The sequence below is a fragment of the Quercus robur genome, chromosome 5, assembly GCF_932294415.1.
Source record: "Quercus robur chromosome 5, dhQueRobu3.1, whole genome shotgun sequence".
Lineage (NCBI taxonomy): Eukaryota > Viridiplantae > Streptophyta > Magnoliopsida > Fagales > Fagaceae > Quercus > Quercus robur.
Genome location: NC_065538.1, coordinates 88690260 through 88742499, shown reverse-complemented (window position 1 = coordinate 88742499; position 52240 = coordinate 88690260). Strand labels below are relative to the sequence as shown.

Below are 52240 nucleotides of genomic sequence, written 5' to 3'. Positions count from 1 at the left end.
TTCCTTCCTCGCAGCATGGCAATAGAGCAAACAGTAAACACAATATATCTTTTTCGGCCAAAATGGCCCATTAGCATTAATTTTTGAAATATTTAGCAACAGAGCACTGTTTCGGAAATAATTAGGGAAATACCACTTTTTCTGGTACTCGAGCATGGTGAGCTCAAGTACCATCTTTTCATTGATCAAACATCTTCTAAAAAAAAACGCTGCTATAGGGCCCGAAAACGTCACTATAGGGCTTAAAAACGCCACTATAGGGCTTCTTGAACCTGTTATGGGCACTTATAAAAAACTTTTGCAGGAAAATGCCGCTATAGGGCCCAAAAACGTCACTATAGGGCTTAAAAACGCCACTATAGGGCCCCTTGAACCTGTTATGGGGACTTATAAAAAAATTTTGCAGGAAAACGCCGCTATAGGGCCCCTTAACCTGGTATGGGGGCTTAAAAACGCCGCTATAGGGCCCGAAAACGTCACTATAGGGCTTAAAAACGCCACTATAGGGCTCCTTGAATATGGGGCGACGGTGGATTAAAAAAACATGGTACTCGAGCTCACCAAGCTCGAGTACCAGAAAAAGTGGTATTTTCCTAATTATTTCCGAAACAGTGGTCTGTTGCTAAATATTTCAAAAATTAATGCTAATGGGCCATTTTGGCCTATCTTTTTCTACACATTAAGCTTTTGTTTTGCAACCTACGGTTTGGCCCACTGGGCTGATTCTTGTATTGCGGAAGAGCCCATCAATCTCTTCTGTGTCTACAAATTTGTTGGGAGTTATTAAGGGAAATGGATTGGGCCCTTCTCTCTCTCTCTCTTCTTTTCTTTTTCCAAATAATATATATTTAATCAGGAAATAAATTCTTTTATTTATCCTTTAGCTATTCGAAGTTTGGAACCATAACAAACAGCAATAAGGGAATTTTAAGTCAATTAAAATGGTTGTTTTTAAAATAATATTTTTAATAAATATAAAGTTTCTTTTATTCTCAACAAATCTTCACATCAATGAGTTTTTGTTGTAAAATAAAAGAAATTGCAATACAAGAGGAATTACAAGACAACATAATATATGAAACTAGTTCTTCAAGAACACTATATCATCTGTAAGTTTTTATATGTGCATCTCATGTTTATAAAGACTATCTCTTATAGGCATGAAACCATAACAAGTAAAGCAATTTTAAAAATATCAGTCACTCATCGGATGATTTGATAAGTAATTAAAAACTCTAGGGGTGGAGAGGAAAATTTTACCTCCTAACTTTTGGAGGGAATTTCCTCCAACCCACTATGTGGCAATTAATAAAACAATGTAAATGGATTTCTACGTACATGACCTATTTAATAAGTCATATAACTTGTTTTAAATAATATGTATGGATGGTTTTATGAGTTGTCAAATAATGGGCGGAGGAGAAAGCAACTCCAATTAGAGAAAAAATTTTAGTAGACTTTTTAATATTTAAATATTATTTATTCATCTTTTTATATTTTTTGACTTTTTTTAAGATGTAAAATTGCTTATATAGTTTTTGTCTTTAAATCTTATTAATATCTCTTTTACTAGTTGTTAGGAAATTGATTATCAATGATTGTTTGGAATGTTTATGACGAACTCATAACTTTTTTTGTTTTTTGTTAAAGCAATTTAGGATTTCAATTGTGTTGAATTTCTATTGGCTAAATATTTCAGGGGCTTTTTGAGGATGAGGAAAGAATGCAAAATTCTTTTTTTTTTTCTTTAAAAAAAAAAAAAAAATCAATTACAAATTTGGGGTTTATTGTACAATTTTGACATTATATTTATTTAGTGGGAGTCTTAAAACCCTTTTAAAAAATTGGGACAAATAGGGGGTCTAAGGCCTAAGCTTAAGTGGCTTAGGCCTTGAGTCACCCCTGTCCACCTCAAGTATCTAGCCCTGAGCTTACATTTATTATTCATGATGAATGATGTTTGAGTTGATGCATTCTAATGTTATACACATCACATTCTTAAATTTTATAATTGCTAATGTTGTAGGGAATAAATCCACCAACTTTGTCATTGGACCCTATCCAGTTGACACCAATGTTACCATAATACCGTTCTTTTCATCTTTTGGAGTGTGTGAATTTCAGTGAAATGTGTTTGGCTGCTTCACATTTTTTTTTTAATGTATAATTTTGGCTCTGTCACCTTTGATATAATCTCCTATGACCTGTGTAATACGAGCAACATTATCTTCTTATAATATTGTTCAGCTATCTTTGTTTTTTTTTTTTTTTTAGTAAATTGTTTAGTTATCTTTGATTTAGGATAAATCATACTTTTCTTGAATATATGGAAATACTGACCCTAGCCAAATGCATTCCAAAGTCCCAACTTATTTCATTAATTGAAAAAATATTGACGCGATGATGTCACGGAAGATTAAAGAAAGCACACATGATACTCTCTTGATGAGACAGAAACTAAACTGTTAGTTCCTAATAGTAAACCACCAGAGAAATAATTTGACAAAAGTCTGTACTTATTGATAATGGTCTGATTTGCCCCTAACGGCTACAAAACATATAAATATTGAGAAAAACATCTAAAACCCTAATTCACACTAATTACGCGGTTAGGTGACAAAACACCGAAATTTACTAAAATGGCAAAATTGAGTTAAATGCATAATCATAAATTACTGACCTTAAGGTCGTCCTAAAACAGACGGGACCTTATTCTGGCTTTTAAATTAAAAGTTATTAAGGAAAAATAAATATTACTATAAATAGCAAAAACACTGTTTTCGGGGCCTTAATGAAGGAATTTGCCTAAATTTTGGCGACGATCATGACATCATGAATTTGGATTAGAAAGCCGTTTCCCTTCAATCTACCAATTTTCATGCAATTCCGACACTATCACCCTGATGGCCTCTACTGGCACTCTTCTTTGATCTTGCGTTGTGACTTCTTGTGCCCCTATTGCTTCAAGAAGGCATGTGTTGTTTGTTCTACATCAAGCAATTTGAAGAAGTAACAAATATTGTTATAATCGACTTATAATATGGATGAAAAGGATAATTTGTGACCCCATATCCAATAAATTGTTGATTCATCTACTTGTACAAACTAATCAAATATCAAAGTTTTTTTTTTTTTTTTTAACAAATTTGCCAAATAAATGGATGATAAAAGGGCTTATAGGTTTTTAAGCTTCCCAAAACGTGGAGGCCAGGCTTTTATTATTTTAAAACTTGGAACCTGTCTTTTGCAAAATTTATAGTTTGACATAAAGGAGTTCTCTTTAGGTAGTTGCGTGTCATTGTTTATATTAAAAGGTTTTTTAAATTTGGGTTAATTTATCGATTAAAATTGATATGCACACCTTTCACCTTTCTGATGACCAAATCCAAATTGACGTTTGACTAGTAATACAAAAAGAGAAAATAAATGAATAAAAAAAACTAATCAATTCAATAAAAAAAATCTGAGCAACAAAAAATAGGAGTCCATTTAAAATTGAGAAAATATAATTAAAAAAAAAAAAAAAAAAAACACAAGCCACACCAACACAACTCACGTCAGATAACCTGCGCTTCCACTCTTTGTCTCTTGCCTTCCGCTTTGCATACTCTCAGCTGAAAACTCAAAAGTTTTTTGCCTATTTCTCTCAGGTACATGTACATAGTTTTAATGTTCATTTTCAATTTGGTTTTTGCTTTCAATAATTCGCTTTCCCAGTTGTTTTATTCAACTTATGCCATTGAGTCATCATAATTCTATGAAAATCTAAGAACTTTCATCTCTTTTTTTTTCATTTGGGTGGTGTAAACTTTTCTTTTGTGGGTACTTAAGATTCATTTCCTGTATATAGTTTTTGAATATTTCCACTTTCCCATGTGATTACAATAGTTATCCCTCTGTTCTGTTTAATGGGTTTTTCTTTCTTACGTTTTTCTTGCGAACTATTTGGTGCTTTTTGTGGAAAAGTAGCAAAATTTGGATTGATTTGATCAAACAAAATATGGGTTCTTTGTAATTCAGTTTAAATGTCAGGAGGGTATGTGTCCAGCTTTCAGTTGATTTATTTTTCCATATTCTTATTTCTAGGAGCTAAATTTGAGATCTTTTATAGAAGTGAGTTCATGAGTCTTCATATGATATGTTAATCCCCTCTGCTTGAAATGAAAAGAAACCAATAAATTGACAATTGGAGATTAAATAAAAAGATTTTAATAGTGCAGTATTTGAAGCCAAACTCTATGCTAGCTATACCAATTAGTAAAATTTGTTATGGTTGTTCTAATGTGCGGAATGAATTGTGTTTTGGTTGTAAATAGGCAGGTAGTTAGGTGGTTAGTTGCTAAGGAGTAGTTAGAGTAACTAACTAACTGATTCTTGTACGTAGTTAGTGCTCGAGTTGTTTAGATAAAAGGAGGATTTGATTTGTAAAGGAATCGTAACAGAATTTTCTCTCTATCTTGGAGGCCTGGCTGCTAGCTCCCTTTAAGAAGCCATTTTCTTAATCACATAAGCAAAGATAAGAACAAGGTTCTTATCAGCGGTTTTAATTATGATATTTCATTACTAATCTGAAAGGTCAGTTTGTTGAGTAGAGTAGGTACAGCATTAATCAATCTCTATTCTAGCTTTACATGCTACTGCCCGTCTGCTACACATGATGTCAATTTATTCAATGCATACATCGATGCAGAGGGCACATTTAGGCCGGCCACAGAGACTTTTACAGATAGCAGAAAGGTGTCATACAGCTACCTTAAATTGAATATGCTTCTCTGCAGTGTGAGTTATTTATAGCCACAGCCAATGGTTTTGAATGCCGCAGGTTTGGACTGGATGGTCCTGATGTCTTGGATAATGTGGCTTATGCATGCTAGAGCTTATAACACTGATCATCAGTCAAGACTTCTGCTTGAAGCAGCTTCAATGATGGTGTAAACAAGGTGCAGTACTCATAATAATTGCTGCTTATTACATTATAATAATTGATGCTTTTTTTATTTATAAATGGTTACTGTGTAAAGTGACTGGTCTGGTATTCATAATAATTGATGCTTATTACATTATTGAAACGTTTTTGAACAGGCAAAGGGCTGTCTTCATCGGTGGGACTTTGAGACACAGGAGGAATGGGCAACTTACAATGAGCAGAAAGAAGCAATGCCAAAAGCTGCATTTCAGTTTGGTGTGAAGATGCAAGATGGTCGAAACACACAGAAACAAAACAGGGACCAGAAGCTCAATAATGAGCTGCACCAGATTAACAAGATACTTACCAGAAAGAGATGAATTTTGGTGAGGGTGCCAACCATTATCAACCTGGAAGGAAAGAAGCTTCGAATATGAAATTTGATAGTTGTTCTAGTGTTTAAGAGAAGTTTTCTTTTGTAATCTGAAATTGGTGATACTCTTAATTTAATTTAATTTTTTAATACAAATACAATGGGCTTTTATAGTTCTTTCTTGTAGAATTTTCATGTGTTTTGTTTTGTTTTGGTTCATAAGACAAAATACTGAAGTAATTGGAGTTTAGGAACGTCGGTGTAAAGATGAAAATTTGAATTGATTATTGTAATGGGAATTTAGGAAGGAGCCATCGAGGAATTGACTAAACATTTTCGCTACCTTAATCTTGATGGGGTCAGCCATTGAGAAGTGGGGGACATATTGCATATAATGTAATAAGAAAAGAATGCATTTTTTATGTTTTTGGTAGAAAAGGGGAGTTTGATGGTCCTTTTAAGAGTAATCTAAGGGCTTGATGATGCGAGGAGGTTTGAGTCTAGTTTTGCTGACTAGTTTGAACATGGTAAACTAAAACTGGAGTTGGAGAAAAGGTCATGGAGCAAGGAAAATATAACTCGGTTAATAACTGCTTTACTTGATCATTCAGATCTAACATGCAGTTTTTTTTGTTTTTTTTTGTGGTTTTACGTGTCCTCCCTGCATTGTCTTGTATGTTTCCAATCAGGGCTCATCTTGCAATTCATGCAAGAGATTTAATAGGGGCGATCCTTGTCTTGATGGTTCAATCTCATGAGCCATCATCCTGTGTCAAGAAACTTATATAATAAACATTGACTAGTCGTGTTGTGTTTGCAAATTATGTTAAAGGTTGTCAATCACCAATCATTCATGTACCATTATAAGCGTGCATAAATAAGACAAGATGCCATTGAGTTGCCTTTGGAGATCCCCTTATTTTTACATAATCCAAATATGTGAAAAATGAATAAAGAAACAGACAGCATAGGGACACAATAAAATCTAGTAACATTTTCACAACAATCTTGTTTTGAGTTGTAATGAGTTCTGATATAATCTTATTTTATTTCGACATATGTTGAGTTGATAACTCAAGTTTCTTGTAAAATTTTGATGTATCAATAGAAGTACTCACAAAGAAGGGAGACAAAGCATTAAAAAAAAAATTAAAATAAGAATGGCGACTGTTTGCGATGTGTTAGCATAAGACCCAAAATTTTCCTAACGAACCCCAAAAGACACCTACATCAGCTAATGTATCTAAAGGGCAAATCGAATTTTAACTACCGTGCTTGTGTAAATTTACAAGTTATTGTATTTATGCAAAAATAATTTTTTATTATTTCTATGCTTATCCTTAGAAAAAGAAAAAGAGTGAATGATGATTGTTGTGGGTGAAGAGAGAGAAATATTAAAAAAAATAAAGAAAATTAGTATTTTAATGAAATAAAGTATCCAAATAGATAATTTGATGTGAGTTTTTGACAAGTGGTCAGGTAAATTTTAAAAAAAAAAAACAGGATTTTTATACTAAGAGTCCATTTGGAAACAGCTTATTAGCTGAAACTAAAAACTTTTTTGCTGAAAGTATTATAAATAGAATTAAAAGGTAGCTGAAATGGTACATTGAGATCCATGAATAGTACAAAAAAGTACAATAAGATCTATGAATAGTAACAAAAAAAAAATTAAATAGTAGCAAAATAAGCTAAATAGTGAAAAAATCTAAATTTTTAAGCGAATACCAAACGCAACCTAAAATAGAGTAATAGTCTAATATACTGAGATGTGAATGCTCTAAAAAATGTAAAAGTAACATAACTGAGAAAGAGAAATGAACGACCCCTCCCTAGACTTATTTACCACATATGTACAAAAATATAAATATTTTAATCATCAACTAAGCCAGACTACCATTTAACACGTTAATTCCATCTAAAGAATTGTATGGCTATGATGAGGAATGTGGAATTGTGGATAGCAGCATATATGAGAGAATTAAGAGTTAAGGGTTTAAGTGCAACATCAAAGACTACCCCCTCACCATATTTCACGTTTAAATAGAGATAACAACCATGTCTAGATAATTGAAGGTACAATAATTGAATTAGCAGTCTCCCAAACGTGGAACGAAACTCTACACATTAGTAAAAACAAGGTGAACAAGTATATTTCATCCAAAATATTGCACCCTGCAAACATATTTAGTTTTACTAACCTCTAAATAAAAATAGCTTTCTACTTGTAACCTTACATCACTTGATAATTTACAAAGCTTTTAAATATAGGCAAAATACAATAGAAAAGTCAAAATAAACCCAAAAGCTCAGATAATGATGATCCATACAACCTCTAAAGAAACAACTCTCCTCATCCCTATTGTCGATAAAAAAAAACAATATTAGAGAAACAAAAAAAATTGAGCTTTCTGTTTTGCCATTTAATTTCTTTAATCTTACAACATAATGAACAAATATTTGTTTCAAATTCATCAAAACAAAAGATAAATCAACCCAAGGAACCCACTCACAATAATGAAGATAAATAATATGTCACAAATTGTTACAGTATAAAAGCTCAAAATCAAGACCTACTTTCAATTAAAAATGAAATAATCCCAATTACAGGAAACAAATCTATGTGTGTCTCAACTTTTTGCAAGCAACAAATCCCAACAAAGAAAAACCCATTAAAATCAATATAACTCACTTTTAATTTATTATTTCTTTAGCTTTTCATTTAAAAATTATTTCTTTATTAATTTTTTATTATTTCTTACACAACTCACTTTATTTGTCTCTCCCTCTCTCATATGAAGATTTTGAAGAACAACTAGCAAACCCACAACCCACAACCACCTCTACTGCCCACCAGCCCTCATTACCACAACCCAAATCCACCAAATTTGCAACAAAAGAATCTCAAGAACCAACCAAAATCACACATAAAACAACCAAAACTTAACAAACCCACAAATGGATTTGGGAAAGAAAGATTGGTTACTTCGAGGGTAACCACCTCCTTAGCAAAGGAAAGACTTAAAGAAAGGAAAAGAGAGACTTAGAGAGAAATAGGAAGAGCAAGTGGTTAATTTTCTGGATAATCCCCATTCAACATCTGAAATCTCCTCTTATACAATTCAATCCCATTTTCTCGCCTAAACTAACCGACCAATGCAACTAACTAACTGAGCACAGCAACTACTAACTAACTAACAGAATTCAACTAACTAACTGAATACAACTTAGCACAGCCACTACTCAATTAACAATGCTAATCATACAATGCTTATCAAATGGCTATTAGTAATGCTTATCAAATGGATAGCTCCCTAACACCTCATGAGGCATGGTTTTTGGTGTTTGATGTGCCAATGCCAAATATTTTGGCACACATGATGCCAATGCTCTAATGGCATCTAAATAACATTCTAATTAATCTAATGTGTCAATGGTAATAATTAGTTTGTAATTACAGTATGAACAGAACTATTAGAAGTTTCAATCTAGGTGAATAATATGGATAATGTTGTTATATTTTAAACAATAAAAGGTCTATTTCACTTTGTTGTGGATTAATTGTCAAAATGCCCAAGAGCATGTGCTCTATAAGTTGTATAAGAATATGTTATGGAAGTATGCCTTAATATGAGCCAAACCGAGAGCAACTTTAGCCTTCACCTCTACAATTGAACTCTGCATGGCAATTGGATCAAAGTGATAACTATAAACTTTGTACGTGACTTCTAGGATATGGTTTCCAATAGACAGGTTTGGACCTGAAAATGCTCTAGCAGCTGATTAAGCAAGCAATAACAAATTGATTAATTTATACACCAATATAGCCCTCAGTATTTTCCACACTAGTGGAGAAATAAATAAGGAGAATGCATGTGAAAGTTATGATAACTCGATAAAGTCTGTTGATGTCATATCAGATACATATCAAATTGTTATCATGATCAAGTTACACGAATTTAGCAAAGTTCTAAGTTACATGAAAATGAAATCTAAAATGTGATAGAACTGTTGTTGCTAAGACTAAACAGCGGGCTGTATTATATAGGCAGCATACCTAGTCCAATAGGGAAAAATGATTTGTAACAATGGGGAATACACCTTAACATAAGGGAAATTATATGACTGTTTCAATATCATACAGCTACAGAACTATGTTATTGAATTAATTTGTATAAACTGACATCTACAATTCTATTTTGAGACTACTCCTTCTGCAAGGTATAGAGGAACAATGGAAAAATTTAAAGGGCTTGTGTTGAGCATAATCTATCTATAATTAAAAACAATGGGAATATAAAATGATAATTACATTCCTATACGGCTACACCCACCTTCCCTCAGATCATATTTGGGAGAGGCTTGGAGGGATTTTCTAGAGCAAAAAGAGCATGGGGAGGGCATGCAGGTTGTGGGCTAAGGCTCATCAATATTCACTAGTAGTTTCCTAAGATGTCTTCCTGACATCTATTAATATCCATTAGTTATTTTCTGAGATTTTTTCTTGAAATTTGCAATGCTGCAGTGCGGACAAATGTACTCCAGCCCATCCGTTTTAGCATAGTCCTGCCAATCATCATAACGATGCCAAGACATCAAATATACATTTTCGAATCTACTCATGCTGTCTGTATCTTCATGCAAATGGATCAAATAGGAAAAGCCAAATGGAAGGAGACCAAAAGCTAAGGTAAATTTGCAATTCATGACACCACTAAATTAAAAGAAATCTTACTAAGGGTTCATGTAAATTACCACAGCATTCACCCACATTTTGTATAAGAACCCAAATAAGGCAACCATACCTTAAAAGCACCAAGCCCCTGCCACCTACCACAGCCAAAGTGAGCCCACTCGCCACATATTCCGCAGTTCACCCAATCACCAGCTGCACTACTGTTATATCATGCAAACTCAAATTATTTAGTAAGGCTTTCAGTTTTGTGTGCATGCATACAGTAAACAGCAACATGGAGAGAGAGAGAGAGAGAGAGAGAGAGAGAGAGACAACAAGAAGCATTCTCCATCTACATCATCATGAGCTAGTTCATATTCTAGAAGATAAGTTTCGTAATGCCTTTTTAGTGTATTCCCCACACCCTAATTATCAGCAGAATTACAACTTGAGTCCTCCAAAAGTTTTCCAAAATCCTTGTAAGTTACAGTAGGTTAATGAAATTTGAAGTATGAAAAAATAACATCATATAAAACCAATCCCAAGAGAAAATCGTAATTTTAAAATAAAAATAAAAAAATAAAAAAAAAAATGCCAGAGTTAGTTTCAGCCTATCTAGCCCCCTCAAGTTAAGTTATAAAGCTCAACAGAAAATATTGAAAATAAATTTGTGTCAAGAATATTTTGAAAACAAATAGTAAAAAATCATCATTAGCAAACGCCATCTCCCAAATACTTCAAATTTTCCCAATTAGATAAGCTTGCAATCACAAAAGGCATTTACTACGCAATGTGACATAATATTAATTTTGTAATTAAGGTCATGCAACATAAAGCATCTCAAGAATAAAAGAGGAAAACAATGAAAGTTGAAAAACCATACAGTCATTCTATTGGTCAATGTGTGATTACGCATCTTTGTGAAAACTTGTCCTTTCCAATTGATGCCATTCCCAACATGAAAGCCTCCTCGTGAAACCACCTAACCTGAGGGACCAACTTTTTAAAAGCTAGTTCTTGGCATATTTTCAATAACCTTTAATTAGGTAAAGAACTTACTTCTCTATACAAGTTGAAAAGGTCAAGGCGCTTAGCATTGAGAATGGCATCAGGGAACTCAGCTAACCCACCTTGAGGAATGAGACGAGTATGTCCACGGAGGAGGGTCAAAAACTGCATTACATCCCTAAAAAAATCCTCTTGCCAGGATAAGAAAGTTGACATATAAGTATTTCAACTCCTTGCACATAAATTGCATCAAGTATATCGAGAGATCCAACAAGGTAGAACATTCATTTGCATAAACAGCTAATTCATATACAAGATCTTATTACCAAAATCTATTCAAACTCAGCTAATTTATCTAACTTGGATAGACTTCTAATAGTGTTTGGCTGGCAATTATCTTTTCTAAAAGTAGAGGAAGAAAAAAAAAAAAAAAAAAAAAAGGATTTGTGACAACAACGTGGTCAACATAATTGAAATCTTAAAATCCTTCTCCCTTTCCCCCAACTGCAAGAAAACCCTCACAGGGTCTGGTTTGGGCAAAGGTGTAAGGATCTAATCTAATATTAAATTTGCTGTAGCTGGCTGGCCTTAACCAAATCATTTAGGTACTTCCTCTTTATTTTCAAAAAATATCTGTTTGATTCCGATTTTGCTGTCTCCATTCGTTCGTTTGTTCGTATTTTCTAAATTCTCATTCTTATTCGGCAGATCTTCTATTCTATATATGTTTGTTCAGCATTAGATCTTAGATCTAAATTTATTGGATCCTTCTTGATTATATATATATATATATATATATATATATATATTTTTTTTTTTTTCTATTTGTGTTTTGCTTTTGCAGTGAGAATTAGAAAATGGATATTCATCGAAGAATTCAAATTCCAAGTCTAATAATAAGGTATCGTATTTTTAATTTCCTTGAAATTAAGGAAATTATGAAAAGGCAATATACATATATATATATATATATATATATATATATACTAGCCTCTGAGCACGTGCTCACGCACGTGCCCAGAGGCTCTTCTATTTTTTGGGTAAAGATTAATAATTTGTATTTATTAATAATTTTCATTTTTTGGGTAAAGAAACAAATACATCGTGATGAAGTAAAAAAAAAAAAAATGAATACATGGGATGAGTTTTGTAGATTGGAGAAGTTTTAAAACTAACAAAAGAGTAATTATATTTTGTGAGGAGTTAGTGAGTAGAAGTAGGAATTTAAATCAACATAAAAGTAGGAGTTTTTAGAAGTAGGAAAGCATTTCAACGTAGAAGTAAAAATTTATTATTTTTGTCAATTTATTATTTTAATCCCATTTTTAAGTTTTAGGTAGGGATATTTTTGTCAGTAAAAAAAGCAATAACTAATTTTCTGAATCCTCTTAATATAGACATATATATATATATATATGACAAATATGTATATTTATCCGATAATTATGAGAGGAAATTATGATGTAGGAATCTGATGACATAGATCTACCACAAGATATAAAGAAGCTCAAAGGAAGAAAAAATATATATCTTCCAAATACGTTTGAGTAGATATAATATCAAGAATGAGCTTGAAAATTTGTGACAAAGATTTATTTATTGTATGAGACAACATATTAAAACCTTTCATAAAAATATCTATTACCTCTAAAATGAAGAATAATTAACATATCAGCTAAATAATGCAGGGGTGCAAACATGACTGTATGGGGCACAAAACCCTCAACGCACTGCACTTTCATAGACTGCTCAACCAGTAAGTCAAACACAACATAATACAACAGTGTAAATTTGTCACTAAAGAGAAGCTGGAAGCTGATGAGTCGTGGTGAAACAAATCAATGAAAGAAGAAAAAACAAAACATAGAAATGCCTCCTCACCTTCAGCCCCCAATTCCCAAACCCCAAAAAAATAAGTTCTACTTCTTCTATGGCCACCGTAAACCCTCCCAACACCGCCCCACCGTCCGCGGCGGCCTCTTCTCCAACCGCCAATCCATCTCCCTCCACAAACCCTCTCCTCCCCACAATCCTCAACCCTTCAATCTCCACCACTGGGACCCACAACATTCCCCCACCACCACTGAAACCCGCAACACCAACACACCTCTCTCATCCGACTCTCCCCTATCGCCCGATACATCATCGACTCATTCCGCAAGAACCAAAACCACTGGGGCCCTCCCATCGTCTCTGACCTCAACAAACTCCGCCGCGTTACTCCGGACCTCGTCGCTGAAGTCCTCAAATCCCAACCCGACCCGAATCTCGCCTCCAAGTTCTTCCACTGAGCCTCCAAGCAAAAAGGCTTCCACCACACTTTCGCTTCCTACAACCGCTCTAACCGTTTCCGCTCCGCCGATCAACTGCCCGAACTCATGATCTCCCAAAACAAAGGGATTTTTCAGAAAATAACTACAAAACCCAAACTATTTCATTAGTTAGGAAACGTTTGAAACTAATTTGGAATATAACAACTCGAGTTCAGAGGGGACGATTTCCTGGGTTTTTTTATTTTATTATTGCGAGAAATCGAGTTGAAAGAACTCGACTTCTAAGCCTAGAAAACGAGTCCAAAGGACTCGGTTTTAAAGCATGGAAACCGAGTCCCTTGCACTCGGTTTCAAAGCCTGGAAACCGAGTCCATTGGACTCGGTTTCTACTCTTTGAAACCGAGTTTAACGAACTCGTTTTTCAGGCTTAGGAACCGAGTCCTTTGGACTCGATTTCCTTTTATAAACTGCCAGCATTAGTTCCATCAAACAGCAGCACTCCCATCCAACAGCAGCACTCCCATCCCACAGCAACAACATCACGTGGGCATCACAGTTCCCCCACAGCAGCTTCAGTCCCCAGCCCTCCACGTGTCTGTGGGTCCCAGCTGGACCTCTGTCCCTCTTGCCGTGGGAATAAGTTCTCTGTATTGTGAATATATCTTCCATATCAGAAACTCAGTCTCTATATTCAGCTCTCTCTTGAACACTCTCTATATTCAGCTCTTCAACTCAGTCTCTATATTCAACTCACTCACAGAACACTCATCACACAACATTCTCAGGTAATATTTTTACAATATTGTGATTATTTTGCTAGATTTTTTTTAAAGAAAAATTTAGAACATATTAGGAAAAGTTTTGTTTTTCTTATTTGTTAGTGTAAATATTGTGATCAATTTATTTGTTAGTATATTGTGATTATTTGCTAGGTTTTTTTTAAAGAAAAATTTAGAACATATTAGGAAATGTTTTGTTTTTCTTATTTGTTAGTGTAAATAGTGTGATTAATTTATTTGTTAGTATATTGTGATTATTTGCTATTTTTTTTTTAAATTAATGTTATGACACATTTATATAAGATCATAAATCTACTTAAGAAAAAATATCTATAATGAGTAGTAATTTAATGATTAATTGTTGGGAATATTTAGTAAATAATTGTGATTAAATTACAACATATTGGGGAATTTTTTTTTTGTTAGTGTAAATATTTTGATTAAATTACAACATATTGGGGAAATTTTTTTTTTTTTTTTTTTTTTTTTTTTTTTGCTAGTGTGAATATTGTGATTAAATTATTTGCTAAGTTTTTTTTTAAGAAAGTTAATATTGTGATTATTGGGAATATTTAGTACCAAATATTGTGATTATTATGTGAAAATTTGAGTACTCTAGATATGCAATTTTTTCCTTTTTATTTTTATTTTTTCATTTAAGAGAATATATAAAACTTTTTTGGCTAAAGGTTCGAAGCTCAAAATCTTATAAATCCAATTATTTTTTATTTTTTTTAAGGAAGTTGCAACAGTAAAATTGTAACATGAAATGGTCATGACCATGACCATGACCATGAATGAATGTGTAAGGATGGTGCAGCACGAGCACGTATAGTTTGTGAAAAAATTACAAATATTTGGTGTTGTTACCATTTGTAACATTCCAAGTTAGGAAAAAAGGAGCAGACTTTAAAAATAGAAAGAGAGCAAACGCTGTCCATTTCCATAGCCCTTTAGGATTTTAGGGGATTAGATATTGGCAAAAAGAATGGAGTCATTAGGGATTTTTTTAGAAAATAACTACAAATATTGTGATTATTGGGAATATTTAGTACCAAATATTGTGATTATTATGTTATTACAACATATGGGAATATTTGTTTTGTTTGTTAGTGTAAATATTGTGATAATATGCTAAGTTAAAAAAAAATTAATATTGTGATTAATTATTGGGAATATTTAGTACTAAATATTGTGATCAATTGTTAGGAATATTTAGTACTTTTAGGTCTTTCTCATGGATATGAAATGGATTATAAGTTTGATACCTAAGATAGTAGTCTTTTTACCATAAATTATTTCAAGATATATTTGTTTAAGATTTGTAACAGAGATTTCAATGGATAACTGGTTGGTATATAATATTTTTGTTCATCATAACTTATTTGAATGGGTTTTGAAAGTCATGCCCCTAGAATGATTTAGAATTTTTAAAGAATATGAAATTGGTAATGACTATTTTTGTAAGATTACTAAAGGTGAGTATATGCAAATTTGGTTGAGGTTAGTATTGTTGGCATTTCATACGCAAAGTTTTGTGATTGATGTTGATTGAGCGTTATAAATTTGTCACTAACACAATTGCACTTGATGATCTATAGGTTGACAATGATCTATATAAATATATACTACGGTGGACCCCTTAGCAATGCCAACCCTTATGATGGAGTCTCATTTCAAGGTCCGGGTATCCAGTGCTACTATATGATGATACGCCGTAAGCTAAAGACCCTGAATGAGCTGAAAGTAAAAATTATGGAAGAGTTGCAAGTGAACCCTGCTTTGCATGACATACATATTACTTTCCGTTCTCCATATGAAATCCTCAATCAATGCATTAATTACAGATATATGGCGATAACAGAGGACAAACATGTGAAATTCATGTTTAGTAAGATGGACAAATGGAAACAAGCAGCAGATTTTGAGTTATACGTCACTTTGGAGCCTCGTGCAGAAGTCGGCGTAGAGGACGAAATTGTACAAACAACTACATCTCTACAGTTTGCAGTCCTAGATGATCAATGCACCACATTGGGAGGCTATACACCCCTTTTCAAGAGACACCAGTAACAATTGAGAGTGAACCTGGAAATAGATATGAAGATCAATTTTGTACACATCGAGGTGAATCCTCTACAGTTCCAGTAGTTGAAGATGAAGATGAAGACGAAGACTGTTCTGGGGAAGATGGTGAGGATAGAGATGAGTATGAAGAGAGGATTGACGATGGTGACTTTGACAGGGGTCTTGATGACCATGAAATTACTCACATTCCTCATGTTGATGATATGGCTGAATGTGATGAAAATGATGAGGACGCTAATGCTAGAGTTCAGCATGTTACAAATACGACCCTCGTTTATGAACCTCCTGCCTCATCATTTTATGAAAATACTTGGGAAAATATGGTTGATCCTGAAGTTGTTCAGCAAGCATTTGGTTCTTGGAATGCAGACATGAATTTTGCGAAAGGGTTGATTTTTGCTAATAAAGATGCGGTGAGACGTGCATTAACAATTTACGCCGCAAAGCATAACAGAAACTTTGTGACTAGTAGGTCGACCACAAGTAGACTGTTTGTGAAATGCAGCGATGAATCATGCATGTGGTACGTTGGGGCAGTTGTGAAGCCTGAACTCGGACTATGGATGGTCACATCTTATAGGGGTCCTCATAGTTGTATGCCCCTTGCCACGGCCCTTGATGGTAGAATGATGGATTGTAATTTTCTAGCAGAAGAATTTGTTCCATTGGTGAAAGAGAAACACACGGCAACAATTTATCACCTCAGACATTTCATTAAAGGGAAGTATTATGGGCATATTCTTTCTTACTATAAGATATGGGATGCGAAACAACGAGGTATTGCAAAGATATTTGGGGATTGGGAAGAGTCTTACCAAAGGTTGAGAAAGTTATTGTTTGCATACTGGGATCAAGAACCTGGCACCCGTTTCTGGTTTCACACCATACCCAGGGACGAGTTCGGTGATACAATATTGCGCTATATATTTTGGGCTTTCACTCCATGCATTGCAGGATTCAGACATTGTAAGCCAGTGATCAGTATTGATGGGACCCATTTGTATGGTAAATATCGAGGGGTGTTGTTGATTGCAGTGGCCACCGATGCCAACAACAAGGTTTTGCCTCTTGCCTTTGCCGTTGTGGACAAAGAGTCAGGGTCTAGTTGGGGGTGGTTTTTAGAACGCCTCAGGAATGCACTGGGGGATGTGATAGCAGATAAGGACATCTGTATAATTTCTGACCAACATAAGGGTATTCAAAGTGCAATTGCAAACTGGCCTAGACATGATGATGGACGACAATGAGTAGTTCACAGATATTGCCTTCGACATGTTGCTAGCAACTTCAACACGCATTTTCAGGCCGCCACTTTAAAGTCATTAGCCTTGAAAGCGGGGTATGCTACTCAGGAATCTAAATTTGAGTTGTACATGCAACCTATCAAGGAAGCTGAGATCGAGGCCCTTAGGAAGAAACGGAGAACCGAGCGGCAGGAAAGTGAACCCGACTCATCCATCATGCCATACACATATCTAATGAACGAGGATCTAGACAAGTGGACCCAACTACATGATGGTGGATACCGTTATGGGGCTATGACAACCAATGTCTCGGAGTGCTTCAATGGAGTACTCAAAGGTGCCCGTGGCCTACCCATTGCTGCAATGGTTGAATTCACTCATTGCAAACTTGTTGCGTATTTCCATGATCGACACAAAGAAATTACTCATGATCTCTCAAAGGACAAGGTATGGACTAAATATGCCTTAAAAATCTATGGACACAACCTACAAAAATCAATTTCACACCAAATAAATCCGTTTAATAATCTGAATGGTATTTATCAAGTAATTACTTCATACAACATCTATAGCTCTGAAGGGGGACACCATAGTTATGAAGTAAATGTAATGGCCAGAACATGTGGTTGTGGAAAGTGGCAAATGAGAAAGATCCCTCGTTCACATGCAATTAAAGCTCTTCAGTACTTGAGGCAAGATGCGACTGCATATATTGACCCATGTTATAGTTTGGTGAACGCCATTCACACCTACTCACATGCATTTGTGGTGCCAAAGTCAGATTCATTGTGGAGGGATGTGGATGGTCCAAAGTGGGTGCCTGACCCAAAACTGTTGCGGGGCAAAGGTCGACCTGTGGCGTCTAGGATACGAAATGAGATGGATGGGGTCCGGCGAGAACCGGGAAGCCGGAGGCCAGATTCTGACTTGAGGGAGATTCAGCAAAAGCAAAGCTGTGGACTATGTCATCAACATGGGCATAACCATAGAAGATGTCCGCTTTCCCGTGGGGCTTCGACAAGCAGTAATAATCCAAACTAGGTAAGTGATGCTTTTATATAAAATGCCATGATTGTATCAATTAGCCAAGTTGCATAGATTAGTACATATGTTTTGGGTTTTGGTATCTAACAACAATATTTGAATTTTTGCCAGGCATGCAAATACTCGAGTTTGGAATGGCATTGTAGATGTCAATTGGGGTTCTCTTTATTATGTATTTGAACTTACTACTGGGTTGTATCCACACAATTATTATTTTGTTTGTCACTGAATGAACTTGTAATCGAAGTATTTTATATCCAATGTACCTGTTTCTAGATTGTGATATTATGACTGTTTAATTTTGTCTTTCAATTTTAAATCCCCACAATTTTGTAGTTTATATTGCTTATGTAAGGTTGAATTTATTCAACCATCTAATTGGCTTTATTCCGTGCCAAATTTGCTTGTAATTCAGCATTTAGTAACCCTGTATTTAGGTGGGTTTGTTGTAAGGGTAGTGAGTGAGATAGAGTGAAGATTGCTCAAGAGTGTGCAAGAAAACAGAGAGTCGCGGCTGGGACTCGCGGGTGGACTCGCGGCTGCAAGCCGCCAGAAGCTGCACACGTGCCAAGCATGCTGGAAGATGAACAGTCATGCTAGCTGGAGCACTACAGGACAAAACAGGACAACTGGCCATACGGTTAACTCGCGACTGGATCTCGCGACTTGGTCAAGCCGAGAGGTCAAGCCGCGAGCCACCCCTGTTTTGCCATAACCTGACGTTTCACATTCCTCTCACACTCCAGTATAAATACCCCTTTAACCCACGATTGAAAGAGAGCTTCCAGAGAGAATTTTGAGAGAGAAACCCTAAAGAAAAACCAGATTGCTTCACCCACAATCTATACCTTAGAGTCTCTTCAAATTCCCTTACTCTCTTCCTCTCCATTGTCAAATCCTTGAGAGGCATTATACCAAACCTGGTTCTCACCATTATCATCTCTGTGAGACAGTTGTTTGGAGTTCTGGGAAGCAGTTAGGAAGAAGCCAATCTTCATTGGTTGATGCTACGGTCTAGTAGCGGAATCCGGGAAGCTAGAAAAGAAAAAGGTTCGGCGCAACCTCGTTGGAGCAAGAAGCTTGGAGGGCTTAGGTGCACTGGGTAGATTAGGCATGGAGGGTCTATTGCTGTCCTTGTATCCCAACTGTATTTTCTAGTGGATTGATTACCGCTTGGAGGGCGGCGGAGAGGTTTTTCGCCGAGGTCTTCGGTTTCCTCTTCGATAACACATCGGTTGTTATCTTTGTGTTTGCATCTTCCTTCCTCTCTATCTTTGCCTTTATTTTATCTGCTGTGGTTTTATTTTGTTATGGCTTAGATAGTTGTTTAACCAATTTCATATTATAGCATGTGTTAAGTTTCCGCACACTTGTTGTTTGACATATTGCTTGATTTGGTTAAGTTGTATTTTGGGGGTCTAAACGTTCAAAGGTGTTTTGTACACGTTTTTGAACTTTCAGCTTACTACTCACTAGTTTAATTGTGATGATTGAATTAACTTACTGAAATGAACTTTAAACAGTACATATATATCCAGGCTAGGAACAAATTTTGTCAGAGTGATGTGTGACTTGGACGGTTAATTTTCAATGAATTAAAGGTAGCACTGTACCAAACTTCAACTTCAAACCTTACAGTTACAGACTACAGGACAAGCTAAATGGAGAATTGGGTTTTGGGAATCTCCATCCCCTTTTTCATATATGAACTAGTCTTGGCCTTGTTAATAGAATCTTTCACAATGTGATAAAGTGAAAGAACACCTATTGGCTATTGCTTAATATTGTCTTTTCTCAGCTGGACGGTACCACTGCCACATGGAGAAGAAGGGACAGCCATCGAGGTCAAGTAGAAAGCAATAAAAAAAAATTCAAGTTATCTCAGTAGAACTACTACCTTACTAAAGCCGCTGCCATAGACAAATAAAGTACGTAAAAACAAGATGAAAGAAATGATCCATATGCTAGCAGGACAGGTTGTGGTACTAGACCAAATTAGATGTGTTCAACAAGTGGGCGGTCCTTTTCTTTCCCAATATCCCTGGAAAATATTTTGTTTCTTCCCCTAATGTTTCATTGTAAATTTTAAGGTTGTTTTTTTCCTCCTATTATAGTTAATTATAGAAGACCAAAAAGAGAAATGGCAAGAGAGCTCCACATAAATGCAATAGCCTCATTATTTAGGTAAAAAAATAAAAATAAATATTTATTTTATTTTTTAGGGGAGAATATTACTTGTAAGGGTTCTTTTGCTCCCAAAAAAAAAACATAAAAAGCCTTTATTGAACCCAATGTTCACAATTCTTAACTATGATTTTTCCTGAATGCTATAGACACACACACATCCTTCCCTTCCCCTTCAAGCAGTAATATATATTGTCAATGAATTATCAGCCCTTTGATTATTCGTGCTTTGAGCATTGATGCTACAACTTCCAATTGAAGCTTGGTCAGTACCATCAGTGCAATCATGCTCATTCATCAAAAAACAACCAAAAAGAGAGAAACAATAAACAACCCAAGGAAACACTTATTTCTGAAGACACTCGTAGGAAATTTCCCACCTCAACATCCATGCAAACCCGACTATGCATTTATCTAGTGAACAAATTATTGTCTATCAAATATATCAATTACAACCTCCCATTTGTCTGATTTTTTTCCCCATTTTAAACATTGGTTATTTTATAAGGAAAAAATAAATTCTAACAATTTGTGATTGATAGAAGCATCAATGGAACAGAAAAGGTGAAATAGATGACTTTTATTTATCAAATTAGTATCATTTCGGTAAATCTCAACATAATTTAAAAGCTGTACATAGAAAAATTCTTGTACAAGCTATGCAATTCACATACAAAGCATTACGCAAACCAACATACTGATTATGAAGAGGCTATACAATCATACATAAGATCTAGCTAAATCCAATCCATTTAACCAAGGATGGAACAAAGTGACAAATTACATATAAAAAACAATCAAATTATATAGCCAAAATGGATAGATGCTACACAGCTACACTATTGTTGCTTATAGTAGCCACTTTGCTTATATACCTTACTTTCTCACTATGGTACCGCTCCATCAACTCTTGAAAAGAATGTTTGTTGTTGATGGACTACTCTATATCAGCAAATGATGATGCACAGGCAATGAACTCCTTCACACGCTCTTGAAAAGGTGTATAATTAACTAATAGACGATCCAAAACGATAAAAGTAGATTCCACCACCTGTGTCATGGACTCGTGTTGAAGCGGATTCATTGATTCAAGATGGGTAAGAAGCTGATTTTGAAGAGGCAACACTGTCTGCTCAAGCACATCCACGTTTAAAGTTGTTACGCTACCTTTTAGCAAAGCAGGAGGACTCTTGGGGATTGACAATTCACTCGAAGACTGAGCGTCACGACAAGATATTTGTGATGACGTCTCATCAAATTCAACAATTAAAGGGCTATGATGCAGGTCAACAGAGCCTTCACAATTAGACACATCTTTATCTCGAGGAACAAATATGGAATCAAAATTAGGGAAAACACCTGCCAAAAATATGAATCAGAGTCACAACCAAAGATGAAAGAGGGAAAAAAAAACCAAACAAATGGAATGTAATCTGTATTTACCACAAGAGAGAAGCCGAGGTGGAAGAACTAATAAACATCGAGGAGGAGGGAAAGCAAGCCGGCCCAACCAACCCAGAATATGAAGTCCTAAAACTTGACTTATACAATCTGTCACTGGAAGAAAAAAAATATATATATATATTAACAAATAATTGATAAGGGCAAGCAGCAAGTTAGCAAGAACAAAGCAAGAGAAACATAAACTATAAAGATACGGTGGGTGAGAGGGGGGGGGGTTGGGCTAGGCAGGGCAGTAACTGTAGGATACATAGCAAATGTGTACATGCGCAAGAAAATACCTTCAGTACAAGTGTCTCCAACAGCAGTAATCTGCCTCCAGATCTCAACCTGTCCGCAATGAATCTCAGCCTGGACCATAAAATGGTTTTTCTGCTTCTGGGTCACCTTCAACTACTTCCACTCCAATATAATATCCTTCCTTATAATCTCCTGATTTTACAATACAAACAAAAATTATAGATAAACCCAGTTGGAGAACAAAATTAAATACTGAAACTTGGCAAAGATAAGAGGATCTCTGGGATATGGAGAACATCATTTTGGCATCTAAAATTTGATATGGTGTAGAACTCTAATATGTGGACACAATTATTAGGCCGCTTGTCTTGTGCCACATCAGCTAGTTTTCTCATTTTGGAAAATTATACTGACCTCTCCCAAGATTTTCCGTTGTTATACACTTTTTTTTTTTTTAATTAAATATAAGCTATTTACATTGATCTCCAACTAAATGGTTGAAAAAATAATTATATTTTGTGATGGCCAGAGGGAGGATAGACATATTTGTGAATTTTTATTTATTTATTTATTTTATTTGCAGAGGGTATGTAAATTAGTAACTAATCACAGAAACATGGTTGCTTGGTCTGCTGTGCAAGAATCGTCTACTTCTACAGGTAAGTAGTTGCATTCTCATCTAATATTATATAATTTGTAACAGTTAAATTGTACAAGTTAAATCAATTCAAGAAAACTACAAATGTCTTGAAATTACCAGTGGCTGCCGAAACAAAGGAGGTGAAGACAGCTCAAGAAGAAGCTCCAGCAAAGGCCAAACCTCCAGCAAAAGCTGCGGCCAAGCCACTGCCTCAGTTAATGGAGGAGGATATCATCCCTTCATTGAAAGCAATACTTGAAGCTCAACCTGATCTTTCTGAAATTGAACTATCTTTCCAAGACAACAGGGTGAGTGTTTTTTTTTTTTACTATTTAAATCCTACAAACTGATATGTAGCAATCGCAAAAAAAAAATTCGGACACTTATTTATTATGTTGTTAAAGTGAGGTCAATCACATTTAGCTTTAGTATTTTCCTTTCTATTTTTTCAAAAATTCTCTTGGATTGATTCCTGTGTTTATCATGAAATCCCTCTTAAAATCTCTCCTTTTTTTTAACTGGGAAGATATTAGAGACTAACAATTATATGAATAAAGATGTCAAATTTGGTTCATAACATATTCTCCAGTCAAAACCAATTCTATTTGGTAAAACATCACATTCAGTAAAAGAAAAAAGAAAGCTGATATCTTTTAATTTTTGCTAACTAACACCTTATATCTTTTTTGCTAACTAACACCTATAATTTTTGCTAACACCTTATATCTTTTACTAGGGGGGAAAATGATTCACAATTACTTTTGTAAGGTCATATGTTCTGGAGTCTTACAACTATAGGTTTATAAAAAAGAAAAAAAAAAAAAACTCCTTACCTCCTTTAACTTTTCAGGACCCACTTCCACCAACTCTTCAACTGTGCTGTAATAATCAAGATGAATTACAGTGTGCTGAGCAGGAACACTTATTTAAGCTAGGGGGTGGATAAATCAAGGCACAAAAGTAAAAGAAATGTAACCTTGGCAAGTCCCTCCCCTTCATTTTCTGCTAGGGCCTTTGTGTTAGCCACCAAATTTTGGGTCTTGGGATTGCTTACTTCAAATCCCTCTTTTTCAGCTTTCTCCCTTGCTTGAGCCTGCAAATTTTAGATATTTAGTCAAAATTGCTGCCTATTAACCAGGACTGCTGATAGGAGCTCTTGTTTTCATATACATGGGAAAGGAATATTTTATACGTATAATGGGAATATAATTAGCAAAGTGAACAAAAAACAGGTATTACATTAGTGCCACTCTAGTACACCGGAGGTATTCATGATAAAAAAAAAATATATTATCACAGACCAAATAAGCTTATTTTACAATGAGACAAGTCAAACAACATCTCAGCAACCCCAACTCCAGAATTCAGTGAAGGCTTCTTGACCATAACATCAGCTCCAACATAATTTCCTATGTCAACTTACTAAACTAACTAAGTTTCAGCAAATTTACTATTTTTTTTTTTTGAAGTAAGATGTAGTATTTTTGCAATATCTGAGACTTTAGTTTATTGAACTTGACTAATAATTATTATATGGGATCAGTAGCAATGTCTAAAGCAACTGAAAAAACCTACAGAGTTGTCTTCTATATTGGATGTTGGGGTTTCCCCTGAGTCATGTCTTGCAGCCATTAAGGAACTTGTACCAGGAGATTCTGGCGGAAAAACAGTATATTTTTCAGCATATATCCGAGGAGGGATAATGGGCGCTGGTGGTGAAATAGTAGACAGATAATGCAAGAGCATCTGTATAATTTGCCTGAAGTTTGGTCGAGTGTTTGGGTCCTCTCTCCAACAATAAGTCACAATCAAACCCAAATCCTCAGGGAGGTTTTCAGCATTGGGCCTCACATTCTGAAACAATAAATATTTGGATGATGTTAAAAGCTCCAACAAATAAATGAGATTTAATCTACCAATGGGACAATGTGAATCCTTGTGGCACACATTGCAAAATAAATTACCTGATGGCCTAATCATTGAGATTCATACAAAAACAAATAAGGATGTTAGACCCCTTTCTAGAATAAATTGTGCTTATTGTACATTCCATTCCATTCAATGTCAAAGTTTGAAACTAATGGTTAGATATAAATTAGGACTACAAGAGCAATTTTAGAACAGTTAGACTTTCAAGACGTTCTTAGGTAAGGCAAAAGCATAATGAGCAAATACAACCCATGCTGTCAGCTTTCAAAGATATTCAAAGATATAGACAAGAAATTGCATCATTCTAACTAAAAGTGGAATAGTTTGTATGGATTACAATTAAAAGAAACATATTGGTTCACTTCTAGCAGCAATAATTTCCTGAAATTTTCAATAAAGGATCCAATTGTATAAATTATGTAGCCCGTCCTTGCATAAAAATGTCTCCACCCCAACCAAAATTATAAATAAATAAATAAAAGTAAAAACATGTGATACCTCCTGGTCTGAATTGTATGAACCCAAAATTTTCTAGTCTTTTAGCTGTATCCTCAGAGAATGCCTTCACCCAAAAAGATAAAGTCTCCTTAGCCAGCTGCAAAAAAGGAGTATTTCCAGAAAACATAATCAATTGACATAGACATCAACAGTAAGATGCACCATTATTATACCAGGGGGAAAAAAGAGATTAAAGTTTGGGAAGACTGTATGAACATAGTGTAAGCCACCAAAGGCAAATGACTTGTTAGATTTCTTGGTCCCAAAGTTAAAGTTAGAAGCTCATAATTTGTTTATCCTACTCCCATAAGTTCTCATCAAAAACTGAGCTCAGCTGCATTAGGATTTTGTCATTCTGGATCCTTTAATCTTCTATGCAGAGCAAATGATATACCCCATTATTAAATTAGTACTACTCTTACAACTAAATTGAACTCTACACTGTTACAATTGACAAGAAACAACAGATACACTTTATAGGTCACAACAAAACGTAAACATATCCGTAAAACTTGTAGACTCCGGGAATTGGATGTTACAACTTTGTCAATGTAATATGCTACCCACAAACTGAAAGCAATTATAATAAGACATGGCAATTCAACAATCTTGTTTCCCTGTTCTCTCGTACTGAAGAGAATTTGAGTCCTCCTGGATATGTGGTTCTCAGTGCAGTCATTTCTCAAATGCAAAGTCAATGTAATTGAAATTAACAATTTACATGCCTCTCAGTCCTTCCCCAGAAGTTACCATCTGCTAGCACTATCGCATTAGTGTTGGTCATCAAGATCCCCAAAGCAAAAAATATATTAGATACTCCAATAGATTCTCCATGTATTCCTTGTATTGCCTGTAGAAAATCAAAATTGCAACACATTTTCAAAGCGCACATAAACAGATATGAACCATCATTTTTGATAGTTATTTATGTACTTGCACATATACACATACATACATGTGTGTGTGTAGGGATTTACTATCATTCCCACTTTCATGTTAAGGATAGCAGCCTTCCCGTTTTTGTTTAGCCAAATATTCCCCACTTCCTCCATATAAGGTGTGGGCATTTTTTTCCACAACTATCAAAACCACCCTCACAACTCACACTACCCCACCCAAGTCACACCATGTCTAATCAAGTCTTTACCATGTCACAAGTGTTAACTAGTTAAATATCAGACAATTAATGATGATAGACAGGAGCATTTCACACTGAACACAGATGGAGTGCATACACGAGGAGTTTATGATTGACACAAAAACTGTACCAATCACCATTGGCAAAAGGCCAACAAGAATGCAAAGATACAGTAAGAGCAGAAGGTTCATGACAGTTCAAAAACGTGTACAAAACACCCTTAAACGTTTAGACCCCCAAATACAAAATAACCAATTCAAGCTTTATGACAAACAACTAGTGTGCGGAAAATGAACATAAGCTATAAACAGAATTGGAAATCAATCTAAGCCAATTATAAATCACATCCACAGCAGAAAATAAAAGGCAAAGATAAAGGGAAGAAAGATGCAAACACAAGGACAACACACGATGTGTTATCGAAGAGGAAACCGAAGCTCTCGGCGTAAAACCTCTCCGCCGCCCTCCAAGCGGTCAATAATCCACTAGAAAATGTAGTTGGGATACATGAACAGCAATAGATCCTCCAAGCCTAATCTACCCGATGTACCTAAGCCCTCCAAGCTTCTTGCTCCAACGAGGTTGCACCGAACCTTTTTCTTTTCTAGCTTACCGGATTCCGCTACTAGACCGTAGCATCCGCCATCCTTGGCATCTTCCAATGCTTCCCAAAGCTCCAAAAACACTCAACACTCTAAATGGGTGTGGGTAGTGTTTGGATAAAAATCTCCTCTCAATAGGTATGACAATGAGAGAGGGAATGAGAAGAGACTACAAAGATTTCTCTCTAAGAATGAGTAGCTCTCTCTAATTGGGTGGGTGTTTTGAAGAAACCTCTCTTAGGGTTTTTCTTTTTGAATAGCCACCCATATCTTGTGGGAATGAGGGGTATTTATACTGGTGTGAGAATGGAATATGAAGAGTCAGTTTTTCCAAAAACAGGGCTGACTGGCGACTTGACCTCGCGACTTGACTGAGTCGCGAGTTCAAGTCACGAGCTAACTTAATGGCCAGTCTGGATTTTTGTCGTGTAGTGCTCCAGGTGGCGTGACTGTTCAGCTCCCCTGCATGCTCTGCACGTGAGCAACTTTTGGCGGCTTGCAAGCCGCGAGCCACCCGCGAGTCCTAGCCACGAGTCTCTGCTTCACTGCACTGTCTTGAGCATTTCTTCACACTCTCTCACACACTACCCTTACATGATTCCCACCTAAATACAAGATTTCTAAGTGCTATATTACAAGCAAATTTGTCATGGAATAAAGCCAACACATGGTTGATTAAATTCAACCTTACAGTTCACTTACAGTCAACTCAACCTCCAGCACAGCTAGGTCTTGGAGATTTGAAGAGTCCTCAACTCGTGATGGATCAATATACTTTGTAGATGTTAAATTCTCTGAAGTCTCATCATGTTCACTCCTCTCTATGACAGGCTCTTGATCTTTCTCAAAATGTTCATGTACAGCCACAGAAGTTGGGAGATGTTGAGGATTTTCCATCTCTAGTGAATCAAACTTCCTCTTTCAATTATTAGTACTCAAATCACCCATTTTAGTGACTAACTCATGGCTTGTTGAAGTAGAATCTACAGATATGCCATGTTTGCTTTCATCTACAAGATCATTAATTGTGGTAATTTCTTGAGTATCCTCCCATTGAAGGAAATGACAAGCTCCTTGTCCCTGTTTCAAAGCCACAATCCATTAATCAGATATCAACTAGTATGTGAAAGAATGGCATTTTAAAATGCTCTATAAGGAGGATACACAAAATGAACAGAGGCTGCTCTCCTAAAATGCTGCCATTGGATCTATATCTTTTCAAGTTTCTTAGTTTATTTTTATCTGTATTGGTTTTAGGACAAGGTGCTGTATAAGTAGTTGGAACTAAGCAAGACCCACTTACAGATGGATGTTTGGCACATTATATTTAATAACATTAACGCCAACAATGAAATAAGCAAAGGACCATGCAATATAAAATTATACATGGATACTGAGAAAATTTATATCACAAAATATCACTACATGCATAATCACCCATCTCATATGAATTTGCATTACATGCCTCAATTTGTTGGTGAATCAACGGTAGTGATTGTTAAATGGAAAATCCAACTGTGAGTTCAACAAGTATATACTTTTCTTCTATACATGTTAATAAGTTACACTCAATCAGGTATTGCAAGAAGGATTAATCATGCCAACAAAAGCAGATACTAAACCGCAGAGTGCTAGGCCAGCAGTTCTTAAGTTAATGAAATACAACCAAATAGTTCAATTACGCTAAGCAATTGATATTCCATTAAAAGTACCAAATTACCAATCGGAAACATAGACCATCAAAGAAACCACGTTTATGAACCCATGTTTTCATAGCAATACAACAGAAATTAGTGACTTTTGTTGAAGTTGGTGAGCTTACTCAATGGTTCTATATCTATCACAACTGGGAAAAGAGTTCATACAGGTAAATTACATTGTTTGAGAATGGTTTGTCGAAATTTCAAAAACCCCCTCCTATTTTTGTAAAAGACACTCCACCCCTTAATATATTGATTTACACAACAAATAACCCCTTATGACCATTTATGTTCATTACAAATTTTCAAATTTCTCATATTAAATTCTCAACCACTATATCCACCTAAAAAAATTTTGCTTAATAACCAGATTGGTTATATCGTAAGAAAAATTTTAAAATAAAATAAAATAAATAATAACCATAGGGGGCTAAGTGTCATTTTTTGAAAATAAGAAAGGGATTCCGACATTTCCTCAAACCTTAAGGAAGGTTAGTGTGATTTACCAAAAAAGTGAGTCTTGTTCAATTGCCAAAAAAGTGATAACAAATCAAGGGATACAAAAAAATAAATGGAGAATTCAACATATCCAATAGTTTTTTTTGTTATTTTTTTAAAAACAATTGACTTTTGTGCTACTAATTATCAGCCGGGAAAGAAAAGGAACAATTTGGTGAGATATGTGTGTGTATATATATATGAGATGGTAATTTAATAATAACTATCACAAAGTAAGGCATACTACATACCCAAAGACCCACAAAGGGACTGCAAGGAGCATTGTACCGACCATCACCCACTCATTTCTTGTAACAGGACCCATATGCTCCAATTTCTTTGCAGCCATGGCAGGGGCATCTGGTGTGTCTTTGGCTTCAGGAGGATATAACGAGTATAAGACTAGAGGAGTAGCTAAAAGACAAGCAATTGCTGGTAAACTAGCAGCTTTGAACCAACTTGTACTGTTAACACTCATCTTTCCAGTTTCTATTTAATTAAGAATTAAAAATAAAATCCTCAATAAATCACAAAAAACTAAAGACTTCCAATTCAACTTATATCTAGTCGAAAAAAATAATTGAATTGCGAATATTAAAAAAAAAAAAAAAAAACAATCGCATTGCAAAGACATTGAATTAAATTAAATTAAATTTGAAGTCAATTCAATTGCAAACTGGTTCCATAGTGTTTTTCGGTTTGACAAATGATCCATAGAGTTACCACTAAGGTACAAGGCTCTTCACAGAGAAGAACAGAAAACTAAAAGCGAGCAGTGAAAAAGGTAACTGTTATTCATATCTACCTAAACTATCTGCCGATACCTTTGAAGCATGTCCTTGTGCTGCCAGCTCCAGCATGGTAATTTGAACAGCACCTGGCTGCTCTGGTCCACGTGGAACCTAAATATCACTAGAATTGTTCACAAAGAACGTTGCATCTCGTGTTTTACGAACAGGTTCAAGCATGGCACCTTTAAACTGCCAAATTCAAGAAAACAATATAAGGGGCACTATCACTGTGGTTAGTTATTTCCAATTGACTTCCCTCACAATATTTATAAAATAAAAGACAACTTGGACTAAAGTTTAAAGCATAAAATACCAAGTATCTTCATGTATGCAGCAAACTTACACAAACAGAAATATCTGAACTGAAAAGCCCTCTGTCCAGAAAGCTAAAATCACAGAAATCACTTTCTTCTAAATTGTTAGGAGTACCATCTAAATGCACCTGTAAAGGTTAAACAACCATCATAAAGTTTTCTGGAACATGAAAAATAATGCTCATATAACGGGATGATCTTATCTTCATGTGTAATGATTTTTCTGCTCCACCCTTGGCCATTAAATTAAAGGTTTATTTCAAGAATAAGGCGATCAATGCATAATGATTATATATAGAACTAAAAGAGAGAATTATATGATTTGGTACCTCTGGACAAAGTATTCGATCAATCTCAGTGAACAGATCAAGTGTGGTGCAACGGCGCTACTGGACATTTTCAAGGGATAGCAGTCCGGCTGCATGCACCAAGTCATAAGTTCTAGGATACGTTGGAAAGGCTTCACACCTGAAAGGAAAATGGAATTATTATATATACAAGATCAAAGCATAAATTATTTACAATTACCAGATAAAAGTACAATACAATGGCTAACTTCTTTGTGAAGCAAATGATACCAAAGTAGTTCCTTAGATTGCTCAAAAAGATCATTCTGCGACAGTGCTGAGTTTTCAAGGGATCCTTGAATTGTATCATATAATTCTGTTATTATGGCATATCCTTAGAATGCATAACTTCTTTCAGAGTTACTTTATAATCTTTGGTAATTTGATTCACCAATACTCCCAACTAACTCCAAGCTCCAAATTATTTGAACGCTAAAAATCAAATCCCCTATACTGCTACTATTACTAAGTACCCTTAAAATTCTCACCAAACGTATCTGAAATATAGAATTGGCAAGTAACCACCTACACATTAAAGTAACTGTAAATCTTTTCCAATCAACACTTTCACTAGTAGACATGTAATGCCAGCCAAGTTCAACAGAAGGATTGGAAAGACAAGCCCCCTTCAAAAAGGTTAGTACTTATCCATTCTATTTAAGATGACCCACCAAATAAATTTTTAAATAAAAGTTCCTGGAACAGGACAGCCAATTGAAAAGATATCTGGAAGGGGACAGCAAACATGTAACTTGGATCAATTTATCTCCAGGGTTCACTGACTAAACTAAATAACCTGATATACTATCCTTGCATGTATATGAAAGACTGGAGCAATAGAATAACATTTAGTTGAGATTTCAGGTTAAGCAAGAATACCAAGATGTATCATTTATACTGAAAGAAAAATGGTAGGAAGAAGGTTTCATTACCAATCATGCAATACACCAACAAAACCCCTGTCCATGATCAAGGGAAGGTAGTTTGGTCCATTTGTATGGACCACATTCATGTTTTCTGCACCAATGTATCTCCCTCTCTCTCCCTCAACCCTAAACCCTAAAATAAAAGATTCCAAATCTTAAAGATTCCACCTGCTGATGCCACCCAACCAGTGAGATTAATGCTCAGAGGACGTCCAACCTTTCAGCCTCCAGCTGTAAGTCTCTATTTTCAGCAGTGGAACTAGGCGTTTAGCTATTGTGTGGGAGGGCTAATTAGGGACAGAATTGTGTGTATCTATATATATAATATAAGAAAAGAAAAGTAAGTGCATTTTTGGGGGAGCCACTTGTATACATAATTAAACTTTATCCTCAAATGTAAAGAAAAATTTAAAGCATTTAGAAAATCTTGGGGGAGCAATGGCCCCCTCACGCTATAACATGTAATATGACTTACTTCCCAAGAGCTTTATGGTGCAGAACAAGTCCCAAACCAGTACCATCCATCCCTACATACATTCATACCAACAAAGTTTCAACATCCAGCAATTTTAAATATAAAAAATAAAAAAAACTGACAACAATTTGCCTAATGTTTTAACCCACCAAAAAACACATTAAACATCAAAGAACAAAATCACTTAAAGAAAACCAAGAAACATATCCACTGAAATCTAGCATCAACACATATCTCGTAAACACAAAGCACAAAGCAAATTCAAAAGTAGAGAGTTGGATAAACTTTCCAACCAGGCATTAGTATTTCAATGTAAAATTTACAAAAATCAAAGACTTTGAAATATAATTAAAAAGAAAAGGGTTTCTAAGATAAACTCACATCAAATAATCAGGAATGTTTTGAAAGCATCAAAAGAATTAAATAAATAAAAAAACAGTGATTTCAGAGAGCGAGAGAGAGAGAGAGAGAGAGAGAACCTCTATGGGATGCTAATCCTAATGCATTTTACGCTTATGCTGTCTCGTATAGTGTCTGGTATGTGGGGGAGGGGGTACTGCATCTCCTTCGTGAGGCTCCTCACGTTGCTGCAAAAATGGAGTTACAACCAAACAATGGATTACATGAATTCCAAAACCAACCATAACAGTAGTTACTCAATATTCATTACATTAAATGACTTGTCATACCGTGGGGCCAGTGTTGTGTCCTGCTTTGTGACCACCTGTCCCACAAGGAGGTGCTTTTATTGTACGTTTAGGTCGACCTGGTAGGGGTGACTGTAACCCAACAACCTGCTCATTCTCAACATGCACAGCTGGCTGTTTTGCTTGACTCCCAACAACTGAAGATCCTACAACTGCGGGGGAGGAGGGTGTAGCAAATGAAATGTGAGTGCCCGTACTCATGGGATCTATATGCAGTCTAGGAGTGGGCATGAATGACATGGAGTGACTATGGGGCGGTACATGGTCTATATGACCAATGTTGTACGATGGGGATTGCGTGTGCATGACAGGAGGGGTTTGACTGAAATCAGGGCCGAGATCAAAGGATGGTGGAGTAAATGAAAGATGAGCAGGATCAAAAAATGTATGTGAGGTATGTGAAGGGATCTCGGGGTGAAAAGATGCATGAGCAGTGGGTAGAGAGATCTCTAGGTCAGAAACTGCATGAGCAGTATGTGGAGGGATCTCTGGGGAAGGAGATGCATGTGGAGGTGGAGGCAACTCTGGGGCAGGAGATGCACATGGGGGTGGAGGGAGATCTGCCCTACTGACAACCTGATGGGATGCAGCACGCTGACCATGGCTATGGCTGGCACGAGTTAAGCTCGTGCTTGGTCGTCCAGTATCTTCTGGCGCTTTTGGATTTGCCCCATCGATATCTTCCAACGGAAGTCGAGCAGTTATACGGTGAAGGCGTTCCACTGTCTTAAGTACAGCTGAAATATGCTTGTACTCAGAACTGCCTACTGTATAAAGTTTCAACAACTTCTTGTGACTGGCAACCTGAAAGTAAATAAATACAATTAGTACATCATACTGAAGTTCCTGATACGCAACAAAAATTGAAAAGAAAGGTCGAAGCAATTACCATAATAATAAGTAAAGCCAAAGTGTGGTCGACGAACCTCCAAGTCACCCTATCGTACCAATCGAAGTATGGATGAGCAGGCGACATATCACCCTCTAGTCGTGCTCCAGGACATAAAGATCGTGCTCGAGTATTCCATACTCGGATATGGCCATAATGTATGTCCCTCCAATTCACCTCCATCTTCCCCCTCAGGTCTATGGCATGAAGGGCTTCGTCAGTATCAACATATTGGGGGGGGGGGGGGGGTTCTTGTACCATCCCGAACTGACGAACAACACGGTCCGGTGTATGTTTCTCTACTAGCCAGAAACATACAAGCGGTACCCTCGCCGTCCATACATCCCTTCCGGCGACACAAAACGCAGGCAGGTGGGCTAATTCAGCTTCATATGGTTGCCACACCACCTGAAATAGTCAAATCAAAGGACAGCACATTATGCAATGTTCCATATCTATGAGCTCTTTTACATTTATAAATACAATAGTCATAAACAATAGAATAAACACAATTTTGGTACCTGCTTTGGATGCATACAATCTAAAAGCTGACGGTACCGGACCAGACAGATTTCAGCGGGGCTATTCAAGGTGCTCACAACCCACACAGTCCTACAATTGCGAAAGAGGGAGTCAATACTTGGAATTGAGAATATGAAGTAATCAACAACAATAAATGATGGGCAATCGTAAATTTAACAGTACATACCACTAAGATTATACTAATAAATGATTATCTAAACATATGATTAGTGGTGGAGCTAGAAATTAATAAGACTTATATTATACATTAATCATAACATATGACCTCCGTGGTTGTCAAACGATATATAAAAAACATTAATAAAAATCCTATTAATGAGTCAAAATTTGAAGAATATCAAGGTTAAAATTTTATTTTCTATGTCTAACAATGTGTTTAAAATTATGGATCTATTTCCAATAGAGAGAATCGGTCAAGGAAGAGACTTACTTAATAGACAATGGAGAAGGTGCAAATGGTGGGCCATATGCACCATCTGGTGGGAGGTCCATCCTTGGGCACAAAAAAGGGAATCTGACCCATGCCCAATACTGAACTAGCAACAAGGCCCCACCAATCTGACTAGCACCTCTGTCAGTTGCCCTGCATAACTCTCTGTACAGCCATGCAAGGCAAGCGCTCCCCCAACTGTACTGAGGTGGATTCCGAAGGTCCCTCAGCATCTGCAACCACATCGTATGCACCCTATCACCAGACTTGTCGGCGAAAATTGTGTCTGCCAGGAGTGCTAGGATATAGCACCGTGCATATTGATGCACAACCACCTCTGTTGCATCATCGGGCAACCCTTCGTCAATTTTTTCTAATAGCTTCTTTATTTGGATCCTTTGTCCTTTAAGCGTGGTGTCATTAGTAGCAATTCCAAGCAGACTCTGACATTCATCTTTCCATGTCAAGTCAGTTGTTCCAACAATTGCCTCACCATCGATTGGAATTCCGAAAAGAACCTCCACATCTTGTAATGTGATCGTTGTCTCACCATGTGGCAGGTGGAAGGTGTGGGTTTCACGCCGCCATCGCTCAACGAAGGCCGTGATCAGGTTATGATCAATCTCTCTACCTGGGGTCCTATACAGCCCCTCTAATCCAACTCTCTTCACAATGTCGACGATACGATCATCCACCACTATCCGGCGTCGTTTTCGGAACTCGTCATTACGACCGCGGCATTTCAATGGCCCTGGATCCTGCACATGATAGAACTATGGTGATGAGATGCAATATGCCATAACCTTTGTATATATGATTGTAGTTATTGATCCCAAAAAACAAAAATAAAGCAGTTATGAAGGGACCTTAAAATATCAACCCCAAAAAGAAAAAAAAAAAAAAAAACCAAATCGAATCGTTACCTTGCCTTCCCAAATAGCGCACGCTCGATGTGTTTTTATAAACCTCAACACCGAATCGTCCATGGGCCCAGGACCAAACTCATCAGGGAGCTGAGCAAGAACAGCAGCCATACTGCACGAAGTTTAGGGAGTCAAGAGTAATATAAGCACATGTTAAATTGGTAAGGATCCCAATTTCTTGCACAAACGATAAGTATTCAAGAGCTTCAAAAACGATAATATACTGCACCTAAAGTATATAAGTTTTACCCATTATACACACACACACATATACACTCTTCTAACCATGCATTTTATCATGAAATATGTTATATTCATATAAACACTCAAAATCCATGAGCATTGACTTTAAAGCATCATAATTTTATGTAACCTCATCATTCCGTGAAAATTGTGTGTCCAATACCTATTAACAAAAATTGATATATCAATCAACCCCAAAAAGGGACCAGTTACTATTCCAAAATACCCAAAAGTTACACTTCAGTAGTTTCAATCCAAACTAAGCAACTTGCATGCAAATAAGCGCTAACCCTCACAATTTGATTACATTTGGTCGTCAGAAACTTTATTTTGCTCTACATTTAAAGAGTAAACTCAGCACTACAAGGAATATTCATTTTGCATACATATATCCTAAGGAAAAAAGTTTCTTCTCAAATGGTTAAACACTTAAAATGTTAGTGAAAAGACACATCTAATTATCTATAATTACAAATTTGGAAGGAACTGTATCCTTTTCGGGACAAATTCCCTGTTCCAACACCAACACAATGTGTTACATGGGGGAACTTTTACAGTATCAGAATGCAGGGACGCATCTAAATGGAATTTCAGACATATTCCATTTAGTAAGCATTTCAGACGTGTTCAACTCAGAATGTGTTGTGTTGACAAGTTTCCAAAGGACAAGCCTGTGATAGTAGAAACACCCTACACTACATATCATGAAATGTACCCAAACATAGATGCATGTACCCACAGCAAACATAACAACAAAAGAAACCTATCAATGCAGAGTTAGCAATACCTCTTCATCCGAAAGTTTTTAAATAGTTAAACTCACTAAGATCCTGGTCACAACTACCAAACGCGGGCATGCATACATTCCATGGTAAAATGAATCACCAATGACAATATTATACAAAGGATTACTAAGCCAAAATGGATTTAATCACAAAATCAACAAACGATGATCGTTGTCAAAATACAACAATATTTAAAGAAAAAAGAAAGAGTCCTTACTTGTGACGGCTAGAGGCAGCGACGGCAACGGTGACGAGAGCAAGAAGCAGCGACGGCGACGGGAGGGAGAAGCAGCGACTGCGACGGTGACGGGAGCGAGAAGCAGCGACGGCGACGGGAGGGAGAAGCAGCGACGGCGACGGGAGCAGTCAGCGACGGTGCCAGCGACGGAGCTACAAGCTCGGAATGAGAGTGTCAGAGAGAGAGCTCAACTTCTCGTGAGAGAGAGAGACTGAGATTTGAACTTAGTTTTTGGATTTTTTTAGAAAATAAGTTTGAAAGTTTTTTGTGTTTAGTTTTTTTGTGAGAGGGACTGAGAGTCAGAGAGGGAATGAGAGAGTGCTGTGTAAAGTTTGAACTTCGTTTTTCTTTGTGTGTTTTGTGTGCCTGCTTTTTTGAGTGGATGGCTTACACGTGTTACGCATAAATCGAGTTTAGTGAACTCGTTTTGCAAGAGTAAAAAACCAGTTTAATGAACTCATTTTCCAGTGTTGCAAAACGAGTTCATTAAACTCGATTTATGCGTGGAAAAACTAAGTTCAATGAACTCGTTTTGCAAGAATAGAAACCGAGTCCATTGAACTCTTTTTTTACTCTTACAAAACGACTCCATTGAACTCGATTTCTGGCATATTGGGCCCACCTCAGGTACTGGCAAAAAAGCAAAATCGAGTAAAAATTACTCGATTTCATAACACAAAAATCGTCCCCTTTATACTCGAATTGCTAGAATCCAAAATAGTTTAAAACGTTTCCTAACTAATGATATTGTTTGGGTTTTGTTGTTATTTTCTAAAAATATCCCAAAACAAACCCCCCACCGAAAAGCAGTTCGAAATCCTTATCCGATTCCACTCCGACGCCAATCGGCCCCTTCGGGTTTTCTACGTGTATCAAAAGATGAAGAAATTCAATGTCAAGCCTAGGGTTTTTTTTGTATAATAGGATTATTGATGCTTTGACGAAGAATGGGTATGTGGATTTGGCGGTTTCAGTTTATGATGATTTTAGGAATGATGGTTTGGTTGAAGAGAGTGTTACTTTTATGGTTTTGATTAAAGGGTTGTGTAAAGTTGGGAGAATTGATGAAATGTTGAAGGTTTTAAGTAAAATGAGGGAGAATTTGTGTACGCCGGACGTGTTTGCGTACACGGCGATGGTGAGGGTGTTGGTTGAAGCAGGGAATTTGGATGGGTGTTTGAGGGTTTGGGAGGAAATGAGGAGGGATAAGGTGGAGCCGGACGCAATGGCACATACAACTTTGGTTACCGCATTGTGTAAAGGTGGGAGGGTGGAGAAAGGGTATGAGTTGTTTAGGGAGATGAAGGAGAAAAGGTGTTTGATTGATAGGGCAATATATGGATCATTGGTTGATGCGTTTGTGGTAGATGGGAAAGTGGGGTTTGCTTGTGGTTTGTTGAAGGATTTGGTGGATTCTGGGTATAGAGCTGATTTGGGGATTTATAATTCGATTATCGAAGGTTTGTGTGGTGTGAAGCGAGTCGATAAGGCTTATAAGGTTTTTCAGGTCACGGTTCAGGAGGGTCTTGAGCCAGAGTTTGTGACTGTGAATCCAATTTTGGTTTTGTATGCAGAGATGAGAAGGATGGATGAGTTTTGTAAATTGTTAACCCAAATGGAGAAATTGGGATTTTGTGTCATTGATGATCTTTCGAAGTTCTTTGCTTTTGTGGTTGGGAAGGAGGAGAGGACAATGATAGCTGTGGAAGTGTTTGAGGACTTGAAAAAAAGAGGTTATTGTAGTGTTTCCATATACAATATTCTTATGGGGGCACTTCACAAGAAGGGGGAGTTCAAAAAGGTGATATCACTCTTTGATGAAGTAAAGGAATCAGATTTTGAACCTGACTCATTGACTTATAGTATTGCAATTGAATGTTTTGTTGAGATTGGTGATATTGAAAAAGCATGTCTGTATCATAATAAAATCATGGAGATGTCTTTGGTTCCTTCTGTTGCTGCTTATTGTGCTCTTGCTAAAGGGCTCTGCAAGACTGGAGACATTGATGTAACTATGATGCTTGTTCACGATTGCTTAGCCAATGTTACGAGTGGCCCTATGGAGTTTAAGTATACACTTTCTGTTGTCCATGCCTGTAAATCTGGTGGTGCTGAGAAGGTGATTGAGGTACTAAATGAAATGATGCAACAGGGTTGTCCTCCTGATGAGGTTATATACGCTGCTATCATCTCTGGCATGTGTAACTATGGGACAATAGAGGAGGCAAGGAAGGTTTTTTCAAATTTGAGAGACCGCAAACTTTTAACAGAAGTCAATATGATTGTCTACAATGAAATGCTAATTGAGCATATGAAGAAGAAGACTGCGGACTTGGTGGTGTCTGGATTGAAGTTTTTTGGTCTAGAGTCCAAGTTGAAAGCAAAGGGTAGTACACTGCTGTCAAGTTGAGCATATGCTGTTAGGTTCAAGTTTCATTGATTTGATTTTTTTTTTTTTTTTTTTGGGGTGGGGGGGGGGGGGGTGTGTGGAGATGAGAGATGAGAAGGAAAGAGAATGATGTGTTGGTTCAAGTTTGGAAATGGGTACTGGAGTTTATAAAGTACTACTTCACATTTGATGAAATAATTGCTATAATCATTTATTTGCTTGTTGCTTCTTTAAAGTCTATTTCAGTTATAAGTGGAGGCCCTTTATCTTTCATCATTGTCAAATTATTTTGTATACAGCTCTACAGAGAAGAATTTATTGAGTTGCATTTTAGATTGGTCTAGATTATATTAAATGTTGAGCAGAGGAAAAAAAAATGTCAAAAAGGAATTGTACCAAATCGTTGAATTGAAAGCAAATAAGAACTCCATTCACAATCTTATGCGAACATATCTGAGGAGTATATTGATAACTTTTAGTTCTCAAAAATAATGATTGGAGATTTTATTATTGTGGAAAAATGAAATGTACATTCTGCAGAAGCTTCTTTGAATAAAATTTCATCAAAATTCATATATGCCTATCCATTTGAGTCTACAAGAAAAGTAGTCTGAACTGTTTGATATGTAATTTTGGCATCATTTCTCCATGAATCTGTTTAGTTGTGGATTGAATTTTTTTAATACTGAATTATTCACTTTGGATAAGCAGACCTCTAGAAGTGCAAGTGAAGTGCTGGGGAGTGTTATGACAGGCAAGTATGCCTATGCCATCCACCAAATTCTTTAGCATTATTAGATAAATTTCTTACTTATGTTCTGTATAAATGGGTGATATTAAGTGCTAGCAATTCACAATCTTATGCGAACATATCTGAGGAGTATATTGATAACTTTTAGTTCTCAAAAATAATGATTGGAGATTTTATTATTGTGGAAAAATGAAATGTACATTCTGCAGAAGCTTCTTTGAATAAAATTTCATCAAAATTCATATATGCCTATCCATTTGAGTCTACAAGAAAAGTAGTCTGTACTGTTTGATATGTAATTTTGGCATCATTTCTCCATGACTCTGTTTAGTTGTGGATTGAATTTTTTTAATACTTAATTATTCACTTTGGATAAGCAGACCTCTAGAAGTGCAAGTGAAGTGCTGGGGAGTATTATGACAGGCAAGTATGCCTATGCCATCCACCAAATTCTTTAGCATTATTAGATAAATTTCTTACTTATGTTCTGTATAAATGGGTGATATTAAGTGCTAGCAAACTCTTTTTTATTTTTAGGTTTTCTTCAATCAAGTCACAATAATTGGAAACCTCCAAGTAGAGGAAGAAGAGTCATTTTGTTTCAGGGCTCTATAAAGTCTGTTAAAACTTCATGCCGGATCTCATTTCCTGGGACATCATCAGGGAGAGGAGAAAGAGCACCTTCAAACTTTTTGAGGGACAAGAAGTTGGTTCCTGATTCAGATCCTCCTAGCACTAGTGATGTCAACCTTTTATATCAATTCTTTGATCAAAGGTCAATCTTAGATGTTCTCATATATAGTTATATTTTAAAATTCTAGGTTTCTTATGAAATTTATCTTATGAATCCTAGTGCTTAGTTGTTAGCTCTTTTTTTAACAGTTTTCTTGCCAGATTCTGTTTCATTGGTTATTTGCTATTATGCAGTAACAAGCTTATGGTATTAATGGGGGCTGGAATCAGTACAGAATGTGGAATTCCTGATTATAGAAGGTTCTACCTCCTCTTTGGTTCTTGTAAGCTTATAAGATCCACAAATTTCTTGAAACTTTTCCCAAATTACTATTTCACATAAGCACACAGAACTAAAGGATGTTTCTACCTTTGTGTTTTATATGTTTCTCATAAAGACCTTTTAATATTGCTGATGCAGCACCTAATATTGATCACATGATTCACATTAAGCATGTGCTCTTTGTTCCTTGGCATATATAGACTCTACCCAAAACATTTTCAATTATTTTGCATAATTGTTTGTAATAGTTGATACTTCTTCTCAATTGTCTCATTGATCCAGTCAATCCTCATTTTCTTTTGACCATTGCCGTACCTTTCAAATCATGTTAATTATCCATATGAATATCAAAGGTTTTATAGGCTTCCAATACTGTTTAATATGTGTACTCTTATATGATGTTTGTGGCCTATGCTGCATTTTGTTAGCTGGTTGTCATCAGCAAAGAAAATGAATAAATCTAGCTATCTCAGTTTTATACAAATTTGTTCAGCAAGCTCCTGTTAGAGGTAGACTCACCTATTATCTCAATATATTTTTTTTTCTCATTTGCGATTTTATCACAGGACAAAAGAAATCACCCTTCTGTTAAATTGAATATACATAACTGCATTAGCCTCTGGTTCATCTAATTATGCGGTTTAGCATTAACCCAAGAAAAACCTTATTGTTATTTTTTTTTTTGGAGTGGGCTTTGAGTTGATTAAAGTGTTCTTGCTCTCAATATGTCACACTAAATATATTTTTAAGGCTTTGTGGTGGAATTTATCATACCTGTAAAGTGATGCTTCCTTTTAAAGTTTATCAAATGCCAAATCTTTTTTTTTTCCTTATTTTCCCTAAATGGTAATATTTTTCTACTTTTTAAATAATATTGGCTTTATTTTTATTTTTATCATGTTGCAGCCCCAATGGTGCTTATAGTTCTGGTTTCAAACCAATTACCCATCAGGTGATCTGAAAGCATGTGCTGTGATATTTATCCCCTATAGCAGTATGTTTTTATATGTATTACGATTACCCCACACAAGTATTTAGATATATTAGGAAAATGTTTTAGTGATTTTTGTAATATTTATATTTTAAATATTCTTCAATGCTTGAAGTAGGAGATGTAGGTCTGATGTATCTTTGTATGAGGACAATTTATAGATCTAGAGTATATTTCCCTGTTCCCCAAGTACTGCAAAGCTTTAGAAGGCATCTTTCTGATTCAGTAAAGGAGTAAAATAGATGAGTACTTTTTTTTTTTTTTTTTTTTTTTTTTTTTTATGTTTAGTTTTTTTTTTGGTCTCCCCTCTTGCCTTGCTATGTCATTTCTTCTTTTCTGGTGCACTGCTCCCTTATTCATCTTGCTCTCTTTTTCTTGGTATGATATTTCTCTATATCTCATCGCTTTCTATACCCCTAATCCTCTCAGATATACTCTCCTCTCTACTTTCTTGCTTTTCTTATATTCTGATCCGTTCCATCCCTCCAACCTGTTTCATCTTCTCTCTTAAATCTTCCCTTTTTATTTATTTTTGATAAATCAATAGTTGGGAGGAGAAGGGATTTGAGCCTTGGATGTTTGCATTGGAAACACCAAAAAGTGCCAGTTGAGCTACAATGTTCTTGGCATTAAATCTTCTTCTCCTTAATTTCTTTCCCTCTATATATTCAGCCACAAGTTGTCACACCCTAAATCAATTTTTAATAAGGAGGGGTCACACATCTAATTTTGAAGGTTTATTGAAAAGAGCAAGACTAAATAGGGAGGTTTAGTAGCATATAAGTTATATTTGGATAAATTTAATATTATTCAAAACTCAACGAACATGCTAAGAACTTGAACATAATCATCTATTCAAACCAATGGCTCCAATAATTTGGCATATTTTCATTAGTTACCACTTCCTCCATTCCATAATGAGTGCTCAATTCGCATTTTTTTCTTGTCCCATAATGTATTTCCATTCCAACTATCAAGGAATTTCTTTCCCTCAATATATCTAATGCATGTTTGGAAAGTTATACAAAAGGATTGTTTTTTTTTCCTTCTGTTTTTTATTAAATTTGTACATGTTCCAACTGGGTCACTCATTTTGTGACAAAGGGAGTATTAATTTGGATTATGATACTGGTATCTTATGTTTTATAGTGACTATTTCCAATTCCTTTCTAAAGACATGTCGTTGTTTTTAAGATTGAGTGGAGGAGAAGAAGAGTTAAAATTAATTCACAAAACATTGACGCAGTTGATCAAATCTCTGAATGATCATCTTGTAAATTACTGCTGTTTGTGTTTCTAAATATCAAGTTTTCTTAAGTTAGTATTGTGGGTTTTTCAACAGGAGTTTCTCCAATCAAGTCGGGCCCACAGGCGGTATTGGGCAAGGAGTTATGCTGGAGGGAGACGGTTTACTGCAGCACAGCCTGGTGCGACTCATATTGCTTTAGCATCTCTAGAGAAAGCTGGCCGGATAAATTTTATGATTACACAAAACGTTGACAGGTAAGTAGCAGTTGTATGTCCTTTTCTTTCAAATGTGTAACTCTACTTGTGTCAGGAGCAAAGCCAATGGGATTAATTTTATCATTTATTCTGTTTCAGGCTGCACCATCGTGCTGGTAGCAACCCACTTGAACTACATGGGACTGTGTATACTGTAGTTTGTCTAGATTGTGGATTTTCTTTTTGTCGGAATTCATTTCAAGATCAAGTGAAGGAGCTCAATCCAAAGGTTAATTTTGAGTAATTTATTCTTCCTGGAGTCGCAACAATCTAGGCTTCTCATATCACATCATTGGTTACTTTCACATTATCACCTTTTTTGGCTCAGAACATTGTCATCTTCTCTTTATGCTTAAGAAGGGAGATTTATGAGTGAGCCTTAATCTATGTCCAATGGAAGGCTGTGTTCTTCTAAGAAGAATTCGATGCTATATTCACGATCTAAAAATATAATTGTAGGCAAGATCTATCCTTTTGCATTGTAAATTTAGATTTTCTGGCCTTCTAATTTATGTATCCTTTAACTGTCTGTCTATGCGTGGAAAATAAAATCTAATGTTTCATCTGGCCTCAAACCCTTGTTTTCTTTCTCTTCTATTATTTGGGATGCATGACTGATTAGCAAGATTGCAATTTTTACTGCAGTGGGCAGCAGCAATTGAAAGTTTTGATTATGGAAACCCTGGTTCGGACAAGAGTTTTGGCATGAAGCAAAGACCTGATGGTGATATTGAAATTGACGAAAAGTTTTGGGAAGAGGATTTTCATATCCATACTCGCCAAAAATGCAATGGTGTTCTCAAACCTGATGTAAGAATTTTTTTTTTTTGCTTTTATATATTAAAAGTTTTCAATCTACATTTTCTGAAAGCACTCATAATTTAACATAAGTAGGATCATGAATGTGGCCCTCAGGTGCATATCCATGTGACAAGCTGGCAAAGGCACCATCACACAACTAAAATGGAATTGACTGGGTCTGGTCATTATAGTTATTGTTAGTTAAAAAAAAAATGAATTAAGAAGTATAGAAAGATCCAAAAGCAGTTTTCAACTTCAGAAAAATGGCCTAGATCTTCATGCTAGAAAATAAGTATTTGATACTGTTTATACCCTTCAAATGAACACATTGTCCCCTTTAAGCTATGGAAAAGTTCTTGTATATTTTGATGTACAAATAAAGGGGAGATTGCATCTTGAGTATGCAGTGTAGGTCTATAAATTTATTTAAATTGTTTGAAAGCTGGGTGATTACATTACATGCAATAAAATGAGGGCCATTTTTTCCATTTTTCTTTTTTGTGTTGTTCAATTTTTTTTTTTTTTTTTGGCCCTTTTGGGTACTGCTCATTTGCACCCAGCAGTTTTACACACATTTCATAACTTTTCTTAAGTACATTGGAAACTCAATTAAGGTGGTCTTTTTGATACTTTCGTTTTACGTGGTAACTTTGAAGGTTATTCTCTTTGGTGATAATGTTCCCAAGGATAGAGCTGATAAGGCAATGGAAGCTGCAAAAGGATGTGACGCATTTCTTGTGTTAGGATCATCTCTGATGACCATGTCTGCTTTCCGGCTTCTCAGGTACATATTTATTTTGTACACATGTTTCACATTGAAGTGAGCGAAAAGTTTAATATTACATAGGCAATGCTTGCTGCATACCTCTACAGAAGGAAATATATTCTCTCTATTGTGCTTGGTCTATCCTAATTAGTATGCAAAACCTGCAGCATATAAAGAGAGTGAGCTACGATATATGAATTAACAGCACATAATCATAGTTCAGCAGTTTCAAATGTATTTTTGCAAGAATTAAATACGCTAAATTTATGATTATTTTCTATTCGAATTCAATGTTTATTTGGGCTAGAGTAAATATACAGTTTGATGTCCGAATAAGTCGTTTCCATGTACATATATGTTATAATCACTTCTTGATATCCTGTGTAGCTCAGATTAATTAAGTACTAGAAGACTGTTTGATTTTAGTATCAAGATTCTGATTTAGAAAGCAATAAAGCTGATAGAGAAGGAGCCACCCACACATTTTTCTCTTAGTATTTTATTCTTTAGCTGAAAGGCTTTTAACATTGAATTCCACAGAGCTGCTCATGAGGCAGGTGCAGCTACTGCGATTGTGAACGTGGGTGTAACCCGGGCTGATGATATTGTGCCCTTGAAGATCAATGCCCGATTAGGATAGGTATAGTTTCTTGAGATCATCTTGGCCACTAGTTCTACACACCATTATTGGCTTTATCAGTGCTTACTTTCCTTGTATTGTTACAGATCTTGCCAAGAGTGCTTGACAAGCAATCAACAAACAAAAAACCACAATTTTCTTCAGTAAGAACACTACCCCAAGTGTTAAGGAGGAAATTCAGAATTTGTTTGGTGCACAAGTCACGACAAATTGTGAAAAATACCTTGGCCACCTCCCTATGGTTGGGGGAAAATCTAAGGTGGATACATTTAAGGATCTGCAGGAGCGGATAACAAAAAGGGTGATGGGGTGGAAGGAAAAAACAATTTCTAAGGCAGGAAGGGAGGTGTTGATAAAGACGGTGGCCCAAGCAATACCCACTTATTCTATGAGTATTTTTAAGCTCCCTAAGAAGGTGTGTGATGATATTAATTCGGTGTTGGCTTAAGTATTGGTAGGGCCAAACTCGTAATGAGAAAAAGATACATTGTATAAACTGGAGTAAATTGTGTAATCCAAAGAATAAGGGAGGTATGGGTTTCCGAAATATCCACGCCTTCAATCTAGCTATGTTAGCCAAGCAGGCATGGTGTTTGGTCACAGGTGCACAATCTCTATTTTATGGAGTATATAAAGCTAGATATTTTCCCCGGTATTTATAAACTGGAGTATATAAAGCTAGATGCAAGATGGTTGAAACACACAGAAACAAAACAGGGACCAGAAGCTCAATAATGAGTTGCACCAGATTAACAAGATACTTACCAGAAAGAGATGAATTTTGGTGAGGGTGCCAACCACTATGAAGATGACCTGCAACCTGGAAGGAAAGAAGCTTCGAATCTGAAATTTGATAGTTGTTCTAGTGTTTAAGAGAAGTTTTCGTTTGTAATTTGAAATTGGTGATACTCTAAATTTAATTTAATTTAATTTTTTAATACAAATACAATGGGCTTTTATAGTTCTTTCTTGTAGAATTTTCATGTGTTTTGTTTTGTTTTGGTTCATAAGACAAAATACTGAAGTAATTGGAGTTTAGGAACGTCAGTGTAAAGATGAAAATTTGAATTGATTATCGTCATGGGAATTTAGGAAGGAGCCATCAAGGAATCGACTAAACATTTTCGCTACCTTAATCTTGATGGGGTCAGCCATTGAGAAGTGGGGGACATATTGCATATAATGTAATAAGAAAAGAATGCATTTTTATGTTTTTGGTAAAAAAGGGGAGTTTTATTTATTTATATAGGGAGTACAAAAACGAAAGGCATAGTTTTATTTATTTATTACCAGGATTGGCTAGGACACTACCATCGGTGTTAAGAGTAATCTAAGGGCTTGATGATGCGAGGAGGTTTGAGTCCAGTTTTGCTGACTAGTTTGAACATGGTAAACTAAAACTGGAGTTGGAGAAAAGGTCATGGAGCAAGGAAAATATGACTCGGGTAATAACTGCTTTTACTTGATCATTCAGATCTAACATGCAGTTTTTTTTGTTTGTTTTGTGGTTTTACGTGTCCTCCCTGCATTGTCTTGTATGTTTCCAATCAGGGCTCATCTTGCAATTCATGCAAGAGATTTAATAGGGGCGATCCTTGTCTTGATGGTTCAATCTCATGAGCCATCATCCTGTGTCAAGAAACTTATATAATAAACATTGACTAGTCGTGTTGTGTTTGCAGATTATGTTAAAGGTTGTTAATCATCAATCATTCATGTACCATTATAAGGGTGCATGAACAAGACAAGATGCCATTGAGTTGCCTTTGGAGATCCCCTTATTTTTACACAATCCAAATATGTGAAAAATGAATAAAGAAACAGACAGTATAGGGACACAATAAAATCTAGTAACATTTTCACAACAATCTTGTTTTGAGTTGTAATGAGTTCTGATATAATCTTATTTTATTTTGACATATGATGAGCTGATAACTCAAGTTTCTTGTAAAATTTTGATGTATCAGTAAAAGTACTCACAAAGAAGAGAGACAAAGCATTAAAAAAAAAATGAAAATAAGAATGGCGAGTGTTTGCGATGTGTTAGCTTAAGACCCAAAATTTTCCTAATGAACCCCAAAAGACACCTATATCAACTTATGTATCTATAGGGCAAATCGGATTTTAACTACCGTGCTTGTGTAAATTTACAAGTTATTTTATTTATGCAAAAATAATTTTTTATTATTTCTTTGCTTATCCTTGGAAAAAGAAAAAGAGTGAATGATGATTGTTGTGGGTGAAGAGAGAGAAATAATTAAAATAAATAAAGAAAATTAGTATTTTAAAGAAATAAAGTATCCAAATAGATAATTTGATGTGAGTCTTTGACAAGTGGTCAGGTAGATTTTTTTTTTAAAAATAGGATTTTTATACTAAGAGTCCGTTTGGGAACAGCTTATTTAGCTGAAATTGAATTTTAAGTATTATAAGGTAGTTGAAATAGTACATTGAGATCCATGAATAGTACTAAAAAGTGCAATAGAATCTATGAATAGTAACAAAAAAAATTGAATAGTAACAAAATAAGCTAAACAGTGAAAAAATCTAACTTTTTAAGCCAATACCAAATGCAACCTAAAATAGAGTAATAGTCTAATATACTGAGATGTGAATGCTCTAAAAAATGTAAAAGTAACACAACTGAGAAAGAGAAACGAATGACCCCTCCCTAGACTTATTTACCACATGTGTACAAAAATATAAATATTTTAATTGTAAGGTTGAATTCATTCAACTATCTAATTGGCTTTATTCCATGCCAAATTTGCTTGTAATTCAGCATTTAGTAACCCTGTACTTAGGTGAGTTTGTTGTAAGGGTAGTGAGTGAGATAGAGTGAAGAATGCTCAAGAGTGTGCAAGAAAACAGAGACTCGCGGCTGGGACTCGCGGGTGGACTCGCGGCTGCAAGCCGCCAGAAGCTGCACACGTGCCAAGCATGCTGGAAGATGAACAGTCATGCTAGCTGGAGCACTACAGGACAAAACAGGACAACTGGCCATACGGTTAACTCGCGACTGAATCTCGCGACTTGGTCAAGCCGCGAGCCACCCCTGTTTTGTAAAACCTGACGTTTCACATTCCTCTCCCACTCCAGTATAAATACCCCTTTAACCCACGATTGAAAGAGAGCTTCCAGAGAGAATTTTGAGAGAGAAACCCTAAAGAAAAACCAGATTGCTTCACCCACAATCTCTACCTTAGAGTCTCTTCAAATTCTCCTACTTTCTTCCTCTCCATTGTCAAATCCTTGAGAGGCATTATACCAAACCTGGTTCTCACCATCATCATCACTGTGAGACAGTCGTTTGGATTTCTGGGAAGCAGTTAGGAAGGAGTCAATCTTCATTGGTTGATGCTACGGTCTAGTAGCGGAATCCGGGAAGCTAGAAAAGAAAAAGGTTCGGCGCAACCTCGTTGGAGCAAGAAGCTTGGAGGGCTTAGGTGCACTGGGTAGATTAGGCTTGGAGGGTCTATTGCTGTCCTTGTATCCCAACTGTATTTTCTAGTGGATTGATTACCGCTTGGAGGGCGGCGGAGAGGTTTTTCGCCGAGGACTTCGGTTTCCTCTTCGATAACACATCGCGTGTTGTCTTTGTGTTTGCATCTTCCTTCCTCTCTATCTTTGCCTTTATATTATCTGCTGTGGTTTTATTTTATTATGGCTTAGATAGTTTTTTTAACCAATTTCATATTATAGCATGTGTTAAGTTTCCGCACACTAGTTGTTTAACATATTGCTTGTATTGGTTAAGTTGTAATTTGGGGGTCTAAACGTTCAAAGGTGTTTTGTACACGTTTTTGAACTTTCATTTGGTATCAGAGCGGGTACACTTGTTGTGGTTTTATTACCTAAGTGTGATCCTTGACCCCTGAGTTGTGGTTGTTGTTTTGGATTATACCATGCTGAATTGTAGCTTAAGTGTTTGTGAAAATGATTCTATGCATATGCTTGAAAGGTGTCTTACTGATGATCTTGTAGAGTTGTTAAAAACTAAGAAACATGCTAGAGTTATTGTTCACATGCTGGAATATCTTGAAAATCAGAATCTTGTCTTACACAGTAGCATATCTGAATCTAAATCATTGATTAAGAAATATAAAAGAAAGAATAGAATGTTGTGTGAGATGATTGAGAATCTGAAAATGAAAAATCAATCTGAAAGAAGCATGAAAACTGATGATGAGTTTGTGTTTGAAGGTCAAGAATGTCTGTCACATGTGAACCTATTTGTGCATACCTCATTGAAGGTGTTTAATGCGTGTTTGTGGTATCTTGACAGTGGGTGTTCTCGCCATATGACAGGGGATAAGTCACTGTTTAAGACACTCAAAGAAAAGGTTGGTGACTATGTGACCTTTGGTGATGGAAGTCATGCTCAAGTCCTAGGCAAAGGAACCATTGAGATAACTGGTTTGCCTCTGTTGAAAGATGTGCTGTTCATAAAAGGGCTGAAGGCGAATTTGCTGAGCATCACTCAAATTTGTGATGATGATTTCCTGGTACAATTCTCTAAGAAAGGATGTTTGATCATCAATGAAGAGGAGATTCAGGTTTTGGAAGGAAATCGGACTACAGATAACTGTTATGGAATAGTTCCCACAGTACCAATATCGTGTAGAAGTGCTCGGGTGGATATGCTGGAGCTGTGGCATCACAGATTTGGGCATGCCAACTTCAAACAAGTTGCAAAAGTCTCCAAACTTGAAGCAGTCGAGGGACTTCCTAAGTTTGGAAAAGTGAAGAAGACCGTTTGTGGTGCATGTCAAATGGGGAAGCAAACTAAGGCAAGTCATCACAAGGTAAATGTGATAGCCACCTCTCGGTGCTTGGAGTTACTTCATGTTGATCTAATGGGGCCCACCAGAACTGAAAGCCTAGGGGGGAAGAGATACATTATGGTCATTGTGGACGACTACTCAAGATACACTTGGGTTGAATTCCTTAGAGAAAAATCAGAAGCTTGTGAGAGGTTGGAGATTCTGTGCAAGAAACTACAAAATGAAAATGGGATTCCGATAGCCAAAGTTAGAAGTGATCATGGGAGGGAATTTGAGAATGCAAGATTCGAGTCCTTCTGTGAGAAGAATGGAATTAAAAGAGAGTTTTCAGCTCCCAAAACTCCACAACAAAATGGAGTGGTAGAGAGAAAAAATCGTGTAATTCAGGAGATGGCAAGAGTCATGTTGCTTAACAAGCAAATACCTCAAAAATTTTGGGGAGAAGCTGTCAACACCTCGTGTCACATTGGCAATAGGATTTTCTTTCGAGTTGGTACAAAGAAGACTGCATATGAGATATGGAATGGGAAGAAGCCTAAAGTGAAGTATTTCCGGGTATTTAGAAGTAAATGCTATATCTTAAATGATCGAGAGAATCTTGGGAAGTTTGATGCGAGAAGTGATGAGGGTATTTTTCTTGGCTACTCTACTACAAGTCGAGCGTATAGAGTGTTTAACAAGAGAACAAAGACTGTGATGGAATCCATAAATGTCAAGATAGATGATGCCTTACCTAAGGTGGAAATGATTGATGATGTAGAAGGGCCGAGCACCGAAGAGCTTGATGTTGAGGTAGAAGCTTTGGATATAGAAGGTGAAGAACCTATACTAGAAGTAGAATCGACTCCCATCAACCCAAGAATGGAAACGAGATCGATGTCTAGAACTTCAAGTCCTCTTACTCCTCCAGAAGTTCATCCTCCTATCTCTCGTAGTGATGAAGTTTCCACTTCAAAAAGGCCATCTTCAAGAGTTATCAAGAATCATCCGGAAAGTAATATCATAGGATCACTTGATGACGGTCTTCGCCTCAGAAAAGGAAATATTCTGCTAGCCAATCATGTAACATATCACTGTTATCTTGCACAGTTTGAACCAAAAAGGGTTGAAGAGGCTCTTCAAGATGAGAATTGGGTTGAGTCAAAGCATGAAGAGCTGAATCAGTTTGTGAGGAATGATGTGTGGGAACTTGCTCCACAGCCTGAAAACGTTCATGTTATAGGCACAAAGTGGATTTTTAAAAACAAAACTGATGAAGATGGAGAGATAATTCGAAACAAGTCTCGGTTAGTAGCTCAAGGATACACACAAGTAGAAGGAGTGGATTTTGATGAATCATTCGCTCCAGTGGCAAGACTTGAATCCATTCGAATCCTCATGTCCATTGCGTGCACGTTGAATTTCAAACTTTATCAAATGGATGTTAAGTGCGCTTTTCTGAATGGATATCTAAATGAAGAAGTATTTGTTGAGCAACCAAAAGGATTTGAGGATCCTCATTTTCCAGATCATGTATTAAGATTGAAGAAAGCCCTTTATGGCTTAAAACAAGCGCCTAGAGCCTGGTACGATCGTCTTACACATTATCTTCTAGATAGAGGTTTCAAGAGAGGGTACGCCGATCGAACTCTGTTTGTCAAAAATGATGAAGATTATCTCCTTGTGGCACAAGTCTATGTTGATGACATAGTGTTTGGGGCAACTATCGA

At 36.1% G+C, this 52240-nt stretch overlaps 5 protein-coding genes and 4 long non-coding RNA genes across 11 annotated transcripts; 3 read left to right on the top strand and 6 right to left on the bottom strand.

Moving 5' to 3' along the window:
- Window positions 1-3553: 3553 nt before the first annotated feature.
- On the top strand, window positions 3554-5452 carry LOC126727670 (uncharacterized). Of its 3 annotated transcripts, none has more exons than XR_007656375.1 (3): window positions 3554-4737; window positions 4823-4940; window positions 5083-5452. It is a non-coding gene; the product is annotated as an uncharacterized LOC126727670 (long non-coding RNA). The 3 variants fall into 3 exon arrangements; XR_007656376.1 differs by having other exon boundaries at window positions 3567-3650; XR_007656374.1 differs by having other exon boundaries at window positions 3554-4940.
- A 4746-nt stretch (window positions 5453-10198) lies between these two features.
- Window positions 10199-11282, bottom strand: LOC126728931 (AT-rich interactive domain-containing protein 4-like). Its single transcript, XM_050434678.1, has 4 exons — window positions 11014-11282; window positions 10838-10936; window positions 10288-10379; window positions 10199-10211 (listed from the first exon to the last, which is right to left on the bottom strand). The coding sequence occupies exons 1-4, from the start codon at window positions 11176-11178 to the stop codon at window positions 10199-10201; spliced, it is 369 nt and encodes a 122-aa protein (XP_050290635.1). The 5' UTR covers window positions 11179-11282.
- Window positions 11283-24317: 13035 nt separating this feature from the next.
- LOC126727667 (uncharacterized) lies at window positions 24318-25998 on the bottom strand. The gene is made up of 2 exons (XR_007656370.1): window positions 25343-25998; window positions 24318-24769 (listed from the first exon to the last, which is right to left on the bottom strand). It is a non-coding gene; the product is annotated as an uncharacterized LOC126727667 (long non-coding RNA).
- Window positions 25999-26051: 53 nt separating this feature from the next.
- On the bottom strand, window positions 26052-28296 carry LOC126728929 (uncharacterized). The gene is made up of 2 exons (XM_050434677.1): window positions 27785-28296; window positions 26052-26192 (listed from the first exon to the last, which is right to left on the bottom strand). Exons 1-2 carry the CDS (start codon window positions 27977-27979, stop codon window positions 26052-26054), a joined length of 336 nt encoding a protein of 111 aa, XP_050290634.1. The 5' UTR covers window positions 27980-28296.
- A 2011-nt stretch (window positions 28297-30307) lies between these two features.
- On the bottom strand, window positions 30308-32007 carry LOC126727669 (uncharacterized). Its single transcript, XR_007656373.1, has 3 exons — window positions 31665-32007; window positions 30715-30853; window positions 30308-30513 (listed from the first exon to the last, which is right to left on the bottom strand). It is a non-coding gene; the product is annotated as an uncharacterized LOC126727669 (long non-coding RNA).
- A 112-nt stretch (window positions 32008-32119) lies between these two features.
- On the bottom strand, window positions 32120-33331 carry LOC126727668 (uncharacterized). Its single transcript, XR_007656371.1, has 3 exons — window positions 32823-33331; window positions 32613-32720; window positions 32120-32185 (listed from the first exon to the last, which is right to left on the bottom strand). It is a non-coding gene; the product is annotated as an uncharacterized LOC126727668 (long non-coding RNA).
- Window positions 33332-33405: 74 nt separating this feature from the next.
- Window positions 33406-35736, bottom strand: LOC126728928 (serine/threonine-protein phosphatase 7 long form homolog). Its single transcript, XM_050434676.1, has 6 exons — window positions 35626-35736; window positions 34703-35460; window positions 34251-34341; window positions 33730-34137; window positions 33548-33644; window positions 33406-33416 (listed from the first exon to the last, which is right to left on the bottom strand). Exons 1-6 carry the CDS (start codon window positions 35734-35736, stop codon window positions 33406-33408), a joined length of 1476 nt encoding a protein of 491 aa, XP_050290633.1.
- Window positions 35737-37783: 2047 nt separating this feature from the next.
- Window positions 37784-39301, top strand: LOC126728927 (pentatricopeptide repeat-containing protein At4g20740-like). The gene has a single exon (XM_050434675.1). The coding sequence runs from the start codon at window positions 37784-37786 to the stop codon at window positions 39299-39301; it is 1518 nt and encodes a 505-aa protein (XP_050290632.1).
- Window positions 39302-40295: 994 nt separating this feature from the next.
- LOC126727666 (NAD-dependent protein deacylase SRT2-like) lies at window positions 40296-46681 on the top strand. Its single transcript, XM_050433592.1, has 10 exons — window positions 40296-40454; window positions 40569-40806; window positions 40959-41024; window positions 41953-41998; window positions 43380-43540; window positions 43640-43769; window positions 44186-44350; window positions 44998-45125; window positions 45648-45747; window positions 45834-46681. The coding sequence occupies exons 1-9, from the start codon at window positions 40448-40450 to the stop codon at window positions 45745-45747; spliced, it is 1041 nt and encodes a 346-aa protein (XP_050289549.1). The 5' UTR covers window positions 40296-40447; the 3' UTR covers window positions 45834-46681.
- The last annotated feature ends 5559 nt before the right edge of the window (window positions 46682-52240 follow it).

Excerpts from the sequence above, each read along its gene's own strand:
- LOC126728931 (XM_050434678.1), bottom strand. The coding sequence starts at position 11,178 with ATGTCAACTTTCTTATCCTGGCAAGAGGATTTTTTTAGGGATGTAATG. Across the intron at positions 10,937-11,013 it reads TTTTCAACTTGTATAGAGAA|GTGGTTTCACGAGGAGGCTT; the intron begins GTAAGTTCTTTA and ends CCCTCAGGTTAG. Across the intron at positions 10,380-10,837 it reads CATTGACCAATAGAATGACT|GGTGTGGGGAATACACTAAA; the intron begins GTATGGTTTTTC and ends GCTGATAATTAG.
- LOC126728929 (XM_050434677.1), bottom strand. The coding sequence starts at position 27,979 with ATGGAAAATCCTCAACATCTCCCAACTTCTGTGGCTGTACATGAACAT. Across the intron at positions 26,193-27,784 it reads TGCTGGAGGTTGAGTTGACT|GCAATACAAGGAATACATGG; the intron begins GTAAGTGAACTG and ends GATTTTCTACAG.
- LOC126728928 (XM_050434676.1), bottom strand. The coding sequence starts at position 35,736 with ATGGCTGCTGTTCTTGCTCAGCTCCCTGATGAGTTTGGTCCTGGGCCC. Across the intron at positions 35,461-35,625 it reads GCGCTATTTGGGAAGGCAAG|GATCCAGGGCCATTGAAATG; the intron begins GTAACGATTCGA and ends TATCATGTGCAG. Across the intron at positions 34,138-34,250 it reads ATTGTATGCATCCAAAGCAG|GTGGTGTGGCAACCATATGA; the intron begins GTACCAAAATTG and ends TGACTATTTCAG.
- LOC126728927 (XM_050434675.1), top strand. The coding sequence starts at position 37,784 with ATGTCAAGCCTAGGGTTTTTTTTGTATAATAGGATTATTGATGCTTTG.
- LOC126727666 (XM_050433592.1), top strand. Across the intron at positions 41,999-43,379 it reads TCAAACCAATTACCCATCAG|GAGTTTCTCCAATCAAGTCG; the intron begins GTGATCTGAAAG and ends GTTTTTCAACAG. Across the intron at positions 44,351-44,997 it reads ATGGTGTTCTCAAACCTGAT|GTTATTCTCTTTGGTGATAA; the intron begins GTAAGAATTTTT and ends GTAACTTTGAAG.